Source organism: Macrotis lagotis, chromosome 2 (assembly GCF_037893015.1).
Source record: "Macrotis lagotis isolate mMagLag1 chromosome 2, bilby.v1.9.chrom.fasta, whole genome shotgun sequence".
Lineage (NCBI taxonomy): Eukaryota > Metazoa > Chordata > Mammalia > Peramelemorphia > Peramelidae > Macrotis > Macrotis lagotis.
The window spans coordinates 60,966,996-61,039,084 of NC_133659.1; the positions used below are offsets into that span (position 1 = coordinate 60,966,996).

The window sequence follows — 72,089 nt, forward strand, 5'->3', positions numbered from 1 at the left end:
GTAGATAAGTAAAAAAGGACAGTTTTAAGAAGGAGAAATAAGTGATAACTATAGAGATCAGGAAAGACTTTCAGTAGAGCTCAGAAGGAAGCTAAGAAATGATCATGAGAAGGCTAGGAGGGTATGCAGACGTATCTAGTAAAAAACCTGTACAAAGACATGAAGACACGGAATGTGAAGTATGATGTATAGAGAGGCGACTGGTTTAACTGGCACACAAAGCCCATGAAAAGGACTGATGCAAAAAAAATTTGGAAAGCCGGTCTGGCATCGGACAGTGAAGGGTTTCAATGCCAGACTGGAAGGATGGCATTTGGTCTTAGAAGAACTAAAGATTCTGAAAGTGGAGAGTGACACAGTCAGTTTTGTGCTTTAAGGAGATTATTTTGGCATCAATTCCTCCAAGGGTCTGACTTCTTTAAACTTTATTACACATAGGTGTCATATGCCAGTAGCCTTACACAAACATGATTTCCCTGTATTGTTTCAATCTGGGCCGGGAACAATTTTCATTAATGGAAAAATGGTCCTCAAACACACCGATTAGCCCTCTTCAGGTACAAGGAGATAAAAGCCTGATAATTTGAATGGAGTACTCTTCTTAAATGTCTACTCTATCTGTGGCAGCCAATGGGAAAGTCTGGCTCTCTCCCACCTGATCCAATGAGTAATTAAGAGAGTTAAAAAAAAGACCTAAACCCTTAACATGCTAGTGGTGTATTTGCTGACTTTAAGGGGAATCAGACAAGGAGATCAAGACTGAGCAAGGGGCATCACCAACCAGCTAGCCAACTGCTTCAGTTTGAGCTTGCTTAGTAGGAGAAGTGGCCGTGTTAGGCTGTCCAAAGAAGTTGGTGAGGAGCAAAGCCACCATGAGCGACCAGGGTGGCAAGAATACCAGTGACTGCACAGTTTCCCGCCTGCTCAATGTGGTGGAAAGTGAGCTCCAAGCAGGGAGGGAGAAAGGGGACCCCACAGAAAAGCAGCTTCAGATAATCCTGGAGGATGCAGCCCTTTGGCAGAGATTCAAGGAAGTCACTAATGAAATGATTGTGACCAAGAATGGCAGGTGAGTTGATCCTCTGCCTTGTCCAGGTTGGGTTGGGAATTAAAATATACCTTGAATATTGAACAGGATACTTGCAGCCTTTCAAATAGGAACAGTATGTGAGCTGATTAAACACGGTCATGAGAACTCTATTGAAGTGTCCACCCTGTTTCTCCTCCCCTCCATCCTCAGGCTAATATAATTAATTTCTCAGTCAGCATTGTAGAAAGCTGGGAGAAGATGGAAGTCTGAGTAGTCACCTGTCTGAGCTTTGTTGGGTAGATTTGGGGAAATTGTACAGGACTATCGATATTAGAGGAAATATTATTCACAGCCTTGAGCAAGTTGATGGAAATCTTAGGAAAAAATTAGTATTCATTTTCAATACACTCTGAGCAATCTATAATGTTCTTAGAGAGAGTTAACTTGGTCTAAGTTGAAAATCCATTTGGTTTCAAATGCTAAATGTTACTGTCTGAGCAAGGCAAGCTTGTCAAATTTCTTTGACTTCTGGAGAATGGGAAGCAAAAGCCAAGTGGAGGTCTTTTCCTGTATGTTTGAGGTAAGTATTCACTAGTTGCTTTGGAGGGTGTATATTCTTCGTGAGGACATGGTTCTCTTGCTAGTTGACTGAATTCTAAAATGTCAGATTGCATCAGGTTACCCAGTTGGAAATGATCTTTTATGGGTGGTCCAAGAAAGTGGATTCTAGCAAAACCAGGGGATTTCAAGTGAGAACAAGAAGCTTTCGCTTTGTGAAAGCATTATGAAAGGAAATAACTGTCTTATTCAAAGAGCAAACTTGCCAGCCATTTATTTTAGCTGATGACCCCCATGGGTCAAGAACCTTAAGAATCTCAGACTTTAAGAAGTATCTGTATCTACAATAGCTATGGCAGTTCCCAGGGTCAGAACCAGAGAGAGAGAGAGAGAGAGAGAGAGAGAGAGAGAGAGAGAGAGAGAGAGAGAGAGAGAGAGAGAGAGAGAGAGAGAGAGAGACAGAGAGACAGAGAGACAGAGAGACAGAGAGACAGAAGACAGAGAGACAGAGAGAGAGAGAGAGAGAGAGAGAGAGACAGAGACAGAGAGAGACAGAGAGAGACTCACAGAGACAGAGACAAAGAGGGAGAGAAAGAGACAGAGAGAGACAAGAGATAAAGACAGACAGAGACAAAGACAAGAGATAGAGACAGTCATAGAGAGACAGAGAGAGATAGGGAGACAGAGAAATAAGGAGGAGACACAGAGACAGAAAGAGGTAGTGTTAGAGAAAAATGAAAGTCAGCTAGACATCAGCAGGCTACTTTTTCTTGAGTGAGATACCTATATTTTTGGCTTTCACTTTATATTATGAATATATGCATGAGGGTTTATTTATGTAGATACTTGTGCACATATAAATAAAATGATTTCTTCCTTGTACCCTTGTGGAATTTGAGTTCAAATATTGTGTCTTGAAGGTCCTTCTTAACGAAAAGGATTAAGCCATATTTATCAAGGGGAATAATGCAACTTTAATAGGAGGAACAATAGTCAGGCATTTAATTTTGCATTTTTGCTGTCTGTACATGTTTAGAAATTTCCCTGATTCTCTTCCCTAACATGACTATTGGATTATTTTAAACATTTTCATTTAATTTGATTTTAATAGCCTCTTTTCTCTTTTGTTAATCTATGTTTATGTTACACTATGTTCATTTTATACAATGTGTTCACTGCCTCAGACTAGTTGCGTGTCTTTGGGTAAATCTCTTAATACAATCAACCTCAGTTTCCTGATCGGTAAAATACAGAAATAATAAACGCAACGTTTTGTTTTCCCTTACTGGAAAGAAATGGAAGTTGCTGTTTGAATCTGGGAGGTTCTTATGTTGTAGACTCCTGCCCTTCTCCCTTTCTGTATAGAACCTGACAAAATAATGTATATATATATATTATGCATATATTATATCTAGAACTTGTTCAGAATATGTTGCTGATGATGACAGCTGGAATTTATGAAGCACTTGAAGTTTGTAAAATACTTTGCAAATATTTCATTTTATCCCCATTTATCAGTCATGATCAGTCCAGTTTTACATATAAGGAAACTGAGCCTCAGAGATATTTAAGTGATGACTAAGGTCCCACAGATGATCCAAGATTTCAAGTCTTTATCTTTTAATTCCATATATATATATATATATATATATATATATATATATATATAAAGTTTTTGCAAGGCAGTGGGGTTAAGTGGCTTGTCCAAGGCCACACAACTAGGTAATTATTAAGTGTCTGAGATCGGGCTCAGACACTGCTGCTTGGGTCCCATAGATGGAAAGAATTGTTAGTATATATGTTTCAGCAGAGAATGAATAAAAGTATTTCACAAACTATTAAGCTATTAAAACTATTAAAAATAATTTAAATGGTTGAAGTTGAATTTGAACTTAGGGTGTTCCTGACTCCTGATGAAAGGGGGGAAAAATCAACTTCAGGTGACTAGGTGGCATCATACAGGCTGGACCTGTAGTCAGAAAGATGAGACACCAGCTGTTTCATTTAATCTCTGCCTCAGTTTCCTCATGGGTAAAACGTGGATAATAAGACCTACCTTGCAGGGCTGTTGTGAGGATCAAATAATTTAATATTTGTGAAATGCTTTGAGAGTTTTGAAGTGCTGTATAAGGATTAGTTATTATTGTTATTACTTTCTTAAAGTAGATGATCTTTTTGTGTCATGAACGGTCAGTTTGATACCATAGTGAAAAAACATAATTTTGTTGTAAGGGTCAATTTGACTCAGAGAGTGAAGGAGTCAAACTTTGCTGCTCTGGGATTATGGTTTCTAATTCCAGGTTTGAGGTCCTTAGCAATTTTCTTTACTTTTTAAAGTCTTTTGTCAATTGCTAAAATGGATTCACTCCCATTGTACATGATAATATGTAAGGAATAAAATAGAAAAGAGCTGGACTTGTGATTGAATTACTTTAGGTTCCAGGTGGACAAAATCAATCTTCCTATGCAGGCTGGAACCTTCTCTACATACATAGTCTCCCAGAGTTGCTTTGAGGATTGGGATGTTAAATGACTAGCCTGGAGTATATTTCAGAAGCACAACTAGAACCGAGCTCTTCCTGGCTTGGAGGCAGGTTCTTTAACTACAGTGTTGATCTCTTTTCTATGAGGAACGACTAATAAAAACAATCATAAAATGTTGACAAATGAAAGAAAACAATCCCTTAGTGTAGGGGGAATCACTGCTTTGGAAGTCAAAGGAGCTGGACCAGAGTCCAGCTCATGGCCCTGGGCAAGTTACTCACCTTACCAAACACCATTTTCCTCACCTGTAAAATCTATTAAGTCATATTTGTACTCCCTACTTCCTTCTAGATATTATTGGAAGGAAGGGGCTTGTCAACCTTGCTGTTTTATGTAAATATTTTTCTCCCAAGAAGGTTTTAGGGTGATTCTTCCTAATTCCAGAGGTAGTCCTTCTGAGCAAGTGAGAAAGGAAAGCAAATAGAAAGGAAATGAATGGAATTAATCCTGGTTAAAGGGAATGTTTAGAAACACATGAATTCTCAGTATAAAGGTACATAAGGGGACCAGAAATAAGTTGAGACAAATATTTTAAGATCTAAATTAGTCATTTTATTTTAAAATTCATTTTAAATCTTCATTTTTTGAAAATTTCAAGTTCCAAATTTCCTTCCACCTCTTTTCCACCCAATGAGAAGGCAAGTAATAGTATATCAAGAATATATGTGAAGTCATACAAAATATATTTCCCCATTAGTCATTTGCAAATAAAATAAGAAACAAGAAACTTAAAGAGACTAAAAAAGTCATCTTTAATCTGCATGCAGAATTTGTCAGTTCTCTCTGGAGGTGAATAACATGTTTTATCATGGATCCTTTGGAATTGTCTTGGAACATAGTCTTGATCACAGTTGTGTCTAACTCTATGCGACCCCATTTGGGTTTTTTTTGGGTGAAAATATAAGAATGGTTTTCCATTTTCTTCTTCAGCTCATTTTACAGATGGAGAAAGTAGGGCAAACAGGATAAAGTGACTTGTCCAGGGTCACACAGCTAAGTGTCTGGGGACAGATTTGAACTCATCTTCTTGACTCTAGGCCTCAGTGATCTATACCCTGAGCTATCTGGCTGCTCAGTCATAGTAGCCAAGTCTTTCACAGTTGATCATAATATTGCTTTTAATGAAAATTGGACATTTTATAATAGGGTTCTACTATTCTATGGCTGCCTAAGGCAAACTGCTAATTTGATCCAACTCAATATTTATTAAATGACTACTATTTGAGAAAGGACTGATCTGAGAGAGAGAGAGAGAGAGAGAGAGAAAGAGAGAGAGAGAGAGAGAGCCATTACTCATGGGAACTTTGAAATACGAATATTGTGGCTTTTCCTTTAAGTGTGATAGTTGATTTTATTTATTGTTTTTAATTTTTAAGATAGTTGATTTTAGAGAAAAATTCACTAATAGAACTGAAAGAATAGAAAGTATAATACTAAGTATTTACATAGCTTTTTAAGGTTTGCAAAACTCATTATAAATATCTCATTTATCATCTATATATAAATATCTCAAATATCATCATCTCCATTTTGCAGATGAGGATACAGAAGTAGACAGAGCTTCAATTATTTTTTTCAGGTTATAGACACTAAATATGGATTTGAGCTCAGTCTTACCCTTTCCAGCTCCACACTCTCTCTACTTTACCACCTGGTGTTCTTAGGTTGTTACTTAACCCAACATTATGTGAAATAATCCTACCCAAATCTTTTTTTTTTTTTGAGTCCAAAGGTCAGAGCTCTTCACTATCTTTATCTATCTATCATCTATCTATCTATCTATCTATCTATCTATCTATCTATCTATCTATCTATCTATCTATATCTATCTATCTATCTATCTATCTATCTATCTATCATCTATATATCTATTTATTTTTTTTTAGGCTTTTTGCAAGGTAAATTGGGTTAAGTGGCTTGCCCAAGGCCACATAGCTAGATAATTATTAAGTGTCTGAGGCCAGATATGAACCCCAGGTACTCCTGACTCCAGGACCAGTGTTCTATCCACTGCACCACCTAGCCACCTCTAGGGCTCTTCACTACCAATATGCTTTTTTAAATTCAATTTTATTTCATTTTCTATTTCAGATTTTTCCTTCTCCTCATCCAAACTTACATAATTCTATCAACAGTGCATTAATGTACCTATTTCCCAAATCTTGCCTAACATTTGTTATTTTCAGTTTTTGTACTCAGCCAATTTGGTAGGTATGAGGTAGTACCTCAGCATTGTTTTAATTTGTATTTTTCTAATTATTAGTGATTTAGAGCATTTAAAAAAATAACTATTGATTATTTTAATTTTTTCTCTGAAAATTGCCTATTCATATCCTCTGATCATTTCTCAATTGGGGAATGTCTTAGTTGTATAAATTTAACTCAGTTCTCTCTATATTTTAGAAATGGGACTCATATGAAAAACTTGTTGCAAGAAATTTTCCCATTTCCTGTTTTCTTCCAATTTTAGTTGTATTGATTTTATTTAGGCAAAACCTTTTTAATTTCACATAATCAAAATTATCCATTTTGCCTACCATGAATCTCTCTATTGTTTGGTCATGAACTCTTCCCCTATCCATAGATCTGAAGTGTAATTTCTCCCAGATTCTACTAGTTACTCCTTATGTCTAAATACTATGACTCTTTTTTTTTTTTTAGCAAGGCAATGGGGTTAAGTGATTTGCCCAAGGTCACACAGTTAGGTAATTATTAAATGTCTGAGGTCACATTTGAACTCAGGTCCTCCTGACTCCAAGGCTCTATCTACTGCTCCACCTAGCTGCCTCATAATGCAACTCTTTTGAATTTATCTTGGTATATATTTTGTGAGATGCTGATCTATAGATCAGTTTCTACTTTTCAATTATCCCAACATTTTTGACAAAGAGTGAGTTCTTATATTAATAGCTGAGATCTTTGGACTTATCAAACATTAGGGTTCTGTGCTCATTGCTTCTGTATATTGGGCACCTAAACTCTTCCACTGATCAGACTCTTTATTTCTTACCTAGTCCCAAATTATTTTGATAATTATATCTTTGTTGTATAGTTTAATGTTTGCTACTACTGGGCCTTTTTTCCATCCTCCCTCCATAGATTCTCTTGATGTTCTTGATCTTTTGTTGTTCCAGATGAATTTTGGTATTATTTTCTAGCTCTATAAAGTAATTATTTTGTAATTTGATTAATATGGCACTCGATAATTAAATTAAATTAGGTAGTATTGTTATTTTTATTATATTTGCTTGGTTTACTCATTAGTAATAGATATTTTTCCACTTATTTAGATCTGCATTAGTGTGATGAATGTTTTGAAATTGTGTTCATATAGTTGGATGCCCAAGTATTTTATATTATCTGTAGTTATTTTAAATGGAATTTTTGCTTCTGTGTCTTCTTCCTGGGTTTTATTCTTCCTGCAGAGATTTTGACCATTTGTATGGATTTATTTTACTTCCTAAAACTTTGCTGGAATTGTTGTTTCAATTTTTTTTACTTGACTCTCTAAGTAAATCATCATATCATCTACAAAGAGTGAAATCTTTGCTGTGCTTATTTCTTCAGTATCTTTTTTTTGTCTTATTGCTATAACTAGTATTTCTAATACAATATTGAACAATAATAGTGACAATGGACATCTTTGCTTCACTCCTGACCTTATTGGAAAGGCTTCTAAGTGCTTTCAAGTGCCGATAGTGCTTGCTCTTGGTTTTGAATAATACTTATCATTTTAAGAAAAGCTCTTTGTATTCCTGTGCTTTCTATGATATAATATAATATAATAATTTATAACAAAAATGGGTGTTGAATTTTGTCATAACCTTTTTTTGTGCCTATTGAAGCAATTACATGATTTTTGTTGTTTTCATTGTTAATAGGGTCAATTGTGCTTATATTTTTCACAATATTGAATCAGCCTTGCATTTATGGTATATATTCTAGCCTGGTCAAAGCATATGATCATTGTGATATATTGCTGTAATCTCTTTGTAAGTATTTTCTCTAAAATTTTTGCACTAATATTAGATAAATAGTGTATAGGTTTCTTTTTATTTTTTGACTCTCTAGTTTAGGTAACAGGACCATATTTGTGTCATGGAAGGAATTTGATAGGTTGCTTCTTTACTTAGTTTTTCAAAATAATTTATGTGTTATTAGAATTAATTGCTTTTAAAAATGTTTACAGAATTCACTGGTAAATTCATTGAGTCATGAGTATTATTTTTAAAAGACAGTTCATTTATGGTTTATTTAATTTCTTTCCTAAGATAGGGTTATCTAAATATTCTATTTCCTATTCTGCTAAGCTGTACAACTTAAATTTTTGTTAATATTTATCATTCATTTTATAAATATTCATTTATTAATTTCACTAAGATTGTCAGTTTTATCAGCATCGTTAGGAAAAATACTTCTTAATAATTGCTTTTATTACATTTTCAATTTTTTTCATAACTTTATAGATAGCTTTCATTTCTGTTTCACATCCCCCTCCTTTTTTTCCTCTACCACTCTTATTTGTCTTTAAAAAATGTTTTTTGGGGGATCTTTTTATCTTTTTCTTTCTCTTTTACTTTAACTATTCCAGGAGTTCTTGTTGGACTTGTTTCCACTCTGCATTTTTTTCTTCTTTGAGGCTTTGGTTGTAGAGTTTTTAAGTCATTACTTCTGTGCACGTCTCTTGAACTTCGCTGTTACTGCCTTAGTAGCTCTTTATGGTCAGGTTCTTTTTTATGTTTGTTTGCTCATTCTTCTAACCCATTTCTTGACTTTGGACTTTATATATACATTCATAGATACATACATACATACATACAATATATATATTGTATGTATGTATAAAATTTGGCTCTTATTCCTAGTGTGAGTCTGGGAGATGCCTGACACCTCAGCCTAGGGACCTGAAAGTTTTCAGTGCTTCTTAATGGTGTGATTTAGGAAGAGGTCTATACTGCCTTTATGGTCTGAGCTATGAAAGTTCCTGGCCCAGGTATGGAAGTGTTACCTTGTAGGTAACTGAGTTTCAGTAGACTGTTGTTGGACTCAGCTCACTCAGAGGTTCTGCAGGCTCAGAGTGACTGATCTGTTGACTCCCCTCTAGTTTTAATCTTCTGCCCTGATTTTTTTCCATTGAAGGCTTAGAAGTTAAGCTAAAGGTTGGAGCTGAGTTCCTGCTCTACTCCTGTGGTCAGAGCCATTCAGCCAAGTTTCTGGAACTTGTTTTGTTCTCAGTCCTCTGGTGGGGTTCTGTATTTGGTCCTGGCTGTGCCCTGGATCTGTGACCCAGAAGTGAGCAATGGGTGACAGTGTTGTAAGATGGCACCGTTCCTGATCCCAGAACTAGTCCAGAAACCCCCTGGGATGTCTTTAAGCCTGAGTGTTTCCTTTTCTTTTGCCTTATCTTGTTTTCCTTTCATTCCTTGGTGCATGAATGCTCTTGTCTTGCCCCCTTGGTCACTGCTCCAAGCTCTCGGCCAGCCACTATCCCAGTGTCTGAAGATCTCTTTGTTATCCTAATGGAAAAAATTATTCATTATGATTTTTTTCTTGGATTTTCCAATCAGATTTCTATCTGGCAGATTTTCTAGGTTGTAGTGGAGACTGACTGGGAGAGTGAGGCAAAAATATTTCTTCTTCTTCTTCTGTAATCTTGACTCTCTCTCTCTCTCTCTCTCTCTCTCTCTCTCTCTCTCAATACTTCCTATGCTATGAACAAACTTCATCAGTCTGTAGATTTATATATATAGACAGTCTGAAAAAAGAGACCCTTTTTTTGGAGATGTCCATTTCAAACATTTGACTGTTAGTATTTGATAATATTGGCATTTCCTCTGATCTTCTTTCCTTGGAACCTCAGGGAAGCTTTACTGTCCATCATTTGTTTGCCAGTAAAGAGAATATTAAGGGTTTTGGCAGCTGCTCAACCAAGCTATCACAAGGGTAGGATGGGAATCATCCTCTTCAAAGTACAAAGCTCATTGAGGAAGCAGCATAGGATTTTAGTACTTGAGTTGGAGGTGAGCCAGGCTATTGAGATGAATTCTCAGAAATGATGCCAGGGAAGGCGAAGTTCAATGACCTCAAACCTTGTAGGAGCTCTTTTTCATACCAAGTCAGGGAGATGGCTTCTTAAAGGTACCAGGCCAGGATCTAAAAGCCTGCAACCTTCACAAATGCTAAAAACTGGTATTCCTTAGAGTAGCTAGAGAGCTGAGGCTCTTTGGGTTAGAAGCTGGGGTAGAAACTGGGATAGAAGCCAGTCATTATTCAACATCTAGAGACAGGCAGCATAAAATATGCCATATTAAATGGAAAGTAATATGATAGTGTTGTAAAAAATATTGAAAATACAAGACAATATGAGAAGACCATATAGAGTGATCAAAGTATAATCAGAAAAGATGATGTATATATATATATATATGTATACACACACACACACACAAATATATATATATATATATATATATATATATATATATATACTTATGACAAGGTTATATAATTACATGCTTGAATCAATACCTACTTTATGAATATAAGCATATTTATTTAAGCCTTGGCTCAAAGGGACTCTCATGGATGGGGCTTTCTTCATTGGTATAGATCCATTGATTGATTAATGTTTTGTGTCTGAGAGAGGGATAGAATTGGTGAGAATGTAAGAGAAGAAATATATTCATCTTCTGACTTCCAGGTTTTTTTTTAATTTTTAAATTTATTTATTTAAGGCAATAGGGTTAAGTGACTTGCCCAAGTCACACAACTAGGCAATTATTATGTCTGAGGTTGGATTTGAACTCAGGTCCTTCTGACTCCAGGGCTGGTGCTCTATTCACTGTGCCACCTAGCTGCTCCTGACTTCCAGTTTTGAGAGAGAAATGTTGTTCTAGATTCTCTTCAGGTCTCTGGGAAAAAGCTGATATGATTGAGTGCTGGCTCTTCTGCCATTGCATATCTATGCTAAGTACAGAGGATACAAAGAAAGGCAAAAATGGTCCCTGCTTAGACTTTATTGGGGAAGACAACAGGTGAACAATTATGTACAAACTAGATATGTACAGAAGAATTTAAGATAGATCTAGAAGGGGACATATTATAAAATTTATTTTTATTATTGCTTCTTTGTTAACTTACTTGGTTCTATCTTTTTTTTTTTTTGATTTTTGCAAGGCAATGGGGTTGAGTGACTTGTCCAAGTTCACACACCTAAGTAAGTATTAAGTGTCTGAGACTGGATTTGAATTCCAGTCCACCCGACCCCTGATTCAGTGTGCCACCTAGCAGTCCTGGTTCTATCTTGTTAAAAGTAAATGATTTTATGTAATACTTTAGTCCTTATTTTGTATGGTTATTTGATTATTTGTTAATATTGATGGTTATTAAGTTCACAATAAAAAAAATTAGCTCATTGAAAACCTAGGCCATATCAGTTCTTAAGCATAAAACACACTAGTGCCTGGAGAGGATTTGAATATGGGATTTTATTCCCCATTTGTATCCCTTTGTGTGAATTAGAAACAATGAGGTTTGGGTCATACATCTGTATGAAAGTTCCTGGCCCAGGAATGGACCTCATGAAAGTTTTTCCCCTGTTCTTGTGTGCAATTGAATTTTGTGAAGAATTGTGGGATAATGTTGACAATAAACCTTTTGATTTGATTTTGTAAACATCTTGCCCTCCTACCCTTCAGTTACAACTGGACAGATGGGATTATGTGAGGAAGGGAGACTTTTTGATATCTTTGGTCTTGGGACAGATTTTAGAAAAAAAAATTTCTATTTTTCAGACTATCTTTCTCTGACATCAATCTGACTTCCCTGGGTGAGAGGAAAAAGAGCACATATAGAAGACAGGAAGTTCTGTTAAGGGAAGAGTTACTTGATCTTTCCTCTTTTCATTTAATTAGGGTGGTTTGAAGTTCAGAGATGACCTTATCCCTAGCTGTCAATGGGCTATATTTCATCCTGATCCATTCATTCCGTCTGTATTGGGCAGCTAGAACAATGTTTTAGCAGTACCACATTAGGTTTTAGGGGGAGTTATGGAAAAAAAATTGTAACTAGGATGGGGTGAGTGAAGCTTTTCCCAGGGGTGCCAAATTTTCAGGGTGCTAACAATACTTGAAGTCCTTCAGCAACACAGAAATAGGAGAGTTAATTACGTAATTATCTATCATCTATTTTAAAAATCAAAGCAACAAGCATTTATTAAATACTTTATTGCAAGAGGTCATTTCTTTCAAATGACTTTCTGTTCAGTTGGAGAGTCACACATACTCTCATCCTCTCTCTCCAACTCCATCTATATCGTTCTTTTGTTTGTTTTGAGGCAATTGTGGCTAAGTGACTTACCGAGGGTCACACAATTAGGTTCTGAAGGTGGATTTGAACTCAGATCCCCTTAACTCTAAAACCTGTGCTCCATCTATTATACCAAGTTTTCCCATATTATTCTTAACCTACAAGAGCTTCTTTAAGCTTCTCTATGAAATCTTTTCTGAGTCTCCTAGTCAGAAATGATCTTTCCCTTCTCTGATCTTGCTAAAGGTTAGTGTTAGTGAAACCCAGGCAAGGGCTGACTTCAATCCAAGGGAATGATGTAAATATTGTTCAATGATATTTGCTATGAGCTCATTAACTTTATCTTTAAAAATGAATAGCTTTAGTTTAAGAAGCATGTTATCTCAAGGATATAGCAAGATTGGTATTCACCTGGAGGAGAAGGATAGCTGCAGGAACACTTCAAGAAGGCAGTACAAGGGGATAATGGGCCAAGATGCTCAGATTTTGACTGGATCTCTGATATTCAAGTGCCGTGAGACAGATACCAGACAGCACAGGATAATCTCCCCCACCCCCTGGCCCCCACTCCAACCTCTTTTTATTCCCAATGGAACTCAGATAGTTTGTGAAAAGTTATACAAATCACAGTTTTTTTTTTTTTTAAAGCAGAGATATAACAGGATGGATGACATTTGGGAGATGTAAAGGAGGGGCAGCCCCAGAATGGATCTTGGAGTTAGCACAGTGCATAATGTGCTGGGCTTTGAGTCAGGAAGACCTGAGTTCAAATCCTAAAACAGACACTTATTAACTCTGAGTAAATCTCTTAACTTATTTATTTATTTAGTTTTTTTTTTTTTTTTGCAAGACAAATGGGGGTAAGTGGCTTGCCCAAGGCCACACAGCCAGGGAATTATTAAGTGTTTGAGACTGGATTTGAACCCAGGTACTTCTGACTCCAGGGTCGGTGCTTTATCCACTGCACCACCTAGCCGCCCCTCTCACTTAACTTCTTAATGTCAACCTCAGTTTCCTCATCTGTACAATGGGGAATTATAAATAGTATAGGATTTTTATGATAAACAAATTTCTGTTAGCTATTGAAATTCTTAATGATAATTACATGCTTCTGGGTCCAAAGGGGAAGTTCATTTTAACTTTTTATCCTTATTCATAAAGCTTTCAGTCACAGATGGGCAGATTTAATAAAGAATGTAGGTAATTGCAGCTTTCCTCTGAATTATTCTCTGATCCTGCCATTTGGACCATGGAACAATCAGAATTACCATAGTACGACCCCACCTTACCCCATTTTCACAATCTACTGTTCCACCCTCAGAAACTTGCTAGATGTGTGACCCTAAACAAGTCACTTAACCTCTGTTTACCTTACTTTACTCAACTGTAGAATAGGGATAATAAGAGCATCTAACAGGGTTTCTTTAAGGATAAAATAAGATAATATTTGTAAAGCACTTTGTAAACCTTAAAGTCAATCAACATTTAAGTGCATTGTGCTAAGTCCTGGGGGTGCAAAGAGAATCAAAAGACAGTCTCTGACCTCGAGGAGCATTAAACAGTTGGGGGGGGGGGGTGGGGAGACACCAAGCCAACAGGTAAGTACAGCGAAGGTATGGAAAGGATAAATAAGAAAAAATTAAGAGAGAGAAAGTATTAGAGTGAAATTAGAATGAACAGAGGTTTGGGTGGACAAGGCTCCCTGTAGAAGATGGGATTTTGTTTGAGATTTAAAGGAAACAAGGGAAGCTAGGAGGCAGAGAGGAGAAGGGAGAGAAGTCCAGGCATAGTGGATGGTCAGAGCCAACTCCCAGAGCCAAGCATTGGATGAATGCCTTGTTCATGGAGCCATTATAGAGAGACTGGAGGTTATTATGAATATTATCCCTTAGAATTATTTATGAATGTGATTTTCATTTATCTAGTACTTCACATTTTCAAGATTTTAAAAATATGTATCACATGAAACTAAGGACTCTAAGTTGCAAAAATTGTGTCAAACTGCTTTGATATCACTGGAAGCTCCTTATACCCATGAACTCAAATGTCCAGTAAGAAAAAAAAAATATATGTGTAATATACTCATACACACATACATATATAATATATAAATGTATATAAATATACATAAAGTTATGTTTATGTGTATATAAATATTTATATTTGTATATGTATGTGTTGGTGTGGATTTGATGTTGAGTTGTTTAAATTGTTTCCTACTCTTTGTGATCCTATTTGGGGTTTTCTTGGCAAAGATAGTGGAGTGCTTTGCCATTTCTTTCTCTAGTTCATTTTACAGATGAGGAAACTGAGGCAAACAGGGTGAAGCTCAGGGTCACATAGTAAGTGCCTGATGCCAAATTTGAACTCATGAAAATGGGTCTTCCTGATTCCAATCCAAGTGTCTATCTACTGTTCCAACTTTCTCTCTCTCTCTCTCTCTCTCTCTCTCTCTCTCTCTCTCTCTCTCTCTCTCCCCCTCACACATATCCCCTCCACTCCCATTGAAGTGGTTGATATATATATATATATATATATATATGTATATTTAGATATATACTGTCTATATGATGTATACATGTATGTTCTTCTGTAGGTATATAAAATATGCATTTTCTTTTATATTATAGCTATTTTATTTATGTCTATACATATGAAAGGAGCAGCTAGGTGGCTCAGTGGAGAGAACACTGACCTTGGAGTCAAGAGGCTGAGAGTGCTAATCCAGCCTCAGCCACTTGACACTTACTAGCTTTGTGACCTTGGGCAAGTCACTTAAACCTGATTGCCTTGCATCCAGGGGCCTCTCCAGTTGTTCCTATTCATATCCAGATGACTCTGGAGGAGAAAGTGAGACTGGTGAACTTGCGCAGCCCTAACTCACTCAAATAGAATTCATGTGCTTGTCATGACATCATCTCCCTGATGTCATTCACGGCCTTCTTTGAGAACAATGGACAAACATCAATCACATATGCACATATATTAATATATATTATATATATACATATATGCATTTCCTTATGATTAGATATTTTATATGTATATATTCAATATATATTATATATGTACAGTTATATATTTTTATGTATATATTAATATATATTTTTCATTATCATTATAGATATTTTCCTGATGATTGAATCAAGTTCTATAATACCTCAAGACCTCCTTAATGATATCCACAGCCTTTCAAAAAAGAGATTGGCCTGGTATTTCACTCAGGATAAAAGAGGTACATAAAGTATGGATAAGGCTGAGATTATCACATGTAATTGAATGGATTTCCCATTGAATTAGTCTTTTAAGCAGATGTTTTGAGTAACCATGCCAGATGGATGTTAATCCAGGCCTAGAACTGAGAGTTAACTCAAATGAATTTTGGAAACTCTATAGTAGAATCCCTGATCCTAGCTTCTTCAGTGTTGTTTAATGTGACTCCTAAAGCCTCAGTATTCTCCCAGTGAAGCCATCATGGAATATTAGGAGTTTAGAGCAGTCTTATATGCAGGTGGTTAAAAGGATCACAGAAAGATGAATGGGGAACATGTGTAGACTGGATGCATGTCACCAACTAAGACTCATGGAGGAGAAACATAAAGGACTTCTTGTATGATCAGAAAAAAGGTGGTCGGTCATGCTGCAAGAATTGGGTGTAACAGATAAGTAGCCACTTTAAAAGTGAAATAGCCAGAGATTCAGAGCAAAATTTCCAGCATAGTGGGCACATCCTCTTTAGAGGATTGATGAAAAGAGAAAGGTCAAGACTTTCACAGGAGGAGAAGGTATGGATGGGTTGCAAACTGTGCTAATGGTCTCCTTATTGGACTTATCATTTTTCAGGTGAGAAAGCTGAGAATCATGGAGATCGTGACTTACAAAGTTTCCCATTTTAGTAAAAAATCGAAGTTCCACAGTCCCTGGTACAAAGTAGATGCTTAAAAATGTTTCCCTTGAACTGTCTTCTGACTTCATCTATACTTTTTCCTTTTATTCCCCCTTCTCTCTCTCTCTCTCTCTCTCTCTCTCTCCCCCTCCACACACACACCTACATATATATGTATACACACATATATATGTATATCTCATGCCCTATTTTAAAAATGAACTTTTTCTTTCTTTTATCTTAATAATATATTTTGCCCAATTATATGTATAGTTTTCAACACTGATTTTTGTAAAATTTTCTCCCTCTCTCTTCCCTTGCCTTCCTTTTCCCTAAGACAGTAAGCATAGAAGTGGAATTTATTGACATTTAAAATTTTTCTTTGCCTTTATTTCCCCTTTATCCTTTCCCTTTTCCTGCCTTGAGAGCTATTCCTTGTAACAAAGACTTTGGGGAAAGAAAGAGAAAAGATGTTTATTTGATTATTTGATATATTGGAAAAAACCATGGTATTGTAGATATTGTTCCACACCTTTGGACTCATCTCCACATGGGAGGTAGGGGGAATATAACATGATGACTATTCTCCCTTACAGAGATGATACAGAATCTCTGTGAGGATAGGAATTGTGTTGTCTTCTTTGGAGATGAGGGTTCATGTTGAGCAACATAATGATAGAATCTTAACATTTTGAAGAAACCTTAGAAATCATATATTCCAATTGTGCATAGTAACAGCAATATTGTATGATCACCTGTGAATAATTTAACTACCTTCAGCAATAGACTTATATAAGAAAGTTCCAAAGAATTCATGATGAAAAATATTATCCATCTTCAGAGAAAGAGTTGATGGAGTCTGAATACAGATGGAAATACAGTTTTTTAAAGCTTATTTTTCTTGTTTTTTCTTTTGGTCTGCATTTTCTTTTACAATATGATTAATATGGAAATGTTTTGCATGCCTGCACATGTATGACATATCAAATTGCTTGCCTTCTAAATGAGGGGAGAAGGAAGGGAATGAGGGAGGGAAAGAATTCGGAACTCAAAGTTAAAAGAAAAAGAATGTAAAACTTATTTTTATATGTTATTGGGGAAAATAAAATATTGACATATAGTAAATAAAACAAAATTTTAAAAGAATATATATATCCATAGATAAATCATATAGTTTATACTCCTATCCAATGTAAGAATTCCTTCTATAATATCCCTGAAAAATTGATCCTTTAGTCTTTACCTAATGTGAGGTATGGGGCCATTGCCACTCATCTTGACTTATGTCCTGCCACTGGACTCCATTGACTCTGGAGGAGAGAGTGAGGCTGATGACTTTGCACATCCCTGCCTCATGTCATTGGTCCTCTTCAAGAACAAAGGATGAACAAGGATAACGACATGGAGTTCACTACCTCCAGAGGCAACCCATTGCATTGTTGAGCAACTCCATTCATTAGAAAATTCATCTTTATACTGAGCAAGAATCTGTCTTCATTTTCTATCCAATGATCCTGATTCTGTCCTCCTGAAGAGAATTATCAAACTCAAATAGAAATGGACTTCCTGTGGGCTTTATATTGACCTAGAAAAATCACAATATTCCCTATGTTGTATTTTTATTTATTTTGTTAAACATTTCTCAATTACATTTTAATTGCTTTGGTCCACATTCAAGAAATGATCTGGCACCTTTGCTCTTCAGCTAAATAGAATAAGTCAACACTATTTTTCACCTGTAAGTCATTCAAATAATTAAAATTAGTGATTACGTTCCTCTTTAGTCTTTTCTTTTCCAGAATTATTAATTGTGAGAAAGTTGTAGAAAGCATCTGAAGGAGGGATAGATTCAAAAGGTGTGGAAAGAAATCTTAGGCCTTATTAATGTTGAATTAAGACAGCCAAGTCCATTTTATTACCTACCAATTTATTAACTAACCTCTTTTTGCTATCTATATAAATTTCTTGTGAAAATATTCTATAAATCATATGGTATATCTTTCCTAAGGGTATTTGAAAATGATATTTTACAATAGATCACATCTTTACCATTAGATAATTACACATCAGGTAAAGACTAAATGATCATTGTTTTCAGGAATTCTATAGAAGGAATTCTTATATTGGATAGGAGTGTGAACTATATTATTCATACATGCATGGAAAGAGTTGGAGAATGCAGGATCCCAGTATCCTTATAGTTTGTAGAGTATTTTTTAAAAATGGTATTTCATTTGGTAGAGCAAAATGCTGCCTAAAAGTCTCTCTTCCAGAAAACTTTCACCCTTATATCCATTAACATTATTCAAAATTTCTTGAAGGAGATAATAATAGTGATAATCCTGTTTAATTCTGGAGGGAAACTCTTGAGGTAGATCTACCTTTCCTGGGCCTCCTCCAAGTGTACCATGGATGACGATGTTACCCTTTCTGCATATGTGTGACGTCGGACCTGCTCACCTGAGTCCATCCATGTTGATTGATTTGTATCTTCACAGAGACAAATTTTCTAAACACAAAGTTGTTTTTCTAACCTTAATGGGAAGTGGAAAGGGAGGAGGAAACTTTCAGGTTCTTATGTTAAACCTTTCCTATAATCACTTACATTGGTCTTTACCTCAGACTTCTAGATGAGATCCTTCCCTGTGATTTCTCCTCTTCTTCCATTAGGTAGGTGAATAGTGACCTTAATGGCTCAGGCTGTTCCTCTCCGTTTTCATAATATCCTTTACCACAGATCAATTCTTACTCTTCTCAATTTGGGCCACTATATATTACTAGGTGGCATTATAACAATTTAGAAAATTGTGACAAGAAAATTAAGTCATCAGCTGTAATAGCTTTAAAAAAATGTCACCAACCCTTGAATCAGAAGTTCCTTTCTGATATGATTGTACTTTGGGAAGTTCTCACTTCTCTGCCTTGATGCCCACCCAGATGGAACATGAGAATATCAGTATCTGGTACTTCCCGGAGTGTGGGCTCCCCTTACAAACACTCAGGGAATGTGTGTATGTGAATGTGTGAGTTTACATATACAGATATACATATGCCCTTATACCTATATACATATGTATATAATGTGTATATATAACTATATATGCATACATACATACATACATACATACATACATACATACATACTGTATAACTTTACTGCTTCATGGAAGGTTTCTCCACCATTACTGGTGGCATTCCATTCTCTTTCTCTGATAGTTCTTCTCACAGTCTAGCTCTAATATCAATGTACATACTTCCTGTCACATTCTTTATAAAGGTCAAAATATTCATTGCTGCTTTTCACATATGGCTCTCCACCTCTCATATTTGTTCCTTTGTTGTTCCCCCATGCCTGGAATACATCATCTTTTCTTCGTAAACTGGATGGGAATTTGGAATATTCAGCCTCTTAGGTCTCTTCCAATCTGACAAGCAATGACTTTGGTTTTAAGAGAGACCAGAAACATGAAAATGTCTACATCAATGAACTTCATACAATGTGACAACAATTGAGAGTCATCTCTGTGGATGATGTTGGTGCTCATTGTTAAGTTTGGTCTTATATACATTTAAGCAGAATAGACTTCCACAGTTTATTTGTACAGTAAATCAATTCAGTGAACACTGAGCATTCTGTATGAAGAAGTTAACTGGTCACTGAGGGTTAAGGGGAAGTTGCTGTTTAGTTGTTTTTTTGGTCATATCCAACTCTTCCTGACCCCTTTAAGGTTATCTTAGCAAAGATACTGCAGTGATTTGCCAATTTCTGCTCCAGCTCATTTTATAGATGAAAAAACCTGAGGCAAATAAGATCAATGACTTCCCAGGGTCATACAGCTGGTAAATGTCTGAGACTGGATTTGAAATCAGAAAGATGAGTCTTCCTGACTTCAGCACCTTCTCTACTGAGCAGCACTATCCTGAAGAAGTTTGAATTCCAGTAAGGGAGACAAGACCAATTCAATTCCATTTAATAAACATGCCAGGGATGTGTGTATACAATATGGGTGAGAAGATCTTAAAATGAATCCTCTTAGGAGATAAGTACTAAAATCCATATTTAGGCCAGTAGGTCGCATGCCCTAGTATTTCTTCAGCAGGTAAAAATCTAGAGGCAGGAGAAGGGATGCTGAATTTGGCATCAAAGACCTGGGTCTAAATTCCAACACCATCAATGACTATGATGGACAAGATACTTTATCTGCTTCATCTGTAAAAATTGAGAGGTTTGATCAGATGACATCTAAGGTCTCTCCTAACCTATCATGCAAAGTGTGCCTCCTACCCCTCTTTTCCATTGTGGTAAGCTTTTCCAGGGCTTACGACCAAGACTCTCTTTGAGACATTTTTTTTCAACGACATTTGGCCATATTTCTCCCCTGAAGCACTCCAACTTGTTCTCTGATTAATTTAGCACTCTGCTATTGCAGGGAATTAAAAACACAACAAAATAATTATCTGAAGCTTTTAAAAAGTTCCATTTTTCTCTATAAATTTCCAACTACTTGTCTATAGCTAAATTTTAGATCTGAATTATTTTATCTTTAAGGGCAGCTAGGTGGAGCTACAGTGCACAGAACACTGGCTGAGGAATAAGAAAAATGATACCAAATCTGATTTCAGACACTTCCTACCTGACCAAGTCACTTAACCTAATCTGCCTCAGTTTACTCTTCTGGAATAATAATAGCATTACCTTGCAAGGTTGTTGTGAGGATCAACTGAGATCATTATTGTAAAATGCAAAACATAATGTCTGACATATAGTGCATACTCTATTAATGTTAGCTAGTATTATGGCCACTACATTTAGCCAAGAGAGGCATCTGTGGAGAAGATTGGGGCCATTTGCATTTGACTGTGTGATACCAGGCAAGTGACAACTTTTCCTTCCCTTAGACGGCTGTTTAAGGTTCAGACAAATTGCCATTCTGCATTAGTGGAAGGAATTTCCACACTGGTAGTTTTCTGCACTGAAAAAAAAAATCTCAGACTGGTTTCATTAAAAAAAAAAAAGAGAAAATTGATTGTGTGTCATGATTTTATGTCTATTACTTGTTAGAGTTAAATAAGTGATTATTTTATATATTATGATTCTCTTCTCTTTCTTATTTTCCCCCTCTTTTTTGTTATGTTATTATAGTTATTCCATGACCCTATCATTCCTATATTTTTGTGGAAACTACTTTTTTTCTCAATATTTTTTATATGATTTGATGATTGTCTATTTTTTTTTGTTAAATTCTCTTTCCTGGGGCAGCTAGGTGGCATAGTAGATAGAGCACCGGCATTGGAGTCAGGAGGACCTGAGTTCAAATCCGGCCTCAGACACTTAATAATTACCCAGCTGTGTGACCTTGGGCAAGCCACTTAACCCCATTGCCTTAAAAAAACCAAAAAAAAATCAAAGGAAATTCTCTTTCCTTGAGACTGTATTTGCTATTTTCTCAGTTGATGGACAATATACCTTTAAAAAAAAATTTTTTTTTTAGGTTTTTGCAAGGCTTTTTGCAAGGGTTAAGTGGCTTGCCCAAGGCCACACAGTTAGGTAATTATTAAGTGTCTGAGGCCGGATTTGAACTCAGGTCCTCCTGACTCCAATGCCGGTGCTCTATCCACTGCACCACCTAGCCACCCCAAATATACCTTTTATATTTCGTGAATTCAGTTCTTAATTTATGATATTACATCTTTGAATTATTTCCTAAAAGCAAAATAATTTGTTGGTGGCTGTTGAGATGTGTCCAACTCTCCCACAGTGATTTGACATTTCCTTTTCTAGATCATTTTACAGTTGAGGAAACTGAGGTAAACAGAGTTAAGTGATTTACTATGGATCACACAGTAAGTGTCTGAGGTTAGATTTGAAGCCCCCTAGTTTTCCTGATTCTTGGTTTTCCCTCTATCTATGGCATCACCCAGCCCTATAAGGAAACAATATGAATGACTTATTTTTATATATTAAAATACAACTATTTAGTAAACCAGTATATTATTTAAAATTAATTAATTAAAATTTTAAATTTTTAAATAAATTTAAATTGAAAAATATTTTTACTTAATATATATCAAAATATAAACATTTAAATAAACCATTAAGTAAAATAACAAAACAAGAAGTCCACTTTTATTTAAAATGTACTGTTAGCAATTAAAAAAATTATATTTTTTAGCTTGATTCCATGGTTTTTAGAAACAAACAAAAATTTTGTGGACCCCTCACCAAAGATATGCTAACAGAGTGTTATTATTCCTTACTATAGGTAGTATGATGTGAGAATGATCATGGTTTAAAAAGTCATAGCTCTGGGTTCTTTAGCCTTTAATCAGTGTTTTGCCAATGAGCAATTTCCTAATTCCTCCATTTCCTCAGAGGTGTCAAACATGCCATTTAGCCCAATTTTCCTGTGTGTGTGTGTGTGTGTGTGTGTGTGTGTGTATGTATGTATGACCAGATTCAGATTAAAATGTAATCGGAAATAGTTAACAAAATATGTAAAAATGCAATAAGTCGTAGATAATATTTTTGATCTAAGCCATTATGAGGTTGCAGGGATTCTTATGTAAGGTTTTTGTGGTTCCTGTCTCTTTTTTGAGTTTAGTACCACTGGACTAGATTTCCTCCAATATCCCTTCCAGCGATAAATCTATGACCTATGAACCCACCAAGTTCCTTCTTTCTCTAACATTTTATACTTCTCTGATCTTTTGAAGGCGCATGTTTCCTGTCTTGAAAATCAGTGTAACTGGGTTGGATCCCAGTGCTATGTACTCCTTCCTGCTAGACTTCAACCCAACTGACAGTCATCGATGGAAATATGTCAATGGTGAATGGGTGCCAGCTGGGAAACCAGAAGCCTCCAACCACAGCTGCGTCTATATTCACCCAGATTCTCCCAACTTTGGTGCCCACTGGATGAAAGCCCCCATCTCCTTCAGCAAAGTAAAGCTTACCAACAAACTCAATGGAAGTGGGCAGGTAGGACTGAATTGTGGGCTTCAAGCCCTGAAAGAGTCACCAATCAAGAAATATCAAGGGTGCATTTAGGCAATTAGAGCGACCCTCATAGGGCTCTTATTCCACAGAAGCCAATTATTCCCTGGAGTCTAAATGTAAACAGGAATAAACAGCTCTTAATTGGTGCTTTCAGATTTTAATGGACTTCCAGATGTTAAGAGAGAGTGAGAGAGAGGGGTGTAGTGCCGTAGTTTACTTAATCATGGGGGCCTTTTCATAGTTTGTCTTGTGTACCAAGGCTTTTATACAGGACTTCAGATGAGGGGGAAAACATTGTTTGTGAGTATTAGAGTTTTGTTATTCCCCTTGTTTTTTTGTATAAGTGGCATGTTGGCAATAGGTAAGTACCTTAATAAAAAGCCGACCCTGAATGAAATAATTACAGCCTCCACTTTGGATAATTATCAATAGAATATTCAATCAGCTTTGGTTTTTCAGAAGAAGAAAAAGGAAAAAAAAAAAAAAACACCTAAACAAAAACATCCCTAAATCAGGAATGTTCTCTTGAAAGGTTATCAAAGTGCTAGAAACAGATTAGTGTATGTCTGTGTTTGAAAAGTGACTGAACAACTTCAGGGATATTGAGGTTGGCCAATCATTTTTCAAAATGGAGGTCATGTTGTCCATTGGCAATAGAGTCCCAAGCAGAGATAATAGTATGTGGGGCAAAGATGCAATAAAACATACCGGGGACAAGTTGGTGGTGGTAGTAAGACTTTAGATCATGGTACATAAGGCAGTGGACAGGTATGTGTGTGCAGTTGCACCTACATATACCTGTGTATATATGTGAATGGGTGAGACATAGAGAGAAGCTCACGAAGTAGGCTACCTATCCTGTGGGTAGAGATCCTGAAATACTTTGAGGAAAGGTTGACTGGGAGCAGGAGAGGAAGTAAGGTAAAATTTCTGTGTTGGGAAGAAGAGGGGGCTACAACCTGACAGCTGCCTATTTTAATAGATTATTCTTTATCATCAGATGCTAAACTCAATTTTTTCTACCTGCTAAAGAAATAGAAAATCTATTAGCACCTTCTAAATTTTGGTTCCCTGGGACACAGTTTAGTTGCTCTGTCAGAGTTATGGTTCCTCCTTTTTAGGAGGAAAGCCATCCTAGTCAGTATTATCTCTTTCTTCTCAAATTACTTTTAATTGTATCTTTTCTCCTCTCTCACCCTTAATATTTAAAGCAGACTCTCTCCAACAGCTTAGATATTACTATTTTTTTTGGACTTCATCTCTCCATCATTTGGATCAACACTTACTTCATAGAGCTCAATAACCAAGAGATTATTAATTTTTCTTTTTTTTATTTGAATTTTCTTGAATAAAATGACTAATGAAAATGTTTTATATGATATATAATCTATATCATATTCCTTATCATTTTAGGGAGAGGGAGAGAGGTAGTCATAGAATTTGAAATTCAAAAACTTAAAAACCCCCTCAAAGAATTTAAAAAATTTCATATGTAATATTATTTAAAAATTAAATTACATTTAAAAATTTTAAAAATTACAATATTATTTAAAAATTTAAAAAGAGATTAATGAATGTTTGTTGAATCCAATTCGATTCAATTCAAATTACTTCAATGCTTCCCCTCCTCCTAAAACATTTTACAAATGTAGAAAAATGAAGTTCAGGAAAATTAATTATATTGCTAAAGATCTTGAGACAATGAGGGAGAGAGGTCAGAATTACATCTAGGCGTCCTGTCTACCATTCTAGTAAGTTACTTTCTTCCATCTCCATTACATTTTCTTAAGCACCAAATTGTGTGTGTGTGTGTGTGTGTGTGTGTGTGTGTGATTCTCAGGATCTTGTAGTACATAGCTATGGGGCAGATCTTGACTCTAGCTACATGACCTTGGTCAAGTCACTTAACCCTGATTGCCTCATATTCAGGGCCATCTCTGTTCATCCTGATTCCTAGCTAGCACCTAATGACTCTGGAGGAGAAAGTAATTTTGCACAGTATCCCCCTCATTCAAATCCAATTCATGGTATCATTTTCATCATTATCAGCATAGGGTTCTCAGGATCTTGTGGTACAGTAGAAAGATATATTGGATTTTAAGTTAGGAGCTCTGGGTTCAAATATCAGATCTGCTCTTTATGAGCTGTGTGAATTTGGGCAATTTGCCTTTGTTTTCTGATCTGTAATATAAGGAGGTTGGACTAGATGATTTTTAACATCCTCGACAACTCTGAATCTTTGATTCTATTTTCTTAAACATTGATTTCCCAGGGTATAACAGGTGAGGATAAGGAACCAGGAACAGTGGTCCAAACTTTAATAATTGCATTCAATGTTAATAAAGTATGCATCAATCCAACTCAACAAATATTCCTTTGGCACTCACTGCACTCAAGGCATTGTTCCAACAAAAGATAAAACATGAAACTACTGCTGACCTCAAAGGAAGGGAATGAGCATTTATATACCATTCTCTACCAGGCGCTTTATAAATGGTATCTCATTTGATCTTCACAACTACCCTGGGAGATTAGTGCTTTAATAATCTTTATTTTACCATGGAGGAAACTAAAGCAAAGAGAAGTAAAATGACTTATCAAGGGTCACACAGCTAGTAGCTGAGGCAAAATTTGAATCTAGAACTTTCTGTACTGTATCCACTACTAATCCTAGCTACCTCCAACACCAAGGAGGTAAAAGTCTGACTCTCAATCTGGTGCTTTTCTTCCCATTGTGCTATAAAATAAACATGAATATTTAATCAAGGAGACACATTATTTAATTAATAATATTATTATGTAATAATAATACCTAGTATTTATATATTACCTATTATGTGCCAGATACTATGTTAAATGCTTAAGAAATATTATCTTTTATCCTCACAGCATCCCTGTGAATTATAATTACTATTCTAATTCCTTTTATATGATTGAGGGAAACTAAGGCAGACAGATATTAATTGCTTGAGATCAGATTTGAAATCAGGCCTTCCTCACTTTAGGCCTAATGTTCTATCCATTATATCAGCTGCTTTCCAGTAACTAAAAAAATAAAATAAAATAAATTTAAAGCCTAACTTTCTCTCTGTGTGAAGAAAGCAGGTGTAGTAAAAAAATGAAATCACCTTATGCTTTTCTTATCCTTTTAAAAAATGCTGCTTGTTATTTGCCCTAAAAGACCAGTTATTTGTTAGGTTATTTTAATTATGAAGTCAATGAGAGAAATACAGTTGAGCACAGGTGAGATCTTCACTACTAGGGGCTTTGATTGAAAATTCCCTTTTCAGCTGCTACAGCAAACTGCTACTAGTGAAGGTTATGAGTGATACAAAACGTATATGGAGCAAGCTTAGACCTGACTTTCCTTGCCTGGGTCAGGACAGGTTTTTTTTTTTATCTCTAATGTTCCTGTTTATCTTTCTTGGCCCCCTCTCTCTCTTTTTCTTCAACAGATAATGTTGAACTCTCTGCATAAATATGAACCTCAGGTTCATGTTGTTCGCGTTGGCAGTACCCACCGGATGGTGATGAATTGCTCCTTTCCTGAAACTCAGTTCATAGCTGTGACTGCCTATCAGAATGAGGAGGTACGTGAGGTGTTTGGATTCCTTTTATTTACATGTTAGGAAGAAGTAGTGATAGCCCCTAGTGGTGATGCTTCATCATGGGGCAAAGGCAACCCTATGTTAACAAAAGCTAATGGTAAGGTCTAGCAGCCCCTGCCAAAGTGGGAAGCATTTGAGTACAGGTTGTTGAGAGATCAAGTCATATGTCTTTCTTGAGGACCAGCAGAGTTAAATGAGGAACAGTTCATCATCAGAAAATTGACTACATGTGAGTCTTTTTCCACACCTGTCTAGTAAGACTTGAGATCTGTATCAGTGAAGGGAGTGCCCTCACCTAGGAAATCACTGGTCCTTGAATCAACAGAATAATCAGGTTTCTAAAATGACAATAATATTTCATTGATATTAAGGGACTTGAGTGTAATAAGAAGCCAGGTTCTCTAACTCTAATTTCAGAGCTTTTTGGCGTTCTCTAAGCTGCTTTTGGGCATGTCACTTGACTGCATTATCTGTAACATGAGGAATTTAAACTGACCGATGTCTAACAGTTCACGCTCTGGTTTTGAGTGCAAGGAGTGGATATCTGAACACAAGTTCATGATTGTCCTGCTCTCATGATGAGTCCTTCCCCCTCTCTTCCTTATTCTGGCAATCAGAGCTCCCAGACCATCTGCCAATTGGATTCTTGGAAAGGCACTGGCAGGGCACTATTATGACCATAAATGCTCAATTGGTGAGACAAGTCCATGGAGGAAGTGTTTCCTTTGCCCAGTTGCTTAGTGTAGGCTTACAGGAATCAGTACAAAAAAAAGTGTTTCTCTGGGTTTTGAAAACAAACCTTTCACCTTCCAGTATAAAATGAAGGAAATTTCCATTATCTTTGCTTTGATGAGTATCAGTTGCTTAAATCAGGAGATAAGTGGCTTTTTTTACAGCATAGTCTTATTCTATGAATCTATCTAGCTAGGCATAAAGAATCTGGAGCCCTGGTGTTGTACCCTCCCTGTACCTCATCATTTAGTATTCAACCTTAGGACAAGGCTGTAATTTTCAGTATGTCATCCATTAGGCTGTCCTTATCCAAACATCATGGATGTGATGGAAATACTATGCATGTTAGAGAGAAGATATTTAGTAAGGGAGGAAGACGACAGTTTGATAGTAGTTCAGAAGAGTGAATACAAGTATCAGATTTGTGCCTTAGCCTAGGATAGGCAACTTGTGAATAGAGTGCAGAGCCTGGAGTTAGGAAGGCTTGAGTTCAAATGTAACCTCAGATACTTATTAGCTGTGTGACCTTGGGCAAGTCATCCAATTTCATTTTCTCAACTATAAAACAGGGAAAATAATATCACCCACCTTTCAGGGTTGTTGTGAGGATCAAATGAGATAATAATTATTATAAAACATATAATGTCATATAAAAATTATCATCATCATCACCGTCATCATCATCTCCACTAATGCTGGTTGTTTTTGCAAATCCAAGATAACGGCGCTCAAAATCAAGTATAACCCATTTGCCAAAGCCTTCTTGGATGCCAAGGAACGGTGAGTAGATAGATGTCCCTGATTACAAGGAAATGATATGTTTAAATTCTGCAAATATAGAATCTCTGACTATTTTGACAGGAAGTGTCTTGAGACTTACCTTTGTACCATTGATGAAGAAAGTGCTTGCTAAGTTAGATGTCAATATGGTTTAAGAGGACCAACTATCTTTGATGTACTTTAAAGTCCTCATTTACATATAAATTACTGACATAGTAATCACAAATTTTTTATTTTTGCCATCATGAGAGACAATCAAGATTTCTATTCAGAAATACTTTGATAATCCAATTTGAGTATCCACATAGGCATTTGACAGTGGTAAAATACATTTAAAAATATTATACAATTCAGATTTTTGAACTCAGTTTTTACTCAATTGGTCCTAATTTGCATCAATTGCTTAGGAAACTTGGGTAATGGGAGATAGCATAATGTAGTTGAATAAGCACTGAGACTCCTAATGAACTCTGAAACCCTCTTCTGCTATATGACATTGGACAAATTACATAACCTCTCTGGGGCTCAGTTTCTTCATCTACAAAATAAGGGAATTTGCTAAATGGATTTTCTCTTCCTGTTCTAAAAATGGTATGATTCTCTGAAGCCTCTGTTAATTAGACAAAATGCCCGCATAAATCTCTGGGTTTGAATGCTAATTTTGCCACTGTGAATATATCATTCTACTTCTGTCTTTCTTTTCCATTCTGTAAAATATAATATTGGAAAATTATCCTCTCCCCAAGTTTACAGTGTGTAGGGGGAAGGGGAGGAACTCAAAGAATCCACAAGCATTCATTATCCTGTGTGCCAGTTCCTGAGTTTGGTGCTGGAGCAACAAGGACAAGCAATCTCTGCCTTCGAGGACCTTACAATAACCAAACTATGTCTACATGGAGAATCCCCCCCTATATATATATATACTCAACAACTAACTTCCCAATCTTTGCTTGAAAGACCTCCAATAAAGGGAACCTACTGCTATCCTAGATAGACTATTCTGCTTTTGGACAGCTCTAATTCCTCTTCTTCCCAGCATCAAATTAAGTCAATCCCTTTGCAGTTTCCATCCTTTGTTTCTAATCCTATCTAAGTGCTAGGCAAAGGACTAAAATAAAAAAAAAGGAAAAATGACATGGTGCCATGGTAGTGACATATGATGCAAAAATTGATTAGGACAAAGAAGAAATAAAGACAAAGAAGCCTTTGTCTTCCATTAGGCTGTCCTTATCTTAAAAAGGAGAGATCATTTTTAGCTTGAGGAGATGAAGATTGCATTTATAGAGGGGTTAGTACTTGAACAGCATATTATGGAAAAATTAAGGATTTCTTCAGACGGTGCGTGGGAGTTGCCCTTGTGAATAGATGGAGACTGGAGAGTATATAATGAGTTTAGGCTGTGGTGGTTCACTCTGGCTGGCTTAGAGAGTTTGATAATGGGGAATAATGTGAAAATGAGTTGGAAAAAATAATTTGTATTTTATCTTTAGGCAATAGGGAGCCCTTGAAAGTTTTTGAACAAGGAAGTGAGGTGGTTATCATTTTGTGTCTACCAATAGGAAATAGACAAAAGCAGTGAGATCTTGAACCTCTGAACTAGTATTTCTAAACTGTTCTCCCATGGCCCCCTCCCCCTTTTTAATAAAGATTTTATTAATTTTGTTTTACAATTTTCCCCCTAATCTTACTCCCTCCTCCCACCCCCAACAGAAGGCAATTTGCCAGTCTTTACATTGTTTCCATGGTATACATTGATCCAAATTGAATGTGATGAGAGAGAAATCATACAGTGTTTTTCTGGTTCTGCTCATCTCACTCAGCATCAGTTCATGAAGATCCCCCCAGGCTTCCCTGAATTCTCTTTCCTCCTGGTTTCTAATAGAACAATAGTGTTCCATGACATACATACATACACATACCACAGTTTGCTAAGCCATTCCCCAATTGAAGGACATTTACTTGATTTCTCATTCTTTGCCACCACAAACAGGGCTGCTATGAATATTTTTGCACAAGTGATGTTTTTACCCTTTTTCATCATCTCTTCAGGGTATAGACACAGTAGTGGTATTGCTGAATCAAAGGGTATGCATATTTTTGTTGCTCTTTGGGCATAGTTCCAAATTTCTCTCCAGAAAGGTTGGATGAGTTCACAGCTCCACCAACAATGTAATAGTATCCCAGATTTCCCACAACCCTTCCAACAATGATCATTATCCTTTCTGGTCATATTGGCTAGCCTGAGAGGTGTGCCCCCCTCCACCTCTTAACCATGGTTTCGGTCTGGATTGTTATGAGACCAAGAATGCTAGGTGTACAAGGTGGTCAACTTTAGGGAAGTCTCATGCTATTGAGTGATTTTTTTCTTGCATGTTTTTGTGTTGGACTGGACTTCAAATTGCCTGAAGTCTTGGGCACAGAAACATCAAATCATTTGAAAAGTGATATCATTTGATACAAGATCAACAGCAGGTACATACTTGACAAAAGCTTCTGAGATCCTCCCTATTCTACTGACACCTCTAGCAGCAGAGGTGTATGGAACTTTGGGATTGTAACTAGTTTATATGGATGTATCAGTGGATAACTGAGAGCTGTATGTATTATTTTGGTCATAAAATCTTCAATCAGTGCCCTGGTTGGGGTAAGTGGGAGAACATACCTGGGAGAAGGAATGTTTGACTTATTATTTCTAAAGGGTATGAGGGTTCAAGGTGTACAGTGAGATCTTTGAAGAAGTGTACTGAAAAATGAAGAAATCAGACATCTCTTTCTTCTTTCAGAAACCATCCAAAAGATGCTCCAGAAGTTATTTCAGAGGGTCAGCATGTTACATATTCCCACTGTAAGTTTCATAGAATGTTTCTAACTCAAAGATAAAGGGTATTCTAATGGAATTCTCTGTTCATACTCAACTGAATAAGTTGGTTTGATTGATTAAGGGCCATCTTGATATTTTACCAATTCAGAGAAAATTTATATCTTTTCCCAAAATTCCAGGTGATGTTCAGAGTTTTATTATTTTGAATATTAATCAGAGTCTGGAAGCAAAAAAATACTTATATAGAACAATATGACTTTAAAGTGGGTATTCTTAACTTTATTCATGACTCCTTTCAGTAACAGTACAGTGAAGCCTATGAACCCCTCATCACAAGATTTTTTTTTGCAAGGTAATGGAGTTAAGTGACTTGCCCAAGGTCAACATAGCTAGGTAATTATTAAGTGTCTGAATTCATATTTGAACTCAGGCCCTCCTGATTTCAGGACTATTGCTCTATCCACTGCGCCACCTAGCTGCCCCACAGAACAAGATTTTTAAATGCATAAAATCAAATACATAGCTCTGCAAAGGAAACTAATTACATTGAAATATAGTTGTCAAAATATTTTTAAAAAATTTATAAGCTCCAGGCTGGATAAAACCCCAGGACTCTAAAGATTTGCATGGTGAGGGAATGAGGAATCTCTGAAGTACTTTCTAGAGGGTCCCAACTGCTTTCTTTACTTTCATTATTTCAACACCATTTCCGAACTGAATTTTTCAGTCAATAAAGCAGAGATCCCCAACTTTGATACTGGTATTGCTTTAGTTTTCCACACTGGTAGAAATTCTACTTCTTAATATTTCTAGCTGAGCTTTTGAGTGGACCACATATAGCATCATTCTGGCATCTCAGGTAAGTTTCAGAAGATGACCTTTAGGCCTGGAAATCTTCAGCAAAACCTGGAAGATCATAGGAGGCCATCGGAAAGTTAAATGATAATACTCTTCTTCTTAGAGGGATATCAGAGATTTTCAGGCAAGTGGGAAGGGGAGACCTGTCCAAGGGTTTGAACTGATGGATTGCAAAGAAGGAAGTCTAGCCCCTACCTTTTGACTTTGGTGAAAGGGTATATATAGATTGAGGTTGAGAGGCCAAATGCCTCCACACTACCCTTCAGGCCTGTCAAGGGCATCCCAGTGTGAGTTCACCCCAATAGTAGGAATAAAATTATCTAAGCTCATCATTGGAATTCAAGGCTTCCTTGAATTTCTTCATGATCAGGCCTTTGTCTTGAGAAGCCTTCTCGTCCTTTAAGAGAAAAGGCTCATGACTTCGGCAAACCCATTAAAAATAAAAAAAAGTTCTTAATTTACAGCATTGGCTTGAGAATTCAATTATTGATAGTGATCATCAATATAACATGACTGGTAAGTGATCATCCTGCTACTGCATGGAGGCTGCTTACCATCTCCCTAGTTATCTCATTCTACTTTTGGAGGACAGTTTTAGTTTGGAGGACTATTTTATTTTTCTTCTTTGAAACAATATCCACTTACTTTCCCAAATTCTATCCTTTGGGACCAAAAAAGACAAACTGAATTACTCAACCATAAGGAAACCAAATAATTGAAAATAACTGTCATGCTCTGCTGAGTCTTTTCTTTTGCAGGGTAAAGATACTCTGATCCTTTTAATTGCTCCTCAAAGGAACACATAGAGTCCAGTTCTGAATGCTCTGGATCCATGAGATCAAATTGTTCCATCTCCCCAGTCCTCTCTAATCCCACTCAAACATGGGAGAGGCAGGTCTCATGGACTTTCATCTTCCTAGTGCCTCGTCCCAGGTTACAAATTCCCTCATTTAGTCTAGGGTTGAAAATGTAAAAGATCATTGTCTTTGGCAGAAAATTGACCTCATTCTTATTAAGATTCTAATGTTCCTTCCAATGTCTAGTGAACCTAATTGACTTCAGACTAACATTAGATTAAAGCGCAATTGTTAATTGGAATTGAAAATAAAAGTTACATCAGTAAAATTCCCTGAAGTTATCTCAACCTCTCTGGTAAAGGTCTCAGTTCTCAGGTGTCTGTAGCCAGTTCCTTAAGATATAGTTCTTACTGCTTTTCCATCTAGATAAGTCCCCCAAACTGTTTGCAGAGTAAAATTCAGAGATTTTGTTCTGGTTATGGGAGACTTTTTTTTTTTTAACTGGTACAATGGATGACAGGGAGCCTTAGGTTTCTACCCAAAGTCCGTGGTGACCCCCACCTTTTGGGATGTTGCTCAGTCTAAGAAGCTCATGATCTAAAGAATAGAACCTAGTTGGGTGGGGTCACTTTTGAGTTTTAGGTCAATTTATTTGGGGAGATTAACTCAACCTGCTTCCCAAAATCTAGTCCACAACAATCTACCCTTAATTATTGCTCACCAATGAGTTAAGTGTCCAGAGTCACCTTTGGACAATGTTAGCCTTGTTGCATAGTAATCCTTTCTTTTTACTGTCAAGTAGAGGGAAACTGAATAAGACAGAAGCAACAATGACCAATACATATCTTAGTGTTTATATAATGAAAATTAAAACAAATAAAAACAAAGTAGTTAAATATAAAGAAAGGAGCATCATGGACCTATGGTAGCTTCATCATCATCATGTCTCCAAACTCTTCTTTTAAACTTCCCTATTTCTGCTAAAGGCAATATCATTTTCCTAGCCTCCTGGGTTCATAATCTCAGGGTTATCTTCAACTCTTCCTTCTCCCCCACCCAATATAGCAGTTAGCTGTCAAATCCTAATATTTCAACTTCCCTAATATCTCTTACACCTGACTCCTTCTTTCTACTCACATATCAGCTGTGGTTGAAGCCCCTATCTCTTTTCTGTTTAGCTTTTAAAACTTTATAATCTGGTCCCAATCCATCTTGAACTATTATATGAAATTCCTCCTCCTACGTTCTTAACCATGAAGCATGTCAAAGCCATGAAGCTTGTCAAACTATGCTTTTTGATATTTCTTACATATGGCACCCCATTTCGGTCTATGTACCTTTGCAATGGCCATTCCAGATGTTGAGAATGCCATCCCTGCTCACTTACATCGTATAGAATCCTTCTCATCTTTCAAAACATGACTCAGGCACTATCTTTACTTCAAATCTTTCCTTATTCTTTCCTATTTACTTTATATTTAATTTCTTTGTTTTTATTTGTTTTAATTTTCATTACATTCATTTTATATAAACACTGAGATATGTATTGATCATCTCCCCTATTAGACTGTGAGTTCCTTAAAAATGGGGTCTATTTTTTAGGTTTTTGCAACGCAAATGGGGTTAAGTGGCTTGCCCAAGGCCACACAGCTAGGGAATTATTCAATGTCTGAGACCGGATTTGAACCTAGGTACTCCTGACTCCAGGGCCGGTGCTTTATCTAATGCGCCACTGAAACGCCCCCCAAAATGGGGTCTATTTTTAAAAATCACCAATATCTAGCACTGTACTTGGACTAATAGTCAATTAATAAGTGATTGACTAATTGAACTGAGGTCATTGAACTAGATGTGATCCTCTGTTAATTATAGGAAAGTGAAGTTGAGCTGATGATGTGTGAAGGGAGGGGTCCTTTGATCTGGTGATGGGCTAGGAGTTACTAATCAGTGATCCAGACTTCCCTTGGCCTTCTACTAACAAGACTCACTATAACCCCTTAACTCAAAGCAGTCGGCACAGAAATTCATAGGATCTGGGCATCCTCAATAACAATGAACAAAATCTTGCTCAGCTATGCCCAAATCTGGCTTTCTGGTCAACCCATGGAGAGAAGCCGCATACTTAACTCAAGCTGCTTCTAGTCTGCTTCCTAACATTCTGGCCCACTTCACCCTCCCACCCTCCACATCTTCCTACTTCTCCACCAAATATGAAAGTCATAGAGAAGGGAAAGGGAATAGTCTTGTCAGACAGTGGAATACCTGGTCCATTGTCTGTAATGATGGCAATCACTTCCTGAATGATTGCTAGGAGAACCTTAAAGTCCCAGGGTCACTGAAAATTCTCTCTAATAACTGTGATTTTCCTTCTGTTCCTCTCTCTCAGGGCCTGGGGTCACAAGCCTTCAAGTGAGGGCTTCCTCTCTAAACTGCATCCAGGTTTTCTCTTATTTTGTCCTAAAAACTACAATTTCTGGTTTGAGGATGCTTAGGAGATTTCCAGATCTCTGTTTCATCCATTTTTTAGTTCAGAGCTTTATTGCTTTCTAATTCTTTGTCTTTTGTGACACATCATTCCAAAAATAAAGGAGAAAGTACTTTGCCGAAATAATGAATAAATGGACAAATAAATATGATACCAGGTAGAATGTGATGGGGAAAAAGGAAAAGATCCAGACATAACTCCAGGAAAAACTTGGGAGAAAGCTAACATTTTAACTGAGGGGTGGATGGATGAGAAATATCAAGGAAGGTTTTTATGGAGCAGGATTTCAAGCAGAGTTGAAGAAGGAAGTACATTCTAGGATGAATACCTTTGTAGTTGCCTTCATTTCCTGTTCTAAACCACACCAACTATTTAATCAGAGCTGCCATATCACCCCAGAAGTGACAGTACAGTTTAAAAGGTATCTCCAGAGAGCTATATTTTCTAAAGAGATATTAAGAGTTTACATTTATATATTTATATAACCTTGTATATATTGTATATATTTATATAACCATTATATCTATATCTGTATCTGTATCTGTATCTGTATCTTTATCTGTATCTGTATCTGTATCTGTATCTATATCTGTATCTGTATCTATCTATATCATCTATAAAATATAGATAACTCCCAAGTTTCTCTTGGGAAGCTGAGTGTTTTATCTGACTTGCTTGATTCCTGTCAGAGGTGGCTTGATATTTTTATTGCATTCAGCTTACTTGCACTGATTGATCTTGATCACAATTGATCACAATTGATATTGTGATTGATTAGGATTGGTCCTAGGGAGTCCTTTTGGATTTGATGGGGAGGGAGAATAAAGAGCATTGGGCCATTTCACATAGGTTGATTTTATTAGCAAATAAAGACAGTGGTAGAGCTGGGCAACATACAGAGAGATACATATAATTATAAATATAACTTGTGAGCTGCATGAAGATAAGGAACCTGTTCACCTAACCATACAATAGGAGAGATACAGCTCTCTGAACATTGTACAGATCCAATCCACCCAGCTCTCTCCCCCATAATGAATGTGTGCTGAATTGAATTATTGCAAAACTTGACATCTAATTTGGGGGCTGAAATAATTTTTTGTCTTCTCTCTTTGTCTCTTCCAGTGGGAGGTTGGCTCTTTTCTAATCCAGATGCAGTGTGCACCTCGGGAAACCCCAACTACCAGTACCCTGCTCCCTTGCCTTTGACTGCTTCCCACTCGCATCATGGCTATGAGCACTACTCTGGTCTCCATGGACACAGGGCAGCTCCCTACCCTTCTCCCTATATGCATAGAAATCATTCTTCCTCAGGTGTGTGACTCAGCTAATGATGCCCATGGGTAATGAAGGTGAAACAAACAGATATGGTATGAAGGAAGACTGAAGTTAGCAGCTTTCTCTTTCCCTCTCTGGTATTTTTTCAGCAAGAAATCCAACCCCACAACACATTTATACATACATACATACATATATATATATATATATATATATACACATATATATATAGTCAAATATGATTGTTCTGAAAAAACCCTATAGTTATATTCACAGTATTTATAGAAATGTCTATTGTTTATCTTTTTTTGATTGTGAAGGGCATTGATCCAGGCTTACTGTTGTAAATAATCATAACATAACAATAACAGATAATTATTTAACACTGAGATTTGCAAAGTACTTTATATACATTACTTCATTTGAACCTCATAGCAACTGTGAGGTAGGTACTATAGGCATTATTCCTATTTTATACTGGGGAGATTGTAGTTCAGGGAATTTAAGCAATTTGCTGATGGTCCTGTAGTTAAGGGTTGGAGGCAGAATTTGAATCTATCTTTTCCTAAGTTCAAGTACAGTACTATGCTTTAGATAGTTCCAGGATGCACATGACTGAGTCATGGAGCAAGCCCACTTAATTCATCATGTGTCTCCACTAGGGGTACATTGAATTGTGGGAACCTAAAATTTGGGCTTCAGCCTTGGAGGTTCTTAAGAAAGTCTCTGGGTGGAACTGCACTCATCATATGTCTTAGTCTTGGTTATACCCATCCTTTGCATTTCATCCTAGTTCTTACACTTTCTTAAAAATCAGAACCTTCTTGAATATTCTTTCCATCTAAGATTATAGGGTTGATATTAGTAATTCACATTTATAAGGTTATAATTCACATATTTAAGGTTAACAAAAGGTAATTTTTTTACAGTAAGTGGTGTTATTGTCCCCATTTTAGAATTAAGAAAAATGAGGTTCAGAGAAGTTATATCCTAATGTAAAATGATCAGTCTACCAGTAAAGTGGTAGAACTGGGACTCATGCCCAGACATTCTGACTTCAAAAGCAGAACCCTTTCCACTTCAACCAGGAGTCATAGAGTTAGAAGCTGAAGATAACTTGGAGGTCATCCAGTCCAACACTTTCATTTCACAATTGAACCCTGGGAAAGTGGAGTGATTTGTCCAAGATAACAAAATTATTGATAGAGCTAAGATTCTAATCCAGGACCTCAGGATTGAAATCTCATATTTTCCCTTCTAACTCCTCTTTAGAATACTGGAGAGTACAAGCAAGAACACTATGATTTAAGCATTTTTGTCCTGTTTTTCCTTTATGGATACTCTTATACTTCCACAAACACAGCTCTCTCTTGCTTCTTAAGCATTGCTCCCTGCTTTGCTGGTAACTCTCCTAGAACGACTAGTTAAAACTGAGAGTATAGCAATAGTAGAAATTCAGCATAATCCAAATTGTTACATGTTAATTTGTCACTTCCTCCCTCCTTCCTTTCCTCCCTCCATTCTTTCCTCCCTCTTTTCCTTCCTTCCTTCCTTCCTTCTTTCCTTCCTTCCTTCCTTCCTTCCTTCCTTCCTTCCTTCCTTCCTTCCTTCCTTCCTTCCTTCCTTCCTTCCTTCCTTCCTTCCTCCCTTCCTCTTGTCCTCCCTTCCTCCCTTCCACCTCCAAGATATTTTATTGAGCCCCAGTGATATGCATAGCCATGGAATAAGTGTATTGAGAAGAGGATGACAATGCAATGTAGGTTAAGAGTCAGTGAGAAGAGAGAGTTTGGCCCCTGGAAGGCTTAGCTGAGCTGTTCATGGTTCACGAACACAGTTTAGGGGAATTCCAATATATTTTGTTCCTCAATGATTTGTGAAGGATAAAACAATCTGATGTGTCAATAGCATAAGGTGTGATAATATTTCATCTAGCACTAATGTCATTGGTCTTATAAGCCCATTGTCTGCATCCTGAGCCCAATTGTTGTAATTTCCCCAAAGTGAACTTGATAGAGAGCTCAAGCAATAGCCTGCAAGTTTTTTCTGGAAACAACAACTGGACTTCTCTATCGTCCACTCCCCATGCCAGTGTGCTCTCAGTCCCCCATCCCACCGGAGCAGCCTCTCCCCGGCCCAGGTAAGGCCAAACTAAGAGCATGTTCCCTTGCCTTTCTGAGGATTTCCATGGGCTCTAGGGATGAGCAACCAAATCCATTGCTTATAGATTTCTATGCAATCACAAATCCCTGCTTGTTACTGTGCTCTCTTTGCTTCCTATCTCTGGTACCAGAAGTTGGCTTGGTTCAGGTCTGTATTGTGACCCTTGTGGGGGAAGGGATGGGATTGGGAGTCACTGAGATGAAAGTGGATAGTTCCTTCTTGTTCTTCCTGGAAAGCAGAAAATTGGGAAGATATGAATTCACATTTATTCTGAGTCAAGGCTCTAAGCAGGATGGGGAGAAACTCAAGTTTGAGATCTTTCTCTTTGAATCAGTCCAAAGCATACACTCCTCTGAAGTACCAGATGGAGTTTGACTGAGAAAGATGAGGGAGTTAAAAGTAGACAGAATTATAAATTAGGCAGCCTGCCTACTGCTTCTGACTCTGTTATTTTCTGCATTTTTAACAAGCCAACTTCTTTGCCCTTGCCTCCTCCGTGGACACACACAAAGAAAGTAGTACCTAATGAAAAATCCTCACAACACAGGCCATACGGATAATTAAAATACCCATGATGAAATACTAAGTAAGCAAAACTACATTTCATCCCAACTTTCCTGTGGTCACCAGGGATGTTCATTTACTCATTCATTCATTCATTCATTTGTTCACTCAATAATCATTTATTAAATGACTAGTAAGTGAGGAACACTATATTAGACACACCTGCAACTAGGAACATTGAAATTCAAGGAAAGCACAATAAATTACATCAAGAGTGAGGAGCATGAAGTGTTCATATAACTCAGAGAAAATGAAAGGAAGGCCAGTGAAAATGAAGTGAGTGGTCGATAATTTCTCCTTTATAGCGAGCAATTATGTGAATTGACTTACTAAAAGGAAGGTTAGGAACATATGGTGGGATTTGGTTTGGGAGATAAAGACTAATGGAGAAGAAACTGGATTATGTGATGGGAGGAAATGAGACAGAGAATGAGGAGGAATTTCTCTTGAGGGAAGCACTGTGAGACACTTAGGTTAGACAATGAAAGGAAGTTAATTATTTTTTCCTGGAGATGAAGAGAAGTTTTAATTTATCTGAGATAATATATAAGCCAGGAGAGCAAAAGAATGAGTTAGATCACCTCTGGAGTTTCTTTCTAGTCGTAGAACTGGAATCTATATCTATATCTATATTATATATTACCAATAAAATACCTATAATTCAATCAATTAACAAATATTTATTAAATATCTATTCTGCCCCAGTCATTGTGTTAAATGCTGAGGATACAAAGAAAAAAGAAGTCCCTGCCCTCCAGGAGCTTACATTTTATTTGAGAAAACATGTTGATGTAAAAATATGTACAAAATAAGATAATTTTTGCAAGGAGAGCACTCATTTGGGAGGGATCAAAAAAGACTTCAATTAGGATGTGGCACTTTTATTGAGTTTTGAAGGAAACTAGGCATTAGAAGGTAATCCTAGGGAAGTCTTGAAGGAAACCCAATACTGAAAGAGCTGACAGTCTAGAGGCAAAGAAGAGCAAAGTGAAAGAAAACATGTATATAACCTAATGCCCATAAATTCTTTCCATGTTGTTACTGGAAAATGGGACCCATTAATGCATAATTCTGAAAGGTGTGGTTCTAACAAATATTTAATGAAGCCATTGATTGGCGATTATCTTTAGTTCTATCATCATCATCATCATAACACTAAAAATAAGACGACAAAGCAAGAAGTCCAGATACATGACTGTGGTCATGGCAGGAGAGATCAAGTTTACCAAGGGAAGCTCACTAGTCCTTTTGGCTTTTCTAAAGACAGAAAATGTGTGACAGAACTGAAACTAGAAATAGAAACCATTCTCTGTTCCTGGGTCTGCTTTCCATCACACTGCTTGCTGTTTCTCTTGTGCTTTTGGCAGGCTTGTTGTCCTCATCCATCTTTAGTGTGCCATTAAGACTCACTCTTCATGGTGCTGTTTTCCTCTGCAGTCATTACCCTTGCCTATGGAGCATCAATAACAGTAGTGGGAACTCCGCTGACCCAGGCCCATCTGTGCATACCAGCTCTTCAGGCACATATCTCCTAGGCAATACAGCTTTGTCCTCATCCTCATCCTCTTCCTTGACTCCCATCCAAGTGCCCACTTGTGCCAGCATGGAAACCATGGGGGAGACCTCCCTCTCCAGCATTGCTGTGTCCACATGGACTGCAGTAACATCCCATTCGTTCTGATGGGAGGGAGAGGAAAGCATTTTCTCTTTCCCACATTGGACAACCCAACAAGATCTGAAATTTAAGACCATCTATGAAGGGACCATAAACTGAAACCATATCTAATGCATCCAGATGGATCAGACTGCAAATGATTTCTTCTTTTTTCCCAAAGGAGGAAAAAACTATCTTGTTGAAGGGAGAAGGAAGAGGAGATTAGTACTTCTAATGTTGGGATGAGTTGGGGGAACTGGAATCTCTATAATATGTTTTTTTGAGTGTTAAAAATGTAAAAATTAGTTTAGGCTTCCCTATACAAAGGTGAAAGGAATCTAAGTGACCAACTAGTCACAGGTGAGAAAGTGGAGGCCTAGAGAAGTTAATGACTTGTCTTAGGTCACATGGTTAGAATAAGATTGGATTTTAACTCAAGACTTCTGGTACCAAATATAATTTTCCTCCATTGTTTGTACCAATTTGGATTTGAACTCACGTTTCCTGATAACAAATCCTATGTTTTTTGTTCTATTGGTTGTACCACTTGACCCATGCACAATAAGACTGATTGCTTTTTGTTTTATCCTCAGCATTTAGCATAGTATTTATTGACCACAGGAAGCACTTAGTAAGTGTTTTTAAAAATTATTTATTTTTTCAACTATATTCAAAGAAAGTTTTCAACATTCATTTTTCTATAAGGTTTTGAGTTACACATTTTTCTCCCTTTCCCCTTCCCTTGATAGTGAGTAATCTGCTCTAAATTATACATGTTACAACTGTGTTAAATAATTAATAAGTGATTGTTGATTGACTGGTCTTTCAAGCTGACTAGTCTTTTCAAACCATCTTTATTTAATAACATTCATTGATAAATCATTTAACTTAGGACAATAAAAATTTATCTTAGAATCTTGGTACTGTTAAGTTTCCAAAAGCTTCTTGTGGGAGATAAGCTCCCATCTATCAAAAGGAGATAACAGGTATGCCTCAGAAAGCATATTTATTGAAACATCCAAGATATGGCATATCCCCTGTACAAATCAGTCCATAGTCCCTAGTCCTAAAAACATATTCCTTATATAGCCACATGCTAAAGAAAGTCAACCTATGCCTTCATTTGTATTGTACTCAACAACCATAGGGATTGCTATGTTCTTCTCGTCCTCCTGAAATAGGACTCATAGATCCTACAATATCTCTTCTAAGTATGAAGACACACAAGCCCTCTCCCTCACAAGCATCGAAAAATAAACAAATGAAAAGAATACTCAAGCTCTTATGTCTGATGAAATATTTCTATTCCTAAGAAAGAACAAATGGGGCTTTTTATGAGGTGCTTCTGCTGATGGTAATATCTATATGTCTTATGTTTCATAGACCTTTCCCTTGTAAAGGGGTGTGTGTGTGTTTGTGTGTGTGTGTGTGTGTGTGTTTGTGTGTGTATGTGTGTGTGTGTGTGTGTGTGTGTGTGTGTGTGTGTATGTGTGTGTGTGTTGGGGGAGGTGGATCAGAATCAGATTGCAAATGATTTCCTGGAAAGGCAAAGGAACTAGGATCACTGGTTGATGAAAGATGGGAAAAAGGATGGATCACACCTTTTATTCCCACAGATGTACCTGTGATTGGACTAACCTAAGAACCGTCTATGTGCTCCCCAATTCCTGCTGTACTACAGACTAGTCTCTTGGAGGGATGGTTCATCTCTCTCAGCTGAATTTGCCCCCCCCCCATACTAGCATTCCTAGTGAGGGTTCTGTGATGAATTTCTGTGACTTTATACCAAAGTAGTTAGACCTATTCCCTCTATGTTAATGAGTGGGGTCAAAAGGTTCTACCCTCAAGATGGATAGGAACCATTTTGAGGGACTAAAGAGAAGCCGCTTTTTACTTCAGACTTTAGTCCATGAAGACTTGGGTCCTCTGATGGGGAATGATGCCTAAGAGTCCTGCTTGGATGCCTGGAAATTTCAACATTTTCTTATTCTTGAATTGTTTGTTGAGAACTGGTCTTGAAGGGATTAATATTCTTCCAAACTTTTGCTGTTTTCATTACACTGTATCACCTAGCTCTGGATCACTTGTGGAAACTTGACCTGTTTTACCACTTCAATTCAGTTCAGTTCAATGGACATTTATTAAATGCCTACTTTAATTACGGCATAGTTTTTGAATGCTAATGTTTATCTGAATAGCTGATACATACAGTGTACCCAGGCAACTTTTCTTTGGGATCAGGTGTGGTATGGTGGGAAGAACCATTGGATTGTGAACTCAGTTACCTTGGTTGGATTCCTGGTTCTAACACTTAGTACCTGTGTGATTTTGGCCAAGTCACTTGGCCAGTAAAATAAAAGGAGCTGATTTCCAAGGTCCCTACTGGATCTAACTATACAATTCAATGATTTTCTGGAGTGCTCTCAAGGCCAAAGGGGTGTTCTTACCAATGTTTCTCAGTGTTACCATTAGAATCCATTAAGATATCAATAGTGCAAACACAAGAGGTAGACTTTTTCTAAGCTATTTTTATATGGTGGCTACTTGGACTTCAGGAGATTGTTTCTTTACATTGGAATGGTGGATCGATCAAGTCATTATCATCATCAAACATTTATTGGTGCTCCAACTATCCTGCATTTAATGAAGGTGTTCTGTTTAGCAAATACAGTTAGGTCTGTGCCAGTCTTTTTAAAGTCCCTTGGGCCTGGGAGGGACTGACTTCTTGGGACCATGATATCTTACCAACAGAAATTCACAGCCCAGTCCATTTTTTTAGTTTTATTGATCAGATCAGTTTGGTTTCATGCAAAACAACAAAGTAAGAATTAGCCAAGGACAAAGCAACTTTCACTGATAAGATTAAAATCTCCTTAGCTTATGACATGATCTAGAAGTCCTACCTTTGGGACAGGCATCAACTCCTCATGGTTCTCTGGTTCTTAATCTGGCTCCTAGATCTAGCTCTGCTGGGTGGGAGGATAATGTTTAGTTTTTCTTGAATGGCTGATTCTCTGGTTTGTTTTAACTCCTCCCTTAGATCTCCAAACTCCCTTATCTTTTCTGTAGTGATTCCAAGCTTAACTTCCTCCCATGTTTAAAGCAAATTCACCTCCCAGTGATCTTCTGGCTTCTTGGGTAGACATTATTGATATGCTCTTATGGCCCCGGGACAGTACATCTCGTTCCAGACATAATCACAACGCCAGTCTATTACCGCAATCCATTCAAGTTATTCAGGCCTAGTTTGATTTGTTAAAAGAGACAATAATCAAAACTAGCCCTGAATCTTGGTAGAAGAGGGAGGGAAACAAGTATTCCTTAAGCATCTACTCTTAGACCACGGGGTAAGTGCTTTCTAAACATCCTCTCATTTGATCCTTACTACCACCTTGGGAAATAAGTGCTATTATTATTCCATTTTATAGTTGAGAAAACTGAAATTAATAGAAATTAAATGACTTTCCTAGGATCTCACAGCTAGTGTCTAAGGTCAGGTTTGAACTCAGATATTCCTATCTCTATGGGACTCTATCCTATCCTGTACATCTAACTGTCTCTAGAGTAGAAATGGGGGATGATCCTTTGGTATGAAAGTCAACAGGAAGGGGATAGAATTTTAGCTTTCTGTCATCCTCTCTTCATGTTCACTCAATAGTTGTAATTTGACATTTACTAGTTCAGTGGCATAGTAATTAGATGCCTATGGGCTCCTCTAGATGAGGGTCACAGGAAATATTGAGGACACCCACCTAGAGTGAACTAGGTAGGCCTGAAGAACAAGAGGCTGCATGGGATGTGATGCCAATAAACAATAAGAGGAATGGAATATGTTTGAGGTCTGGCAAATCAAATCCACTTTTTTATTAAAGACTGGTATGAAGTGGGACAGCGAAGTTAAAATTGGATGGAAATGAATATCATACACTTTTATTTTGGGGAAGAATCTTCATATGTCCATCAACCAGTCTCAAATCTTGACCTATAGGTAGGAATTTATTTTTCACATACCACCCCATGCTTGAGCTTGTTCACTTCTGGACTCTACTTTTTGCTAGACTGTTGTATTTTTTTAAATTGCTTAATAAATAATAAAACTTTATTGTAAACCATGACACAATGTCAATAAACCATCTTCCCTTACATTTTAAAAATGCTTCTTTTTTTTTTAAATAAAAGGATTACTGCTAATTGAAGAATATCATGGAGAATAGTAGGATTCTATCAGGGTTTCAGTTCACACAGGAATTGATCCCAATCCCCAATTTATTCATAAAAAAGAAAGGATAAAAAAATCCTCTGGAATTTAAGGTTTGAAAAAAGATACTCTCAAACCCAGTAAGATAAAGTCAATTTTTCCTGAAGCAAATATTATTCTCAACCTAAAGATAACCCTTATTTTTGGAAGACGGAGTCCTTTGGATTGGAGGAGATAGTTCATTGGGGTTTAAGTGACTTGGATTCATTCAGGGTAGCTAATTACTCTCTACTGACTTCTATTTTTTCTGGACATATCCTTGGAGTTAGTTTTGTTCTGTCTTCTCCAGTGCAAAGATCACTCTACTTGACAAAAACAGAAGCAAGAGCTGAATAACTATTCCTTCTCTATGTGCTCAGTTATACTTTTCCCATCTATCTTAAACAGTGCTTCTTTTCTTTTTCCCAATATATTTCAAAATAAAACAAAATAAAACAAAACAAAGCAAAACTAACCACTATCCTTAATTCTAGTCCTTAACTTTTCCTTACCTCCTCAGCTTATTACTGACCAAGATTTCACCAGGTGCCATGCCATTGCTCACCTATGGTTAGTGGTATCATACCTGATATAGACCAAAAGAGGAAGAGAAAACTGAAATGGAAATATAACCAAACCCAACCAAACCAGAAAATATTATAGTTCTCAGAAGGAATGACTAAATCTGGCAGAGTTCCTGGAAGGACCAAATTCTGGGTCTAAATGATCAGGTCCATAGGAAGTCAAATCGTTGTAGTGGGCATCTCAGTGTGAATAATGTGACCATAAGTAGGAGTTACATCAGGGCTAGAGCAAAGATGATAACACTTTCTGTGTAGTCAGCAATCCTTATCACAAATCACAGAGAACTGTCTTGTCCAACTATTCATTTAAAAACCCATGACTCTCCATCTCTGGAACACCAGAGTAGGTTGGTGGTAGAAATCTGTCCCATAAGAGATCTCTGAGTGACTACTCCCTTCTTCTCTGGGGAATGGTTAGATATCTTCACCTCCCTCTTATTGCTCTAAAACAAGGTCCCTCTTAACAATGCTAAATCTTGATCCAATGATTATGGTTCTACTGGTCACAATGTGGAGAGATTTGGAAGTTTTGCATTATGGGAAGCAATGTTATAATGAACCTTTTTAACCCCTGGGCATCCAGTGTTGACATAAGCTGGATTTCTGATCATTCCATCTATTGTTTGCTACTTCCAAGGCCTATGTCTGTCAACTACCCACTACTTTTTCTGGGTAACCATGCATTTGTCTGCTATCTATTGCCTGTGGGTTTTTTTTAAACTAACTTATGATAGTCAGATATCTATTGTGTCTGCTCTCCCAGAGCCTTAAATTTCAAGGAGTCTATCTTTCATAAATGAAGAAACTGCAGCTTAACACTTCCCCAGAATTGTATAACTATAGTGTATTAAAGCTGGGATATAAACCCAAGACATATGGCACCAGTCAGTTAATAAAGTTATTCATCACTATTATGGGTCAGGTACTGTTCTTGAGATACATAAAAGAGGCAAAAGACATGTCAAGTCTAACACTCTTTCCACTACACCATGATGTTTAAGTGGAGTCATCTCCAACAAATCAATTTTCCACTTTCATGTCTCCCAAGCAATCATACATGACCAGATTATTTCCTTAATTGTTCAAGAAAAGATGTTTGTATTATGGGAAAACTAGTCACTAGGCTCTCTGTACATAAGGTCATTTCTCTAGAATCTCTATCACCCAGAAAGTATTCTCTGCCTCATTCTACTGAGATATTCCATCCCATCCTGTATTATCAATTTCATTTCATGCTGTTCCTTCCCATTCCATCCCATTCCATCCCTTCCCATCCTTCACCATCCCAATTCTCTAATCATTCCAAGGCTATGGATTATTTGGGGATACAGCTTTTCATTCGGTTCATTAACACTTGTTATTTAATAATTTGTTAATTAACAAAATTTAACAGGATAAATTGGAGATAATTATAGAGGGAAGACATCAGTATTGAGGGAGCTGGGGAATGGCTCCTTGAAGAAGGTGGGATTACATCTGAGATACGAAAGAAGTCAGTGAAGTCAAGAGGCAGAGATAAGGAAGGAGAGACTTCTGGGCATGCAAGGAGAACAGGCAGTGAAAGTGAGGGGAACTGGGAGATAAGAGTCTTCTGTGAGGAACAACAAGGAGATGGTATCACTGAATTTTACAGTATGTGAAAGGGAATAGGACTTAAGAATATTAAAAAGATAGAAAGATACCAGGTTGTGAGGGCTAGAGGTAAGTGGCTTGTCCAGGATTACACAACCTGTACATGTTAGTATGTGAACTTGGCATCTTTGGACACTGAAGATTATTTTCTAGTCACTTCCCTCATGTTGTCCCTCATCCAACTTAGATCAAAGAAAATGTGCAGAGAAATGATGGAGAATAAATACTGAAGTGTGGAACAGTCTTAAAAGAGTGAACACTAATGCACAAAGGAAGTTGGCAAGGAAATATAAGGGTTTTCAAAGGATGATTTTCTCTGGGGAGGGGATTTATTTGTTATTATATTAGGAAAAAAGGGGTCTCAAGGGATAGAGCAAAGCTCAGTCTGGGTGGGACCTGCAGCTGACTCACTTGCTGGAATCTGCTTCTACTCTGGACCTAGATCCAACTGGTCCTCTTGCTTTATAATTCTTATTGTGTCCCTTCTGGACACCCTCTATCCCTTACTTGTAAACTTTGACTTGCTCCAGTCAACCCCTTGAAAGGAAGGAACCCCACAAGATGATTCTGAATTGGAACTTCCTCCCTCCCTCACTATAATATTCATGACACCTCAGTCTGAATTTCCTCTCTGATTTTAGTAATTTTGTTAGTATAAAGAAGTCATTTTCTAACCTTCCAGTGCCCCAGGCAACTCTCTGAACCCTGAAAGTTGCAGAATACTGGCTAATCTGCATTGATAGAGAGGGAACTACTTATAACTGTGAAATTACAGGTACCTGCTCACTTCCTCTCCTACCCCCCCCCAAAACCCCCCAAACCAGTTCTCTTGTGTCTACTTTATAAGTTTGTTAACATCAAATGAGATGATGTCCCATCATAAACAAAATAGGAAAAGATGGGAAAAAAACCCTTTATCACCAAATGGGAACATAAAGGACCACAGAATATAAAATAGATAATTTTGGTTATGTCAGTTAAAAAAAGGGTTTTTTTGCACAAACAAATCTGACAAAACTAAGGCAAATATTGGGAAAAATAAAACTTCACATAAATTTCTCTAGTAAAGTTATTTCCAAATTCTATTCACTGCGCCACCTAGCTGCCCCTACTTTCTTAAATCTAAGAATAAATCGGGTTGATTTGTAGTTTTCCAATGTTAAAGATCTGAATGCTCACATTGAAAATTTAACACAACTCTAGATAGTTTGAGCCAGTTCCAGCACACTCCTGCTGCAACCATTCTGGAAAACAATCTGCAATGATACACAACAGATTTCTAAATAGAACATACCTTTCCCTCCAGCTAAACCTTGGCTAGGTCTATACTCAAATGAAATCATAGTAAAAATATAAAATTATTTATAACTGCTTTTTTTAAATAGTGGCAACCCCCCCATTCTGTGCAAAATACATGGATGTCCAAAATTGAGGATGAGTTAAGATCTAATGAATGTGGTAGAGTACCACTGTGCTGCAAGAAAAAGGGAAGTAGATGATTTCAAGAGAGACATGGGAAGCCTTAGATGAATGGAGGGAAAGGGAATTGAGCAGGTCCAGAAGAACAATTTATACTGTATCATCAATATTATAAAAATAGTTTTGAAACCTTTTTTGAAAAGATGGAAAATGGAATAAAACAAAAACCGATTTAAAATCACAGGAACATTGTAAAAGCAAGAATCAATAAGATAATTATTTATGACAGAAAGGTGATGGAGTTAGGATACAGAATGAAGCATATATGTCTTTGTATACAGTCACTGGGAGAATATGCTTTGTTTGATTGACTATCCATGTTTGTTACAGAGGGATTTGTTTTACTTTTTTCTTTTTCCCAGTAAGACTTTGGGGGGGGAGGGGAGGGAGAGAAAATAGATTGCTGTTAATTAAAAAAATAAAGACTTGGGCATATATATATATATATATATGTATATTACATATGTGAAATATTGCATACACTTTAAGATAAGATCATTGTATTATTAATTTGTTTTACAGTTGTCTTAATTTGTTACAAGAGACCTCCCACAAAGTAGAATTCATCTGTAAGTGGTTGTAATAGAAAAATAAAACTCAGCAATAAAACTTACAATGAAACTATATAAAAAAGGATTGGTTCTGCTGTGGATGTGACCATACTGCAGCCTCCCGACATATCAGCTAGGAGGTTTTCCAAGCTTAGTGAAGCCAGTAAGCTAAGACTACTACTCCTGATATTCTGAAAGCAATCTTTATGGCTGCAGCCTTGTCTCTGTTTCCCTTATTCTTTCCCCCAGGGAGTTTCATTTTAGGCCTTTCCTTGTGTGAATAAAAACATACCATTGGCAAAGATCTATTGCTTTACAATTGAGGATATTCCTTGATATTGTATATAGGCCCCAAGTCAAATAGCTGCTGGCATGGCCTTGGACAAATGTAATGCCTATGACCCATAGCATTACTGAGTGCAGTCCAAACCAGATTAAACTATAATTAGGAAATTTTTTTTGTGTTTATTTTTCAACAGTTACATGCAAAAAAAATTTCAACCTTCATTTTTAAAACCTTGAGCTCCTAATACTCTCCCTTCCCATCCCAATCCCCCTCATCAAGATAGCAAGTTATATGATGTAGATTAAAAATGTGTAGTCATGAAACGCATTACCTTGGTAAATGTTTAACAACATAAATATAAATATAATAAAACATAGGTGATATTATATTTTAAAACTAAGTCAATATGCAGCTTGCAGGGATCCTTATATATGGATTAGTTCTACTTCTCCCCCCGCACCCCCATTTCATTTTCAATTTGATACCACTGGTGTAGGACACCCTCGTTGGAGGTCCTCAGACAGGAGCTACCAGCTTGTAAAGGGTTTTCTGTTCTAAGGATGGGTTAGAATAATTGACTTCTGAGGCCTCTTCCAATTCTGACTAAAATGTAGAAATTTTAAATGAAGAAAAAAAAGAGACGTGTCAGAACACATAGAACAGTGTAGTGGATGGAGAGCTGGTTTCACAGCCAAGAGGAGCACAGTTAAGCTACTTGATTGGAATCACACAACACTCATGAATTTGAGTCAAGGCTGTGACAGCTCTTCTGTTTGAATATCCTCTTTCCTCTATATTCAATCTCTGTTTTCTTTTGTTTGCTAAGCATTTGGTAAATATTTTCCTTAATTATTCCTTAGTGAAAAGAAAGCAACATGGTAAATAGAGAGCCTTCCTGTAAGCCAGGAAGATCTGGGTTCAAGTCTTGTCCGTCATACTGACTGTGTTGCTTTGGGCAAGTCATTCGGCCTCCTAGTGCCCTAGCAACTCTCTTACACTATGAGTTGCAGAGAAGGCATCACACTGCATTAATAGAGGGAGTTCCCTATGCTGAGAAAACCATAAGTCTAGCTCCTGGTCTCAACTTTATCAAAAGAAAAGCTAGAGGAACAAAGGGGATGGGCCCCCTCCATGGCTGACCTTTGCATTTGACATAGGCTATTACATATACCATAGATCTTGGAGACATGAATGTGCTATAGTGCAGTGGAAGACATTTAAAGCTAATGCCTCCAAAGAGTTGTGTCGCCCAACTGGCAAGCAATGAGGCAGCTACAACTACTCACATAGATTGGTGCTTGTCCTTCATTGTCAAAGAGGGCCATGACATGAGGGATGTGATGCCATGACATGCATGCAAATGAATTGGATTTAAGTGAGGAAACTTTCCAGTCATCCTGATTCATATCTGGTCACTGGACCCAGATGGCTCTGGAGAAGAAAGTTAGACTGGTGATTCGGCATAGCACCCCCTTCATTTAAATTCAACTCACTTGCATGTCATGGTATCACATCCCTGATGTCATAGTCCTTTTTGAGAATGTAGGACAAAAAAACTACATGAAAAGCAGGCAAAATTGTAGTTAAAGGAGAAGAGTTTGACAAATATGTCCAATGTTGGAGAACAGAGGGGAGTGACCTTATTGGGTGGTAAAGGTCAGTAAGACTGGCAATCAGTAAATATTTGTTAGGTGCCTCCTATTAGTCAGCTAGAGGAATAAGTGATGGACATATAAAGAAAGGCAGAGGACCCTGACCTCAAGGAGCTTGTAATCTAATGGGAGAGACAAGATTCAAGCAATGTATAATAAAACCCATAAACAAGATAAATGGGAAAACAACAGGGGAAAGTTTAAGAATCATAGATCTTGAATTAGAAGGATCTCAGAAGGCCAGGATTATTGTATGTTTCCTCTGTTTCTTAAAACAATCTCCTCACTATCCTGCTCCTTCCTACCCCACATTCTAGACCAAGTTCAGGGTATTTTGGAGCTTTTCTTTGATAAGAACTGTTGCAAGTACTTTGAACTTGAAGGTAGAGCTCAGAGATGTTATAAATGCCTCCATCATATTAGTATTATAAGTAGTGAGTCAGTCATGCACTAAACCTGAGAATAAAAAGTACCCATCTGGGCAGATCTCAGCCCTCCATATGTGTGTGTGTTGGATTCATAGACATAACAATTTGCTTCGTGGTCTGTTTATTAGACTGTTGTAACCTGTGGTTTTATTCATGGGAAGACAGTAGAACAAGAGAAAGAAGATAACCTGACACCCTTTCTGTCCCTGCATATGGGAATGGATTGAAAGTCCCCTCTTGCAATCTAGGGGCAGAAGAGAGAGTCTTGTCAGTTTAGGAATATCATCCTGGGAGTGAATCCATGCCAACTAAGACCATGAGTTTTATTTTGTTTACTGAATCTCACAACACCAAAATCTGATTCAAAACAACTATGAGACTGTGATAGGTTAGGCCAATTTTTTTTTCTTTTTCAGTACTGAAACCATCTTTGAGATTTAAATGACCTAGGAAACAACAGCCATTCCACGAGGATTATCTCTATCTCCTCAGGTTTTTGACCAGAGGACCATCAGGTAGAAAAGCTGGTCCCAAATGAATCAGTGATATATCTTTTCTAAGTATCTTTTTTTTGTTGTTACCTATTAGATGGTCTATGAATGTCATATTTTATTCCAATCTGAAGCTTAAAACACCAGATTGACCTGAATCAGGTCCAGCCTGAAAGGGGGTTTTATATGCTTAAACAACATATGAACTTTTGGTTTAGAAGAATCTATTCAATTTAAAGTATACCCTGTTGTTGAACCATTCATTCATACTATATTACATACTACACAACTACAACTACAAAATTGATCTACTCACCTTGGAACTCCCATCCTGAGGTATGTGCTGTCTACATTGAGGAGAAACTGAGCAAAAATTCATATGGGAAATGTATAATTAGCCACTTCCAGTTGTCAACCCTATCCATCTGCTTGCTATCCACTCTACCAATGTACCCTCTAGATCCCTTTGGTGGGACAGGTGGGTCTTAATTTATTCAGTGTTGTAGATCTTATTCTGGGGCTCAAGTTGTCCTGATGGGGGAGTGGAAAAGCTAAAACTCACATGGCCATATCTAGTTGCGTCCAGCCATGTTTTCCATTCTACCTAGCCTTGAAAATGGTCATCTTCTTGCCATCCACCTTGTTGCGGTGTATGTGTCTCCTTTCCTTCCCACCTCTGGCTCTGGGAGCTAATCAATACTCTCATTATTTCAAGAAAGAGCATATCAATTCACTTCCCTTCGACTCTACTCACCAAATCAAGATACCCTTCCTTTTATTAGAATAATAAGCCACTTAAGTGTTGAAATTGTCTCCTTTTTAATATTTGTATCTTCAGCCCTTGGAATAGTTCTTAATACATAGTAATAGATATTTTTAATTCATTCATTCATTCATAGTCATAGATCACAATCCCCCAATGATGTTTCCTTTTAATAGCTACATCAGAGGACACTTTTTTCCCCCAAGCAAAAGATATCTATATCATAGCAAAATAAATGACAAGGAAAGTCTCCCTCTCACCATTCAGGGCTGTATCGGAAGATTGTTAAATTTTCAACATGGGTTTTTATCAGGACTGGTCTACTGATGTGATTTAGTTTTGGGAAGCTGGACTATGTTACAAGCAACTGGAATAATTTCTGCTGCCATTTGTGAGTCTGAGAGATAGGAATGGCTCTGTGCGACTCATCTGCTGTTTTCTGTTGCCATCTGCTGGTTTGGTTCTGAATTACTACAGTTATAGAATCATCGCTTCCTCCTTCTATCCATTCCTTGAAGGATAAATATTTTGCTATTTTGGTCCATTACTTCATAATTTTCTCACTCTTTTGTGATTTAAATACAGACCCCACAGATTTAGGCTAAATATGTCCTTTGAACCCATTTGATTCTGATTGACGACTCTCTGAGTTCAATCCTTTCATTTGAAAAGATTTTTTCAAATATATTCCATTCTTATACATGTGGCCTCTGATGCCAATAATATAAGAGGAAGGATGGAGAGAGGTGACCATTGTCCTATATTCCTGCTAATAATGAATTACTGTTCTCCCTATAAATATTTTTCTTTTTTTATTGAAATTTCCTTTTTCTGATTTCATTATTCATCCATTTGCAAATTTATGAGTTCCACATTTTTTTTTTTACCACCCTCTCTTCCCTCCCTCCTCACTATGGAGGTGAACAATCTGGTACAAGTTGCACATGTACAATTGTGTTTAACATATTTCCATATTAGTCATGTTATGAAAGAGGAATTAGAACTAAGGGGAAACAAAAAATCTTGAGAAAGAAAAGAAGAACAAAAAAGAAGGTTTAAAAAAGTGAACATAGTATGCTTTGCTCTGCATTCAGATTCCGTAGTTTTTTCCTCTGGGTGTGGATGGCATTGTCTGTAGCAGGTCTCTTGGGATTGTACTTGATCTCTGAACTGCTACGAGGAACTTCATCCATAATAGCTGATCATCTCACAATGATGTTGTTAATGTGAACAATGTTTTCTTGGTTCTGTTTGCTTCACTCAGCATCAATTCATACAAATCTTTTCATGTTTCTCTAAAGTCTAGCACTCATGATTTCTTACAGAACAATAATACTCCATAACATTCCTACACCATAACTTTTTTAGCCATTTCCCTCAATTTCCAATTCTTTGCCAGTACAAAAAGAACTGCTATAAGTAGTTTTGAACATGTGAGACTTTTCCTTTTTTTTTATGATTTATTTTTAGGATATAGACCTAGAATTGATAATGCTGAATCTGAGGGTATGCATAGTTTTATTGACCTTTTGGCATAGTTCCAGATTTCTCTCTAGAATGACTGAATCAGTTCACAACTCCTAAAATAGTGCATTAATGCTATCCTCTCCAACAATGTTCATTTTCTTTTTTTTTTTTGTTATCTTAGCCAATCTGAATGGGGTGAGATGGTACCTCATAGTTGTTTTAATCTTCAGTAATGATTTGGAGCATTTTTTCATATGACTATAAATAATTTTAATTTCTTCATCTGAAAATTATCTATTTATATCCTTTTGACCATTTACTAATTGTGTAAATATTTTCCTGAGCATTTATTTATTTTGTTTTTGCTAGGCAATGGGGTTAAGTGATTTGCCCGAGGCCACACAGCTAGGTAATTATTAAGTGTCTGAGACCGGATTTGAACCCAGGTACTCCTGACTCCAGGGCTGGTGCTTTATCCACTACAGCCACATTTGAACTCAGGTTCTCCTGAATCCAGGGCCAGTGCTCTATCCACTGTGCCACCTAGCCGCCCCCTCCTGAATGTTTATTGTGAATTTGGGAATACACTAGACTTTATGAGAGTTACAAAAAGAGTGTCATATTGGTCTGAACATAGGTCATACTTTTCCTCTAAATATGGCTATTGCAAAACCTAAGTGAGGTCTATAGAAATAGTCTTTTATACTTGTTTATCCAACTGTCATAAAAGCAAAATTGAGTGTAGAATTTGCTGCTGCTAGTCCTTTATTGGTCTTTCTTTTTTTCATTCCTTCCCTTCCAATCCCCCATGTCTAAATGCTGGTCTGAAAATTTTCAGATAATTTTTGTTTGCTCTGCCATTGTGAATCTTGGAGATCCTCTCTATCAGTGTTATAAACCATTAGGATGTCACGATCTGATGAGATAGAGGTAAAGGTTCCAAAGTTGGTAGTAATTTTGTTTTTGCATGTGTAGCATCTATGTGTGTAAAATACATGAATGACTTATGGTTATCCCCTTTAATAGAAAATGAAAACTCTGATTGAGATTTCTGTCCTATGTTAGGAAAGATCACTTTCTGTGGTGGGGATCTCTTGTAGTGGACAAAAGGACACGAGAAAATGCAAAGGATAGGGTGAACCACAAGTGTTTTTATGAAATAAAATGAAAAGTAGAATAAAAGTGCATGCATAGTAATAAGTGACAGTTGCACCTGACTCAAGTAAAGCTTGGGGAAAAGGATGAAGATCACCAGTTCCTCTGTGTTTGTTTTTTCCTCAGTTCTTCAATCCCTTGTTTTGTTTTGTTTGTTTGTTTGTTTGTTTTTTAGGTTTTTGCAAGGCAAATGGGGTTAAGTGGCTTGCCCAAGGCCACACAGCTAGGTAATTATTAAGTGTCTGAGATCGGATTTGAACCCAGGTACTCCTGATTCCAGGGCCAGTGCTTTATCCACTGTGCCACCTAGCTGCCCTAATCCCCTGCTTTGGCATGTAAATGACAGAAGCAAACACATAGAGGAAAAGAACCCCAAACTACCCCCACAATCTTCTATTTTGCTGTTTGCCCTTTTGTAGTTGTTCATTTGTATCCAACTCTTTGTGACCCCAGTTGGAATTTTCTTGCCATAAATGCTGGAATGCTTTGCCAATTCCTTCTCCAACTCATTTTACAGATGAGGAAATAGAGGCAAATAGACTTAAGTGACTTGCCCAGGACCACATAGGTAGTAAGTCTTAGGTTAAATCTGAACTGAGGAAGATGAGTCTTTCTGACTCTAGGCCCAGGTCTGTGACACTCAGCTGCCTTGTTTTCCCCTTAGCCTTCATCTTTTGAAATCTCCTTCTGAGGTTTGGCTTTGAGGAGAATGACTGAGGTCCCCACCATTACTGTCTTAGTCCTACTAAAGCTCCCTGTATCTGGGGAGGAAAGGCCTGCCACCTCTTTTGTGTTTCTCTTAAAACAAAGCAAAACTAACATTAAGCAGAAAACTCCATTTTCTTATTCCTGATCTCATTAGCATCTCATTCTGAACTGAAGAGAAATAAAGTTCCAGGGGCCTTTTGCAGGGCAGTCAAATCCAAGCCTGGTCAGAAAGACTTCAACAGTCCAGGCTGCACTCCAATCTTTCCAAATTCTTTCTACCACGCCACAGGAACTTCTTCACACTTTACCTCTCACAATGGAAGGACCCAATGTCTCTTAAGCTTCTTCCTCTGATTGACTGATTCTCCCCAGAAGTTCCATGTTAAGGAAGATTTCCAGGTCAGCTATCTCTCCTCATACTCTTTGAACTTTCTCTAACATGTCCCTTCCTACCCTCCTCCAGCTTCCCTGCTCTCCTCTTTTCAATTCTCCCATTAGAATTTAAGGTGCTTGAGGGCAAGGATCATCTTTTGTATAGCCAACACTTAACATCTAACACCTTGCTTTTAATAAGGGCTTAATAAATGATTGCTGACTGGACTTGCCTGGACTTGGGAGAGCCCAGGACAGCAACCAGAAGGTCTTGGCCAGAATTCCACCACTTACTAGCTATGTGACTTTAGAGAAATCACAGAATTTATGTGAACCTCAATGTTCATATCTATAAAAATGGAAATATTAATAATAACAATAATGAAGAAGATGATGATGCCTGCTTTGCATACTTCATAGAACTGTTGTGAGAATCAAATGAGATTGCATGTGGAAACACTTTGAAATTTTAAAAATGACATATCAATGGGGGTGGCTAGGTGGCGCAATGGGTAGAGCACCAGCCCTGGAGTCAGGAGTACCTGGGTTCAAATCTGACCTCAGACACTTAACAATTACCTAGCTGTGTGGCCTTGGGCAAGCCACTTAACCCCATTGCCTTGCAAAAAAAATGACCTATCAAGATGAACTCTTATAATTGTTAGGCATTTGTACTGGGTTTTTCTTTCTCCTAATGCTGTTATCCACTATCTCCACTTCTCTCTCCACCAGCCTCGTGAGAACTTTTAACTGCTTAAGAGTTTTCTGTACAATATCCTGGGTTCTTTAGAGATGTGAATCCTTCTAAGTCCAATAGATGAATAAATAATATTGGAAATTTAGCTCTTATGATGTGGCTTATATGTGCAAAGGAGCAAGTTTCAGTGTTTTTTGGAGTCATTAAAAAGGTATCAGAGGAGAACCCCCCACCCCCACCCCGGAAGCTGATACTCAATGTTGATTTCTGTCCAAATTCTGAAGGACATATCTCCCCTTCTCCCCAATCTGCAGTCCCTTTCCATTTGTGTGAGGGTACATATGTAGGATTCCCTACAGAGGTTTGGGTCTGTATCATTCCAGCAGATGAATAAATCATGAGCCTGTAGCTCAGCTGAAATGAAAGAGACTGGCGCCTTCCCCAGGTGGTCAGACTCAGAGTTTCTGGAAGCTCTTCCTCATAGAATGAATGTCTCAGGATCCCAACTGAACTGCTTCAACCTGAATTTTCAAAGCCACAGTTTTTCCCAGAATTTTTCCAGCTGGGTCCTTTAAGATGAATCTTATGGAGCTACAAAATAAATAGCAGAAAAGAGGCATTTTTTTTAAGTAAGGAAGTTTGTTTTTATTTTTATTTTTTTTTTTTGCCAGGCAATGGAGTTAAGTGGCTTGCCCAAGGCCACACAGCTAGGTAATTATTAAGTGTCTGAAACTGGATTTGAACCCAGGTACTCCTGACTCCAGGGCTGGTGCTCTATCCACTGTGCCACCTAGTCACCCCAGAAAGTATATTTTTAAATAAAATTTCTTTCACTTAGGTACAGAGATTTTACAAGGCTGCTTTAGATGGGAACTCACTCATTAACGATGGCCGATAAATATTTCATGCTTAGGAAATGGTTCTAGTAGACTGCATTTTTCCTGCTAATGGGGGATAGTCAACAAAAAGAAATAGTTGGATAATTAAGGTGAACAGATAATCTGCAGACTTCACTTGGGCCATTAGTTTGACTGAATCAAAACTTTTTTTTTTTTTACTCTCTCTTAGGTAATAGGAAGCAAAGTTCATTGCTAAGAATTTTATTTTGGGATTATTGGTGGTGCAAAGGATAGAGCACCTGCCCCAGAGTCAGGAGGACCTGAGTTCAAATTTGATCTCAGATACTTAATAATTACATAGCCTTGTGACTTTGGGTAAGTCACTTAACCCCATTGCCTTGCCAAAAATAAAAGACTTTTATTTTTGTTATTCTACTGTCTGGCTTAGGGGTAGAGACAAGGTCAGAGCAGTCAGAGAAGCTTTGGGTGCAATGAGTGTTGCTTTTTATAAATAAATGCATATGAGAGGAAAGTGGAAGACAGCAGGTTAGTTTTGGAGTTAGGGCTCGACTCCTGTTGCTGACATACTAGTTATGTGACTATGGACAAGTCATTTAACATCTCAAGGCTCCTGCCAAATCAGTGAAGAGATTTCTTTAAATGATGAAATTATAGCTCTAGAGCCTCACCCTCACTATATTACTAGAAAGAGGGTGGTGGTTGGGAGACCAGAAAAAGATACAAGAAACCAGAGCAAAAACGATGTTATCACAGTGGTTCATTGTGATTTTTGAGGATGCAAGTGCTACAGTCAAACCTTAAAGCCCCTGGGGACGAACAACAATTATTACTACTACTAATAACAGCTACTGCTACTATGGACATTTATGCAGTGCTTTGCATGCATTTTTAATGAACTTATTTAACACAACACAAACATTTTGATTTACAAAGATTAGATAAGAGGATACCACATGAAGTTGTGAATCTCTATTATATAGAGCTTTTTTTTTTTTAGGTTTTTGCAAGGCAAACAGGGTTAAGTGGGTTGCCCAAGGCCACACAGCTAGGTAATTATTAAGTGTCTGAGACTGGATTTGAACCCAGGTTCTCCTGATTCCAAGGCTGGTGCTTTATCCACTATGCCACCTAGCCACCCCTAGAGCTTTTGTTTTTTGAAAGCATTTTTTTTAATTTATGGCAATGGAGTTAAGTGACTTGCTTGAGGTCACACAGCTAGGTAATTATTAAGTGCCTGAGGCAGCATTTGAACTCAGGTTCTTCTGTCTCCAGGGCCACCTAGCTGTCCCTATACAGAACTTTTAAAAAGTATATATATTAAATTTAATTTAAAATTTTAAAAGTATACATATTAAATTTAATTTATAGTACTATACTAACACTCAAATGAGTTCTGTAGTACAGGTATTATTATTTCCATTTTATAGAAGAGGAGACTGAGGCTCAGAGAAGTTGATAAATAAAATTTTCCTACATTCACCTCTTCTACCTCTCCCCCCAACCTCTGGAGGTGCAAATAAACAAGGAAGGAGGAAGGAAAAGGGAGCCAAGTCAAATCAGTTAAAAATTAGACAAGCAAATTTTGGATTTTGCAGGATTATTCTTAGCATTGGAAGAGGTCTTAGAGGTTGGATAGGATTTGGAATAGGAAGTGACCTGGGAAATAATTTAATCCAAACTCCCTCATTTGACAGTTGAGAAGTGAAATGATTCCCCCAAGTTCACACAGATACTAAGTGGAATTTGAACCCAGGCTTTTGATGTAGAAACTAGTGATTTTTTTCACTACCCCCATGTTACAAAATCCATCGTGACCTCTAGAGAACTGTAGAGATTCCTACTTTTGTCACTGAGTGTCCTTGGTCTTGGGAGCTGTTCTCAGTGCTAGAAATGCTTTGTCTATACTCAACAATGGGACTGGGCCAGGGGTGCCAGGAAGTGTGGGTGAACAGAGCAAAAACCAAAGTTAGTGCAGAGCTCCCTGGAACTCACACATCCCTAAATCCTGGCTAGCCTCGATTCCTCATGCCTGGCACCACCCTTGGTGTCTGACCATTACTGTCTTAACTCTGGATTGGTTTATTGACCTGGAATTTGCATACCCATTGCAAAGTGTGTGGTTTATGATCCCCGAATTGGCCTGGCTTTCAGGTTTTCTTGATTGGAGTCGTTTGCTTTGGTTTATGGCCATCGTCCAATGATATTTTCACCCCTCCCCTCCCTTTTCTTACTTGTTAAATCCTGGGTCATTTGACAAGATTAGAGGACCAAAGACCTTAGACCCAAGGAAAAGGGAACAGGAGGAGAGTACATGAACAACCTAAGGGATCATCCAGTACCTTCACACCCATTTTAAAAAAGGAGCTTGAGCTGTGGCACTCAATTTCAAAGTACTTGTGTTTCTATCAAACTCTATTATTTCAGGAACTCCATCTTCTTTGGCGGAAGGATAGAGCACTGACCTTTGAAGTCAGGAGGGTCTGATTTCAAATCCAGCCCCAGACACTTACTAGCTGTGTGACTCTGGGCAAGTCACTTACCCCCCAAAGCCTCAAAAACAAAACAAAACAAAACAAAACTTCTACTAGTTGACCCAAAAGGACAGAGCTAGGAGGAATGGGCCAAAATGACAAAGAAGCCAGTCCATTTCTTAATTGGAATGATATAATTTTATAATAAGAAAACTATAGGACACAGTTAAGATAATGATCAACTTTTTCCCTTCTATATTGAGTCCAAATCTATCTTCACAACAAATTCAATGTATTAGTTTTAGTTTTGTCTTCTGTAGCTGGACAGAGTAATTTCCTATTCTACATAGCTGCCTCCAAATATTTGAAGACAGCTGTTATAACCTCACAAAGTCTTTTCATTTCTTGGTTAAACATCCTCGGTTCCTCAAATTGCTATTGATATGATATGGTTTTCAAACATTTGACCAATGTCCTATGAGCATGCTGGAACTCATTAGTATACTTTCCAAAGCTGGTTGCAAAGTGTGACTTGATGAAGGAAAACTTAATATGCATGAAGGTCAGTAATTTATAATAAAACTGGAACGGTAGAATAGGGCCAAGGGATTAAAGGGTTTTAAATGCTTAACAGGAGTTGATCTTTGATATAATAGGGAGCCCCTCCCATTAATTACCTCCCTGAGTCATGGTTTAGCTGCTATCAGTGAAAAGGGAACAAAGCACAGGATCAGGGCAATATAATGGAAAGAACACAGGACTTAGAACATAGGAGTCAGAGAGACTTGTGTTTCATTTAACTTTTATGGAGTCATTTAACTTTGAGTCTCAGTTTTCTCAAATACAGCACAAGAATGATAATTCTTAACCATTCCGTGGCAGTCATACTCCAGTGCCTCACCTCGGGTCCTTGATCATTATACAAATGGCATACAATACCTGGGATGTCCTAAAAAACTAAAAAGGTTTCCAGTATGGAGTCAGTGAAGAAGGACACATTTATTGCTAGGGACTCAACCTGCTTCAGCCAAAGTTCAAGAGGCTCATTGCCATCAGATATGGGTAATAATAACTAGAAATGATTGATCACTTTACAAATGTTATCTCATTTTTTGTCCTTACTACAGCTGTAAAAGGTTAAGTATTTCCATTTTAGAGATAAGGAAACTGAGGCAGGCAGACTTGTCCAACATTGCACAATTTATAAGTTTTAGAAGGTGGATTTGAACTCAGTTCTTCCTGACTCTGAGTCTAGTGTATCCAATGTGCCACCTGGGACACATCATTTCATGGCTACAGCAACTTATGACATCATTAATTAAGTTGCTATTGTCAGAGTACTTGTCTCCAGGTATCTTTTGAATTTTTCCATGAACATTGGATCTGGAGGCAAAATACCTGGTTTCTAAACCCAGTATCTGCTCCTTACCTCTTGTGTGACCTTGGGCAATTCACTAAAAGCTATTAGATTTGGAATGGATTGTAGAGTTGAACTAGTTTGGTCTTTCTTATAAACGAAAGGATTTAGAAATGAACAGGAATTTCTAACTTGGGGTCTGGGAATTTGTTTTTAAAAAAATTGATAACTTTATTTTACTAATAACTAGTTTCCTTCATAGGATTTTGTATTTTATTTCAGGCATTTAAAAACACGATTCTGAGAAATAGTCTGAAGGCTTCACTAAATTGCCTATGGGTTTCATGACACAGGAAAGATGGAGCAGCACAGGACTTGATGGTCTCTAAGATACCTTTGCAGCTCAAATCGTTATTATTATTCACTATATGCTAGAGATAACCCTGATAATGGCCTTCCTCCACAGGCCTCCCATAGCATTTGATGTTGTACCTCTTGAATGAACTATCCATGTAATATAATGTCATGTTATATTATGTTATATTGTATTGTTATAGTATCATCACATCACATATCACATCATCATACCATGCCATAACCATACCATACTCATACCATACCATACCATGCCATACCACACCACACCACACACCACAGCACACCATAGCATACCACAGTACACCACAGCACACCACAGCACACTACAGCACACCACACCATATCACACCATATCACACCATACCATACCATACCATACCATACCATACCATACCATACCATACCATACCATACCATACCATACCATACCATACCATACCATACTGCCATCATACCATACTGTACTGTACCGTACCATACCACCCATACCACTCCATACATGCCATACCACACCACACCACACCATACCACACCATACCACACCATACCATACCACACCATGCTCATACCATACCACACCACACCACACCATACTCATACCATACCACACCATACCACACCATACCATACCATACTCATACCATACCATACCATATCACACCATATCACACCATACCACACCATACCATACCATACCATACTGCCGTCATACCATACCATACTGTACCGTACCATACTGTACCATACCACCCATACCACACCATATATACCATACCATACCATACCACATCACACCACACCACAGCACACCACACCATACCACACCATACTAATACCATACCACACCATACCACACCATACCACACCATACTCATACCACACCACACCACACCACACCACACCACACCACACCACACCATACCATACCATACCATACCATACCATACCATACCATGCCATACCATACTGCCATCATACCATACCACCCATACCACACCATACATAACACACCATACCACACCATACCATACCATACTCATACCATACTATACCACACCATACCATACTCATACCATACCACACCATACTACACCATACTACATCATACTACACCATACCATACCACGCCACACTATACCACACCATACTACACCATACCATACCATACTCATACCATAACACACCATACTCATACCATACCACACCATACCACACTATACTCATACCATACCACACCATACCACACCACACCACACTATACCACACCATACCATACCATACCACACCACACTGCACCACACCGCACCACACCGCACCACACCACACCACACCACACCACACCACACCACACCACACCACACCACACCACACCATACCATACCATATGGTGTTGTATCTTATAATAATCTTATCATATTATACTGTATTATATAATATACTACTAGATTTCACTAAGGCAGGGGTTACATCTTTTGAAAACTTTGCATCTCCCCTCCCCTATATCTAGAATCAGTTTCTTGAATCCATAAGGGCTTAATAAATGTTATTTTTGTTTTTGTTACTTCTAACCTCCTCAGATTTGAGATTGGGGATGCCATGACCATTTTACTTCATTAGTTAAATTAACTTGAAGCTCAGCCCTTGGACTCAAGGTGGCAGCAAAGCTCTAGTCAATCATGGACTCCATGGCATGAGGCTTAACCAATGTTTGTGTGCCAAAACATTTTTTTTTCCTTCAAATCCAAAGAACTGCAGAATTTTCTTTTAGAAGTAGACTTATCTGGGCAAAGTAGGTTATTTAATGAGAGAGACTGCAGTAATTGCCCTTCCAAATTGGCAAGGCCAAGAAGTCAGGGTCAGGCTTGAGTAGGAGCAAGTTTGAGAGTTTTCATTCCAGTATTCTGGTTATCAATAGAGAAAAAGTTACCTTCTTCCAAACCTAAATCTTCCTCTTTCTGCTGCCAGCAAGAAGAAAATGAAGGTTACATAATGGATCAATGACTTCTGAAGAGGGAATTTTGCCTACATTAGTATAGCTCCATTATTTGTTCAACTATCTATCATCTGTATCTATCTATCTATCTATCTATCTATCTATCTATCTATCTATCTATCTATCTATCTAATCTATCTTTTTTTTAACAACTGCAATGGTTAGTAATATTTAATGAACCTCAGGTCATTAGAGTCCTGGGAAAGTTCCTTCCTTCCTTCCTTCCTTCCTTCCTTCCTTCCTTCCTTCCTTCCTTCCTTCCTTCCTTCCTTCCTTTTTCCTTTCCTCCCACCCTCCCTCTCTTCCTTTCTTTCTTTTTTCTTTCTTGCTCTTCCTTTCTTATGTCCTTCCTTGCTTCCTTCCTTTCCTTTTCTTCTTCCTCCTCCTCGTCTTCCTTTTCCTTTTCTCTTCTTCTTTCTTTTCTTTCTCTTCCTTTTTCTCTTCTGCTTCTTCTTTCTTCCTCTTCCTCTCCTTTTGCCTTCTTCTCTCCCCCTCCTTTTTCTCTTCCTCCTTTTTCTCCTTTTCTTCTCCTTCATTTTTTCCCCTAGAGGTTGGGGTATGCCATGGAAAAGAATTTAAAATGACAACATTACTAGTATTACTAATAATGTGGTTATTTAGTCATTTTTCAAAGTGTCTGACTCTTTGTGACCCCATTTGGGGTTTTCTTGCCTTAGATAGTAGAATGGTTTGCCATTTCTTTTTCCAACTCATTTTATATATGAAGAACCTGAGACAAACAGGGTGATGTGACTTGGCCAGGGTCACACAGCCAGTAATTATCTGAGATCTGGATGTCGATCTTTCTGACTCTAGACTTGGCACTCCATATGCTGTATCACCTAGCCTGTGCCACCACTGATAACACTAACTCACATTTCTGTAACAAAATGCTTTCCTCCTAATAACTCAGGGAGGAAGTATTTTTATTCTCATTTTATAGATGACAAAACTGAAGGTCAGGGAGGCTAAGTAATTTGCCCAAGGTAACAAAACTAGAACATGAAGGAGCCAGAATGCAGATCCAGACCATCTAAAGTCAGATCCTAGGCCTCTCTCTCATCCAGTAGATTAATTCAGTGAGCAGGAGTGATCAATTTTTACTGTGGATAACTAATTAAACCTAATAAGAGGATTATAATTGCGCCTGTATCCAATTTTACTGGATTCTGGAGGAAAAAAATAGTATAGATATTGTGGAAGGCCTCTAGGTCTTTAGTATCTGTTGGGATTCTAGGTACCAGGGCATGATTTCTAGGTCATAACTACTTCCAAGGTATTTGGAGGCTCTAGGACAAAGGTGTCTCCCTGCAAACTTTCTAGGCCATAGGAACCCCCTTCTTTAACCTGAAAAGTTTAGACTCATTTTTTTTTGGCTACTTCCTAACATTCTGTGATAGATTATAATGAAAACATTTTAGAGGGTAATCAAGAGTCCTCCAGGACAACAATCAGACACTGTGTTTGTACTCATAACTTTAGTTACCACACCCAACCCTCAAATTTAACAGAAATTACCCATATACTGAAGATGTTTCTCTGCTTGTTTCCATGGAGAAAATGTGAAAAAGCAAAATGGAACAAGATAGTATCATCTAAGGATTGGTAGTAACAGGGGATGTTTAACTTGGAGAAAAGACAATTCTATAGTGGGAAGGGGGGGGGGTTGTCTTTTGTTGGGCCCTGGAGAGCAGAAGCTGCAGTGATGGCAGAAGTCAAAAAGAGGCTAAGCTGCATTTTGACGGCAGAAAAGTCTTGTGGAACAGGCTGCTTTGGAGACTTTGAGATCTTTGTCTTTGGAGGTCTCAGACACACAATTGACCACTTATTTTTTTTTAATTTAAATTTTATTCCCCCCCCCAATAACATACAAAGGTAGCTTTCAACATTCATCCTTTTACAAGTTTATAAGTTTTTCTACCACTCTTCCTTCCCTCCTCCTTTCCATGGCAGTGAATAATCTGATTTAGGTTGTACATGTGCAAGTGTGGTGAACATATTTTCATATTAGTCATGTTGTGCAAGAGAAATTAGAACTAAGGGGGGGAAACATGAGAAAGAGAGGAAAAACATAAAAGAAAAATTTAAAAGTGAACATTGTATGCTTTGTTCTGTATTCAGACTCCAGAGCCTTTTTTTCTTTATGTGATCATTTATTTCTTATGTTATATTGGAGATAATTTTGTGTATGAGTTGGGCTTCAGGGTCTCAAATACCCTTCCAATGCAGATATTCTGTTGTTATGTGAGTTAAAACAAGGGTGACAGTTTTTGCCTGCTGCCTTTCTCTTCCCTTCCTCTTTCCCTTCCCTTCCTTTCCCTTCTCTCTTTCTCTCTGTGTGTATCTTTGTCTCTTCCCCCCTCTATCTCCTCTCCTCCCTTCCCCTCCCCTCTTCTCTCTCTCTCTCTCTCTCTCTCTCTCTCTCTCTCTCTCTCTCTCTCTCTCTTGTCTTTGTCTGCCTCCTTCCCCCTTTCCTCTCTCTGTCTTTGTCTCTACATCTCTTGTTCCCCCTCCTCTTTCTCTCCCTCTCTTTTCTCCCTCTCTCTCCCTCCTCCTCTGTCTTCCCTCTCTCCTTTCTCTTTTTCCCTTCCCCCCTTTTCCCCTCCCTCTCTTTCTCTCCCTAAAGATTACAATTTTACCAAATATCTATGAATTTCCAGAGTAGGTCTGAAGTAAACAAGCAGTAAACATCTGGGAGTCAGCCTTCTTGTTTCTATCACTTCCTTGAATTTCTTCCCAATAAGGTAGCAAGTCAGTTAGGAAGGAGAAGTTGAAGAATCTAGTCTTCTAATACCTCTTTGGACTTGCAAGCCAATCCTAGATCCATATAAAAGCTACCACAGAAAGAAATTAGTAACTAGATTAATATTGAAATTATACTTGGGGAGGGGCAGCTAGGTAGTACAGTGGATAGAACATCAGCCCTTGAGTCAGGAAGACCTGAGTTCAAATCCAGCCTCAGATACTTAATAATTACCTGTGTGGCCTTGGACAAGTTACTGAACTCCACTGCTTTGCCAAAAAAAAAAAAAAAGAAATTATGCTTGAGGAGAGAAACATCTCACTACTTATGCCATTGAACAAATCCCATTATCTCTCCAGGACTTAATTATCTATCTGTAGAATGGGAATAATAGCAACAGTTCCCTTCATTGCCCCAGTAACATTCTGCTTGCACTCTCATTTCTCTTACTTCAAGGTTTGTCCCCTTTGTTCTTCCCATAGAAAATTTGCTCACTCTTCTTTTCATCCCTAATGCCTATACCAAAGCTATTTCTAATACCTACAATTATTTCCTTGTTCTAGTTCATCATTCTCTCATCTATCTAGATCTTAAAAACTTCCAAATCCCATTTCATCTGGGAAATCTTCCTGGAATAAAGGAAGGGAGAAGTCAATTACATACCACATTCCACAACTTTCTGCTCCCTTTTCTTTTCTTGCTTGGTAAATATGTGTTTATTAAATATATGAACTTATTTAAGGGTTGTTCAAAGGTTTGCATGCCATGGTATCAATGCGACCTAGCTTGTATGATTCAATTTAAAAAACCATTAAGTGATCTCAAAGAGCTTATAAACCAATATAGGGAATCTACATCTACTCAAATAAATGTACTTATCTCTAAGATAGAATGTAAAGAGAGCATGACAGAGCCCTAGATAAAGTGTCAGGAGAAATGTGAGGAGGGAGAAGTAATTTTCAATGTAAGGATTGTCATGAGGCAAGTACTTTTTACTCTATGGGGGAGTGGTCTCTGAACTTAGCCTTGGAGGAAGAGAAAGATTTCAGTAGGCAGAAACATTTAGGGATTGAATTCTAGTCACAGGGAATGATCTGTGAAAATTCATAGAAACTGGAAAGAGCAATATAAAGCTGGGAGAACTGATAGCAGACTAGCTTGGCTGGAAGACAATGCTTGAGGGACTTCAAGTAACAATAAGGTTGGAAAGATGAATTGAAGCCAGCCCGGAAGACAATGGACATAGACCAGAATGTTTCTGAGCAGGTAACTGGCATGATCAGACTTTTGCATCAGGAAGATTATTTTGGCTTTTCTGTAGGTTATTAGAGGAGAGAAACAGGGAGACCAGTTATAAGGTTATTTAAATAGTCTGAATGAGGGACAATGGGGGCTCAAACTAGTGTGATGGTAAATATGAGTGGAGAGGAGAGGGAGATAAACAACAAATTGCCAAGGCAGAATTGGCAGGACTAAGCAGTTGATTGGGAGAATGGTTAGTAAGAGGGGGGAAAAGTCAAAATGGCTGCAGTTAAATCAAATTAGAGATGTCTGGCAGGAAATTGGAAAAAAGGAAAGGATTTTATTTTATTTTTTTTTGCAAGGCAATGGGGTTAAGTGGCTTGCCCAAGGCCACACAGCTAGGTAATTATTAAGTGTCTGAAGCCGGGTTAGAACTCAGGTACTCCTGACTCCAGGGCCAGTGCTCTATCCACTGTGCCACCTAGCCACCCCTAAAAAGAAAGGATTTTAAGTGTATGTAGCACTTTAAGGTTAACAAAGTACTTGTCTTATGACATACCTGTAAAATGCATGAATTATCATTCCTATTTACTGATGAGCAAACTGATGCCCATGGGGTTAAGTGACTTACTCAGTATAAAATAACTAATAAGAATAAGGAATAAACCAAGAATTGGTCCTAGATTTCCTAACTCCAAATCTATTGTACTTTCCAGTATAGCATTCTATGTCTCATCTATATTAGATTTCTAGATCTGTGAATCAATCAACAGCATTTTTTAAGCTCCTACTATGTATCAGATTACAGGATGGGCTCTGGGAATACAAAAATAAAAGTTAAATAGTCCCTGCTCTCAAGGAACTTATAATGTAGTTATGTGTACACACACACTATATCTATATCTAATCTATCTCTATCTCTATCTCTATCTCTATCTCTATCTCTATCTCTATCTCTATCTCTATCTATCTCTATCCATATCTATATCATGTATATGTACACGTACATGTATATGTATATACACATGTATATGTATATCTATCTATGTCTATGTCTATGTCTATCTGGATACATACATTAAAGATAAGAAATAAATACAAGATAATTTTGGGAGAAGTAACTAGTAACTGAAAAAATCAAAAAAGGTTTCATATTGACAGTGGTCCTTAATGACAAAGCCCTCAAGTTCTGAAGTAGCTTTGAAGGAAGTTATGAATTTTAAGAGACAAAGGTGAGGACAAAGGTACCTTCTAAATTTTTTAGTCATTTTTCAGTCTTGTTCAACTCTTGTTGATCCATTTGGGGTTTTCTTGACAAAAATATTGGAGTAGTTTATGGTTTCCTTCTCATTTTTTTATAGTTGTGGAAACTGAGGCAAACGTTAAGTGACTTGCCCAGGATCACACAGCTAATAAGTATCTGAGACCAGATTTGAACTCAAGAAGATGAAACTTCCTGACTCCAGGCTCAGCACTCTATAACTATGGCACCACCTAGTTGGCAGTGCATTCTAGGAGTGGATAAATATGTAGGAGTACAGGTAAAGAAAGACAGGTAGAACTAGTTTTTTATAGATTAGTAGTATCTGTGAAAGGGAGGAATCTGCAATACATTTGGAAAGGTAGGATGGGGTCAGGTTGTAAAAGGCTTTAAATGCCAGATGGATTTTAAATTTGCTTGTAACCCTTAGTTTCTCATCTCCTGTGTCTCTGTCTCTCTATCTCCATCATCATCTCTCTTTTATCATCTATTATCTATTTCCATCATCTTTCATCTATCTATATGTCTATCTACCTAAGTCTCATTTCTATTTATCTATATCTATGGGTAGCTATCTCACCTCTCTCATCAATCTGTATCTATCTATCTAATCCATCTATCTTTAAATAATTTGTCATCTATCTATCATCTATCTATCTATCTCTCTATGTCTGTCTGTATGTCTCTATACATCAAGGATTAGAGTTTAGTGATTGACATACAGTCATTTTTTTAAAAAAAGTATGAGAAGATCAGGTGGGGAAAGACTTGAGGCAGGAAAATCAAATTGTAATAGTTATTGCAATAGTCCAACTGAGAGATGATGGGAGCCTGTATTAGGAAGGTAGCCATGTGAGTGGACATAAGGGTATGCATGTGAGAGCAACAATGTAAAATAGGAATTCCAGGATTTGACAAATGATTGACTATTTTCAGTGAATTGGTGGATATAAGGAGGTTGACACTGACATCACCAACTACAGCAACAAGGGGAATGATGGCTTTCCCTACAAAAAAAGGGAACTTAGGAAGAGCAGTGGTTTAAGTTTTCAAAGAGGTAAAAACTGAAACTCTGATGGTTTATTTTCTACTTGTGTGACACTGTTCATCATTTAATGTTCCTGAGACCAAGTTTTCTTCATTTGTATAACAGAGATTGAATTAGGTGATCTCTAAGGTCTTTCCATTTTTAAATCCTGAGGACTGGCAAGATTTCCAAGTTAAGCAACAGAGAGGAGAGAAGAGGACAAGGACAAAGTCTTTGAGGATATCTACTTTTGGGGGAAGGAGGAGGAAGACTAACAGCTGGAGGAGGCAAAGAAGGAATTGTCAGAGAGGTAGAAGCAGGGTGTGCTGGAACTAGCTTGAACAGACTCAAGAAAGTCTATTGTTCATGACGAATATTATTATACATGTATAAGCTATTATAAATAGTCAGGGAGGAGAGAAGGGAGAAAACTTGAAACTTAAAATCTTATTTTGGAAAATGAATGTTAAAAAAATTCTAAAACAAAGAAACCTCATTGTTAAAATTTTGGTGTGAACTTTTATATTTTTGAAATCAATACACTTAAAAATCAAGGTATAATTTTATATTCAAAACTTTTTGATTTGCTTTTTTAAAAAATTTTAAATTTTACTTTTTAAATTTACTTATTTACTTTTGATCCTACAGACTTAAGCAAGTGATAAAGTTTTAATAAGATAATTTAAACTTTAAAGTGTGTCATTTTTTCCCCCAGTGAGTCTTCACATCACTGAGTGGGAGGATAATAAAGAACCTTGGGAGCCACAGATATCTTTCTTGAGACTTCTTTGCCCCCTAAAGCTCATTATAAGATGATTTCACCTGCAAAAATGGTGATTTACCATCTAAGCACCAAACTCTCTGGAGTTCTAGGCCACCTTCTGCATATTGCTCCGTCTTTGTGAGATGACTTGTCCTTGGAAACAGCTGATGTTAGAGTCCATAGTACGGGTCTCATGACTCATTATAATCTTAACACTAAACCAAGATGGAAAATTTAGCTGACCAGGTGTGGAGCCTCTGTTAAGCCAGTCAAGCAAGGTAGGAGAATGTTCATGAAATGGAAAGGGAGGGGGGAGAGATAGAGGGTTGTAGGACAGTCCAGGTGAAAAATCAGCCACTGAACAACTGCTTTTGTTAAGAGTCAAATGACCTTAAACTGTAGGAAGGAAGAAGTTTGGTCTTGTTCTTTGGAA

General features: G+C 37.4%; 1 protein-coding gene across 1 annotated transcript; it reads left to right on the forward strand.

Annotated features, from left to right (window-relative positions):
- Positions 1-872: 872 nt before the first annotated feature.
- On the forward strand, positions 873-41,086 carry LOC141511879 (T-box transcription factor TBX19-like). The gene is made up of 8 exons (XM_074220878.1): positions 873-1,069; positions 23,040-23,304; positions 26,778-26,912; positions 28,381-28,442; positions 31,226-31,287; positions 36,529-36,717; positions 38,683-38,818; positions 40,843-41,086. The coding sequence occupies exons 1-8, from the start codon at positions 873-875 to the stop codon at positions 41,084-41,086; spliced, it is 1,290 nt and encodes a 429-aa protein (XP_074076979.1).
- The last annotated feature ends 31,003 nt before the right edge of the window (positions 41,087-72,089 follow it).

What these genes read in the sequence shown, in the direction of transcription:
- LOC141511879 (XM_074220878.1), top strand. Translation starts at nt 873, where the DNA reads ATGAGCGACCAGGGTGGCAAGAATACCAGTGACTGCACAGTTTCCCGC. An exon ending in ATTGTGACCAAGAATGGCAG is followed by an intron (nt 1,070 to 23,039) that starts GTGAGTTGATCC and finishes GATCTTTTGAAG; the next exon opens with GCGCATGTTTCCTGTCTTGA. An exon ending in GCATGTTACATATTCCCACT is followed by an intron (nt 31,288 to 36,528) that starts GTAAGTTTCATA and finishes TGTCTCTTCCAG; the next exon opens with TGGGAGGTTGGCTCTTTTCT.